Below are 58,136 nucleotides of genomic sequence, written 5' to 3'. Positions count from 1 at the left end.
GCTGCCAATTCGGAGGAGACCGCCGAAGGCTCAGCATCTGTTCCGCAGTCACCTGGTCACAAAGCAGCTGCAAGGCAAGACGCAGCGGCAAAACGAAGCGAGCCAGGCAGGAGTCGAACCTACAATCTTCTGATCCGTAGTCAGACGCGTTATCCATTGCGCCACTGGCCCCGCACAAGAGACCGTGTTGAGCCGCCACACCCTCAGCAAGCTGTTGGGTTAGCCCCAGTATTACGGCGGTACGCAGCGGCGCCAGGTCGTACTCTGCGCCCCGCGCAGTGCCGCGGAACGACAACAGAGGCGTGAGGACCGCGTGGCACCGTCAACCAGCCCCTCTGGCACGCGCACATCTGCCAGCAATGAGAGGCACCCCCGCCGTGCGCATGCGCCGGCCCGCTGCTTGCAGAATGCGCATGGTCAGCACGACGCGCAGGGAGGGGCGGGACCTTGGGCGGCCGCGGGCCAGTGTTACGTAGGTCCCTTCGATAGCTCAGCTGGTAGAGCGGAGGACTGTAGTGGCGCTCCCTGCGGAAATCCTTAGGTCGCTGGTTCGATTCCGGCTCGAAGGAGGCGATAATATTTTTTCTCCTACTTTTTGGGGAGAGTTTGAGAGTTTTGTGATTCCTGCATTCCCACAGCTGTTACCCGCCAGAAGCTGACTGCAGTTTAAAACGGCCTTGCTCCAGGCCAGCCGAGTGCTGCTTGCTCCCTGCCAGGGATCCATTATACACGTGGTAGTGTGCTTGCTTGGCATGTACTGAATAATAAAGCACTCATATTCTGCTTTTTTTTTTCTTCCTGTCTTATGTTCTATTATATTGCTGTCCTTTACCCTCTTTTCCTTCATGTCTTTTCATTACAGGTGCTACAAGTGTGCAGAAGAATACACTTGACAAGCCACTTCCTGGCTGAGAAAGAGGACGTCTGTCTCGAAGCAACCGAGTGTCTGCATTGTAGGGGAAGAAAGGCAGTTTTCTCCTTCAAAAGAACCTGGAATGAATGTTCTCCACGTGAGAGAGTGCTTTTCAGATACAAGTGCAAAGAAGGCCTGCTACCTGTGGAAATAAGAAAGGCAGGAAAATTGTCAGTCAGCAGACAAACAGATCGAGCTCAGCCAGAGTCAAACCTCCAGGCTTGTAGTATGAAGTTAAGCACTGTATGCGTTGAACCACTGGCCCGAGATGAGGACTCTGTTAATTAGTACATTTTTAGGTACTCATATTTTTAGGTGTACTTTTTTATGTACACACATCTCCTTTTCCTTACAGCATGATGCAAGTACACACCTCTTAAGAAGAACCTAGGAGGAAGGCAGAGCAACAGGGGCATCGGGAAAGCAGAGAATGAGGGGAGACATCCATTTCCTTCAGCGTCCATCATCTTACACAGCAGCACACACCAACAGTCAAATCTGAATTTACAATCCAAAACATTCCTTTGCTACTCTCCAGTGTGTGACAGGGCACCAATTCCACCTTGGCCCATAAGAGCAGGTTTTCATGATTAAGATTCACCTTTTTTTGTACATAAATATCTTTGCCCCTTATTTCCTTCAGAAGTTCATACAAACTCTTGCATTCCTTTTTACGCATTTGGCACTTCCTCTTGTTCCTGTTTCTAAGGTGTAGTGCACAAAATAAAAGCACACTCAGAATCTCATCTCTTCTACATCTTGCAAGCTGGCCAGTTTGAGACCAGACGCTTTTTCTCTCCTACCCAAGAAGTATAGATACAAATGATTTTCTGTGTAACTGTATGTTACCTGTAATGAAATGCAAGATGGGGGAAGATAAATAAATAAATGTTCATTGGAATGAAAGCCAGGACAGAAAAACAAAGAGGAAATGAGCACCCCCACACCTCAAAAAAAACCAAACAAAAACAGAAAAGAAGTGTGCATTGAATGTATTGACCTCAGGACTTGCAAAAGAAAGAGGTTGAGGAACTGGCACAGGCTGTCCAGGATGGTGGTGGAGTCACTGTCGCTGGAGGTGTTAAGAAACACGTAGATGTGGCGTTCACAAACATGGTTAGTGGGCATGGTGGGGATGGGTTGATGGTTGGACTCAATGCTTTAAGAGGTCTTTTCCAACCTTAAGGATTCTGTGATGATTTTAGCCTCTCGAGCTATGTCCCTATTAAATTAATGCATTAATATAATTGTTTGGCTCAGCTTTCCTGATGTCTAGGATGTGCTTGTGTTTAAATAACTGCATATCTAGTGTTGGGATAGTAGAGAAGTTTAGTAAGCACTTCATTTAGGTATCTGAGTGGGAAAGGACCAGTGGCAGAAGGCAGCTTGCAGGACCAGCCAGTACTGGGCTGGATGTTCCTCTTGGTCTGGCAGAAAAAAAAATAATAATAATAAATAAAATATATTAAAAAAAAAAATAAAATTCCAGCGAGCCAGGCAGGAGTCGAACCTACAATCTTCTGATCCGTAGTCAGACGCGTTATCCATTGCGCCACTGGCCCCGGGCGCCGACGGCGGCACGGGCGGTGTTGGGTCGCAGGGCGGGGCGAGGCGCTGCAATAACTGGCCTCGGGGTCCCCGTGTCCCCGTCACTGAGGGGAAAGTGATGTTCGCCAGTTCGGGGTGGAGAGAGCCCAGGGAGAGAGATAGGGATCCCCTCGGAGTTTAATAACATTTTGGACTTCTAGGAGCTAGAAGAACTGAAAGACTTCTAGAACTTGTAGGGGATACTTTCTGCCTGCAGTAGTAGCAGACTGGGTGTGGGTGAGCTGCTGGCAGCCCTCCTGTGACAGCTTCTGGGTGCTCTTTGGTTACTTTCTCTACAGTTGTCCAAGGCTGACATAAACAGGCCTGTTCTGGAGAGAGCCCAGCTGCTGAAAGCAGGCTCTGTGTGGTGTTTAGCTTTAGCTTAATTAGGCAAAGAGTTAGCAAGCGCTGGACATTTTGGAACGTGGTAAGACATGAATGGCTCTTCTTTCCATTCCGTAGGAGAAGGGTGAGATTCACACCATCTACTGCCAGGGAAAGTGCCAGTAGCTGCTGGAGACAGACATTAGTCAGCACAGCCCTCTGTGAACACACATGGCTGCTGTCCCTCCCTCAGCAGTGGTGGTTTTGTCAGGTTGCTGCCATGAGCAGAGAGCCCTGAGCATTGTGTTGCTGTGCTTTGCATGCCGCCACAGCAAAGTTAGAGCAAGTCCCTAGCCTAGTTGATAAGAACAAGCTGGTTTAGTTTCATCCTTCACTTTGGATAGTTCCTGAACAGGCTCCGGTGTAGGGATGTGGTTTTGGTTGCAAACATTGCTCTGGACTGTGAGTGAACATGGATGTAGGCCCTCTGCTCAGCCACAAGTCCTGTCCTTATGTTGGACACACAAACAGATGGTGAGAAGATCTAGTTTCTCTGAAGAAAAGGCTTGACTTGCTTATGAATGCTCCTTCAAGTTATGGACCATCTTGTGTGATACCAAACATACTATGTTCTGGATAGCAAAGAGGGCAGGCCACTCTAGCACTTTCTTGATTCCGAGTAGAAAATATTGCTTCACCTCCACTGCACAAAGCCTCACAACTCAGCTTGTCCCCGCTCTAGTTGTCTGTGGACACTTCCAGCATCTGAGTCAATTTGATAATTAAGCAAAGTGCATAATTTCCCACAGGCAAGAGAGGTGAATCAGCTCATTTGGTGCAAACAGGAGGACCACACCTTGCAGCCAGTGGTGGTGCAAAGAAGGAGAGAGAGGCAGGGGCTCCCCAATCCCGGTGACTAGAGCAGCTCAGCTGCTTGCAGTTGCTTGTGAAACAGGAGGTCAATGCTGAGATGACAAAGCAGAAGACAGATACTGGGAGTAGGGTAGCTGGGCAGCCCAGGGAATAAAGCACAAAAAGTGGAGAAGGTATCCAGTAGGTGAGCCACTGTGTGACTCCACAGACACCTTACTTTCAATCTGTTATCTCTGTCTTCTTTCTGTTTTCCTTCTTGCTCTCCTTATGTTTTGCAGGTGTTAGTAAGGTGGGCGGAGAAGATGAGGACAGATTTGCCTCAGGCCGTTGCAGGGAGGTGGGTGCTGAGTAGCCCCTTCATAAGCAGAGACTTGCAAATAGCTCTTTTTCTGCAGATGGGTTTAACTTTTATTCCCCTGGGTTAATCATGGAAAACCACAAAGTGAATGAAAGGGTGTGAACATGTCTAAATTGCTGCTAGGCATTTAATAACAGGAAAAATGTAATTGCAAACAGAAGTTTGTAAAGGTAGGAGTAGCGCCTTTTCCCAGCTGGGTAGCTTGGACTCGCAGTTACTCTCCCACTTGGCAGTCAGACACGTCCTCCACCACCCGCCTAGGCCAGGCAGAATGTCTGGATCCCACCTATTTGCTCAGAGCCCAGACAGGGCTACAGCCAAAAATAATGGCCTCAGGCAAAATCTTGGTCATGCCTGGAGAAAGCTGGAGTCTGAAAAAGGAACACAGGCTAGTGGCCAGGGGAAGGAATTAATGCAGGTAAGAAATGAAAAGGGGGTGCAGGCAGGGAAGGACATGTGCCTGACAGCATACTGCTAAACACTTTGGTGGCTGCTCCTAAACTTCCTATTGTAGCTTCTTTTCTCACTGAAGGGAGTTTTCAGCTTTCTTCTTGCTCAGCCCATAAAGCAAGAACCACGCTCTCTTACCACCCCATAAATCCTCCAGCAGCTCCCTAGAAGCTCCCGAGTTTTGCATCTGAACCCATTCTCATTGACAGCCTTTCTTTCTCCCATCTTTAGAAGAGACCTTCTGGCTATTGCTTGAGCACGGGGGTCTTGCAGCCAAGAGAGGGCACGTGCAATAATACTTTGGATGTTGTGGAGAACAAGCTGGCAACTGAGAGACTTGTAAGGTGCCCCAAACTCTATGTGGAGATTTACCACATCCTTTGGCAAGGAACGAGTCATTTGTATCCAATTACACTGAAATCATGCTTAATTCAAGACAGGTTAAGACAAAATGCAAATAAAAACATTTGCTTACAGCTGTCAAGACAGATAAACCTTTTAAAAAGGTAGGTGGAGAAATGAGAGAAAACCAGACTTCAGTTACTTGCTTTGAAGATTAAATCAGCAAGGCCATTCCCTCCTATCCTGGCATTTTGCTGCAGGCTGTCTTGACACGCTGAGCAGAGAGCAGGGAGCCTATTTTCTTCCTGTTTTCCTCCACACCTTATACTTCAGGCTATGTTGACCAAGAAGTGTTTCTTCATAGGGGAACAAAGTGCCTCTCATATCTAATTTCCTTGTAAAAAAAAAAATAAAATTCACTCCAGGGAGGTCCCCTGATTTAACATGGAGCTCATCCTATTTGGACAGGACACGCTGACCCTTTTTCTCAGCAAAAATATGAATGACTTCATTCCTTTAGCATTACCTGGCCAGCCAACAATACCTTGACTGAAAGGCTAAGGGAGAGTTCTATGATGGGAAAGACACTGGCTTGAAGCTGAAAAGCCACGATTTTCCTTTTTTCTTCCGTTCCCTTTCCATTGTTGTTCTGTAAAAAATGTAACAATCTCTCCTTTCCTCTGCCTGCTGTCACTACTCCTATGGGCCTGTGGCAAAATGTGTGTGCCTCACAAGCCTTGTTCTGAAGGGAATGTCTTGATTCAAGTTAGTTCTGGGGTCAGGATAGAGCAGAGCTGTTTCTGCCTCAGCAGCAGACTGCTCTTTTGTTCACAGGACGTGTATTTTCAATCCATTATGTTAGTGGAAGTGGATAAAGAACCTGTAAGTGTGGAAGCAAGTTGCTGTGACGCTGCAAAGTGGAAGAGGTAGGAGAGTTATGCAGGGCTTTGGGGTATCAGTAGTATAAGAGCTTATTCAGTGTATAAGAGCAGTGCTGACTCAGTGTATAAGACATCCTGGGGCTTATAGCTGTGCCTACATGCATTCTTGTTCCTCACCATGTTGCTTTTCATATCTTCATACCTATGTTTTCCTCTGCCAGCTTTCTCTCTCCAGTTTTACAGAGACATCACAGGGACCATGCAAAGATACCCATCCGTCAGCTTGTGGCAGTTTTCTTGCTAAGCTGAAAGTAAAGGCACCCCTGCAGCATGTGAGGCTTGGGGAGGAATGGAGATAACAGCAGCCCAAGCTGGAGAACAGAAACAGACATATTTCCCCCAGAAATGATTCCCAGCTATAAAGTAAGGAAAAGGATTAAAGCAGGATCACTAGAAGAAGGTGTTTCCTGCTCTGTATTTTGGCCCATTCAATTGCTTTATTTCTCCATTTCCAGTCTGGTGTAACCTGTGAGGGTCAATGTAAAGAAAATTTCATGAGTCACCAGAGGGAGTGTGGGAGAATTGTCACCTTCTTCAAGATTAGTTGATAATTGAGTGGGTGACACCTGACTTGATAAAGGGACATTTGTACTTCCCTGGAGTGATTGAAAGGTCAGCGATAGCCATGCCTCTTGCAGCCAACATGGCTGCAGCCAACATGGCTGCAAGAGCAAGGTGAGTACCTGGAGAATAAGAGTGGCTGAGGTATGATGACAGAAGTAACTGGGAATGCTCTTCGGCATGGAATAGGACTTCAGCCCCTGGGCTTGATTCCTGACATTCCTCAAAATGTTGGTCTGGAGGGTCTGATAAAAAACCCAGTGATGGGCAAGATATCCACCCAAAACTCTCTCTCTTGTGAGCTGGAATTGAGCCAATGACTGAGGATTATTCCGAAAGCACCATGGCTCTCCTTTGATAGCAAGGTCAAAGCCTTTGAAGAGGTACCAGAAGTTTAATTTGTTCTGTGGCCGAATGACTCACTGTTTCCCATTTCCTTTTCTGCTTTCTCTCAGCCAGAATTGAAAAGGCTGGCTCCTGGAAAGCGAAACAACTGCAGTATGGTGGGAGATGGGGACTCAACACTGCACATACAGATGCAGGCTGATGTGCTTGAGATGGTTCTTGAAGTAACAATCTAAAAGAATATTAACCTAATATACTGCTGCTTGGTACAGTGAACACAATGTCACAATGGATGGCATCTCTGATCATAGCTTAAATTGTTTTTGTTCAATTCCTGGCTGGTTTGAAGGCACTTCTGCCAGCTGCTGTCATTGTGTTCTTCCATGCTCACATGAAACACATGTGAGGGAGTGAGGGAAAGAATTTGGTTGGTAAATGTACAAAAGAGGAACTTGCTCTTCTAAGCTGATTTTCAAAGAAAAAAGGCATCAGCATTCAGAAATGAACAGTCATGCTGGTTTTGCTGTACATCTAAAGAGCATTTGCAGGGCAGAGGAAGACATGAAAGGAAAACAGAGATAAAATTGAAATACAGCAGAAAAAAAAGGCTAACAGACAGAGGTACTACCTCTCTCATAGTCCATGTGCTAAGCAGGTGCTCCACTATGTCTGGTGATGCCTTGCTGTCTGAAAACCTTCCTGCTTCCACACCACATATTTCTGTTTAACTGTAATAGCATAAACCTCGATCCTTTATCTCCCAGCTTTACTCTGTCCTGGAGGAATGACCCTCAGGACGAGGAGGGATGAAAACATGTAAACAAGTCAAAGGACCTGGGACAGAGTCTAAGCAGGTCTTTGACATGATGTGAAGTCATATGCTGAGAATAACCTTGAAATCAGCCTTTCCTTTGAATTGCAGACCTAAGGATTGTCCTGGAGAAAAAAACACTTGTATTCCTCTGCTCTGCCAGATGAACTTGGAGGCAGCAGACTGAAATAGCCTGTGAGAGGCTGATGTTGAGTGAACGAGGGCTGGGGAGAAATGTGACTCTGGCCAGGGTTGTATCTGTGTGAAGTGATGAGCTGACGCCAGCTGGGAAGCTGGAGCTGGATTTGTGCTGCAAAACACAAATCACTTCCCCATTGACCATTGCTGTCGTTTCCTAACAACAGAGCTATGGGCTGTTATGGACAAAGTAGAAATGAAATCTGTCCTCTGGTCAAAATTCCTAATGCTGAAACTCTGCAATTATTTTTCCTTACATTGTGGCAGGCTTGGGAGGTCCCCAACTACTGTTGTTTCTGGGCTACCCCAGATGGGTTACCTCACTATCACTGCACTAGCTCATCCTTCATTAACCCAGTGCTCAATTCCTATGTTATTCCATGAAATGCAAGAACAACCTGGGGAGGAGCCAGTCATGCCTTCCCCTCTGGTAATAGGGGAGATATTTAGTGATGATCTACAGACTCCTATGGGATGCAGTGCTGTTATAGCCAAGGAGAGGGGAAAGGGCTGTAAAAGTGCTAAAAGTCTAAAGCATTTGGTCACTGCGTCTCCAAGAGGAAGCAGGATTGCATTCTCCCATTTCCTAACTGGTTTCATTTTATTTATAGCCTTTTCATTCGTGTCTCTGGGCATGTTTCTGCAGCACATATTTCAGTGTGTGGAAAACCAAGTCTGTTATCTGTGAAACTTGTCCGTAGCCCTGGAGAGAGCCTATTTTTAGATGGATGGTCATGTAGGGCACTTTCTGCCCCGCACAGTAGTTTGAACATGATTTTATGCCTTGCATGTGAAGTTTAGACCTCTTTGTAGCAGTAGTGTGTCGAGGGTCTGAGGTACACAAAAGAGGATGAGGATTGGGGACCTTTGGGCTTGCAAAGTTATGTATGAGCGAGAGAGCAGCTGAACAGTAATGTTGTATTTGTTACTCTGCTGCATAGGCAGATGTCTTTTCAGACTCACTCATTTTGAGAGCTTTGAGAATACAGGAAATTACAGAGAAGATGATTTCCTGTGTGCAGAGGGTTGTTTTGGAAGATGTCATTACCTCCTGTAGTAGTCCCCTGGAGGTGTGCAACCATCACCCAGTTGTTTCTAGAAAATCATATTGCACATGGGCACATTGCCTATCGTCGTGAAAAATAAATGCGTAAGTTGTATGCTAAGATGTATGGTAAGATATCAGAAGGTAACTGCTTTTGAAATCTCTTGTCTCTGTTGCAGAGGCTTTCTTTTGAGGCATCAGGTCTGGTATATCAAAGTGTAGGTTTGGTATTTGTTCAATGATGTTCAATGATGTTCAATGATAGCAGTAAAATCATGAAAGACAAGATACCATTTGCAGTTGGTGCTTCTATGGGTAGGAGGTGGGGTGGATGGAGGGGAGATAGGATATTCCTCTACCCCCTTAGAATATCTGGCTAAAAATACAAATATTTGTAGTCAAAACAGGCAGAGTTAGTATAACTGGGGAGGAAGAGGCATTGCATTGTCATTTTAATCTAAATCTTATGTTCAGGTGGCAGAGATGGAGACAGCCACCTCATCATTTTTTGTTAGGACATTACATTGTGGGGGCAACCAGGAGTTCTCAAGTGGCTGTTTTGCGGGAGACACAGGAAGGTGGGTCTGGGGTTCTCCCCATGCAGCAGTTGGTGGGGCCAGAGATGCAGTCTTGTTCTTGCCTGGGCAAGGAGTCTGATGCTTGCAGAGCGAGCCTTGTCCTTGCTGAGCTTTATGGCAAGATAAGCCATGCAGGAGATGCCTTCTGGTGAAAATACACTTTTCCCTTTGTTTTCTGGGCACATAAGAGACAGAGGACAGATTTTCTATGACTGACAGATGAGAACTTGATGACGCTGGTACAGGATAAGAGGTCTCAAAGGGAAATTCTATGAATGTAAAACCCAGGGATGTCATTACGGCATTGAAACTTGAATCTGGACATCACTCAACCTCTCCTTCCTCCTTCAAATTCCTCTCCTAACCCCTCTACTTTGCAGTCAGCCTTCCAGGCTCTCCTGGCCTTCAGTCCACAGCCCACAAGCTGTGATACACTACAAAAATAGAGGAGTTGGAAGAAAAGCAAGCATAACTCTAGGAGCTAGTTTCTGGTTGTGTCAGCAAGGCCAGGAGACACTCCCAGGCAAGCTATGCTGCAAAAAGATATGACAAAAGAAATATCCTGGCAACCTTCTTGGTGATGGCTGGCAGACATCCAGGGTCTTTGTGCATGAGTGGAGCTAAGGCAAATCCTCTAGTCCCATTTTGTTCCACTGAGAAATAGATTGGCTTGGTGCAGAGAGCCATGAGGGCTGGTGGGTGCAGATGCCAGCAGACATACTGCACAGATGCATCAGACAACCAGTTAACAGAACCAGTTAACAGAAGATGTTAGTGAGTTATCACAGGTTAGCATAATTTTCTCAGAATTACATCCCAGGCACACAGTGCACCTTAAGAAGTGCCTTTGTTCACTGACCCAAGTGTCCATGGGTTTTCCTGCATCGCTGTACGCTGTATGCAACTATCTCTACACAGCGGCATATCTAGCCCTCAGCTTTTCTTTGCAGAGTTTTGCTGTTTCTGCCTGTGCCACAGGCTGGAAGCATCTGCCTCACCATGCAGAGAAAGCTTTCCTCACCCAACACAAAGCTCCTTATTTATGCGAGTTTTGATGTGCAAGGGGCAGCTGATGCAGGGACAGGAGGATCAGCATGAGGCCTTCAGATTCCTCCAGACACCAGTCACCTCTGACCTGACCACGGGAGAACTATCCTCTTGTTGCTGCCAAGAATGACCCTGCCCATCCTGCCAAAAGCCCCAGCTGTCTGCCGCTCAGCTGCTGGAACAGCTTTCCCCTTTCAGCTCCTGAGATCTTGCCTGCACTGGGGAGCTGGAGCAAAGGTGTGACTTCAGACCAGGGTAACTAAACTTACAAATTTCTCATCAAAGCAGGACTTCAGAAAAAGTTAGTTGTTTTTATGGGGCTGCTGACAAATTTATAGGTGTAGGTGAAATTCTGGCTTGGTGGGCTGCAAGTGGGCACAGAATTTAACTCAAATGCTTACAGCGTGCAAGGCACTGAAGATAAAAGCTGGTCAGTAATACACTGATTTTAATTGGATCTGTTGTCACTGCATGCAGAGAATATTACTCATTTTTCACGTGGAAATCAATGAAAACCTTCACTTTTATATCTCCCTGAACTGCACGGTGTGCAGACCGGTGTTGCATACAGATAGAGAGAAATGAGGTCTGCCCAGGACACACAGGAGATTCATTCAGCCACTGTATAAGGCATGTCATAGCCGAGCACTTCTAGGTTAAAAGTTTACATAAACACAAGAGCTTTCTGGAAGACCCTTAGTGGAGAAGGTATTGATTAAGATAGCAGACAATATACTGATTGCATGTGCAGTACAGTGGCAAAGTGATTTTATACAGTACATGCGGGGACTCTGGCTTAAAGTGAGGATGAGATATTTATTACTCGTACAGTTGTGCGATAAAATTATTGGCAAGTGGAAGCACAGATGGCTTTCCCTTAAGATCAGGCATCACATGCCACAGATTATCTGGGAAATTGTCATTTTAAAAATAACTCTAGAACAAATGCCAAGCTGAGAGGGATACTGGTGTCTAATAAACAGACACAAACAGCAGTGCCCAAAACCAAAATGCATTTGAATTACACTACGCAGAGAGAGAGAGAGTGTGTACAATTAGTACTTATTCTCTAGCAGTACAAATTAAAGCTTTTCATACTGTAATTCTTCTGTCTCTTTCTCATTAGAAAATTTAGATAGTGTTTTTGGGACATATTTAAGCTACTAGATTGAACAGTCACATTAAATTCTTGGTTCCTAAAAAAATCATACTGGAAGAAAGTTAAGTGCAGTTATTGGTAGGCAGTGCTTTCAGCTGGTTTGTAAGGCAGTGACATGCTTACACCTTGAAGGATCTGAGCCCGAGAGCAGCCATCTCTCTTGTTGTATTCTCCAGAAATTTCACATGCTCCATGCCTTGGAAGGGCCAACTCCTGGAGCCTCCTGAAACAAGAGCAGCACAGCAGATTGCTCACTGCAGCCTCAGCTCTGTGCTCAGAACGATGACTATATAACGCAGGAGTAGTGGCTATCAGTCTGGGCAGCAAGCATGCTTTGGTCCTGTGAAGATAAGGGCTGCTCAGATAGGCTTATCACTCGGCTGCTCCCAGGGGTGAAGGCCACCATGTGTGAGTGAGGAGAGCCAGGGCTCTGCCACTGCCCCCCCAACCCCTGGAGCTGTCACCTGTCCCAGCCTATCCTCCTCTCATAGCTTATATGGGCACGGCAGAATGGCATCCCGTGACGCTGTGCTGCTAAAAACAGCCCCGGCTCCCTCCGGCCCCTTCAAACAATGTCCTCCAGTGAGCGAAGCCCAGAGCGCTTCTGATCGCACCGGAGCCTTGGATTTATTTCAAGGAAAATTCACACGGAAACTGAGCAGGGACACCGTGATCCTGAGCATATGCCCCTGGAAAAGCTAGGGATGAGCACCTCTCTGGGCTACAAGTCCTTCTCCAAAGAGCAACAGACCATGGATAACCTGGAGAAGCAGCTGATCTGCCCCATCTGTTTGGAGATGTTCACCAAGCCGGTGGTCATCCTGCCCTGCCAGCATAACCTGTGCAGGAAATGTGCCAGTGATATTTTCCAGGTAGGTCCATTCCCATGGAAAGCTCTGAAGATTCGGGCAGCACTCAGTTGAATGAATGGAAAAGCTGAGTATCGCCCGGCTCAGTTGATTGGTTTTTGTAGATGTTGAGGCTGGGGGGGCTGCCCTGGTGCTTTTGAAGGAGCTGCATTATCTCTAGCACAGATCACTGCAGCACTGTGAGCCTCATCCAAATGGCTTCAGCAGTTTCTCCCAGTAGACCTTTAGATATTTGCTTTGAATGGTTTGACTCAGAGTTCCTAGGGCTGGTAGGGCAGAAGAGGGAAGAGAGATGTGCCCTGATTTCATCAGATTTTGGTCTGTCATGCGCCAAAAACGATGCCTTGTTGTCAAAATACATTTTGGTAAAGCTGCACGTGGCCTTACTCACCTCTTCTTGTGCTGCTTGGCAAGAACAGGCCTCGAACCCCTACCTGCCCACCAGGGGAGGCACGACTGTGGCTTCGGGAGGCCGGTTTCGCTGTCCTTCCTGCAGGCATGAAGTGGTCCTTGACCGCCACGGCGTGTACGGGCTGCAGAGGAACCTGCTGGTGGAGAACATCATTGATATATACAAGCAGGAGTCCACAAGGTAACAAGGGAACTTGTACTCTTCATGGGAGATCTGCCACAAAAGCAGACACCACTGGGGTTGCTGTGGTGTCCTTCTGGTCTTTTTGTTTGTCAGACAGGAGGTTTATTTGTTAATTTCTCTCTTAGAAATACAGAAAGGGGTTGTGTTGCTGTGCATGCCTGCTTGCTTGCTGTGCAGTGAAGTCAGCTCTGAAAGCAGTATCCAGATAGATGCTGGATTTCCCTGCTTCCACTTATGGAAGACAACTGTCATTTTCATTCCCTTGAGCAGTACTTACCCGTAGTCAACAAAGGTATTCTCATGAATGAGGGAAAAGTAGCTAGATTCATGTTGTTTATTTTATAAGCTATTCAAACAAACATATTTCTCTTTAACCCATGTGTTCACATGCTAAAGGAATTGGATTTCAGACCTTATTAGAAAATCCTAAGGAATACACAAGGAGATAGCTGAATTGCACCCAGAAAATACCCTGGATCATAACATTACATTAAAACACAATAAAAAATTTCAACTTCTGTCAGCTAGGAACAGGAACACATGAAATCGAGTCTTATTTAGGATTCCGTAGAAGTGAAAGAACAGCTAGAAATATTATGTATCAGAGCTATGGTTATGTATTAGAATCCCAGGGCAGAGGAACAGGTTAATCCTAAAAATTCTCCAAATGTTAAGTGCCTCTAATGGATACGTTAGGAATCCAGCAGTAGAACAACATCTCATGTGTCTTTCCCTATGCTGGATTGGGCACAGGCTACCACACTGGGGAACATAACAGGAAGAAGGTGAAGGCTGGTCCCAGGCCACTAAGCAAGCAGCTCTCACCCAGTGATGCAGGCTGTTGTCACCAGTATGCACTTGTAGGGCCAGGTTTGTAAGGCAGGGTATTTGGACATGTCCTGGCCTCCTCCCACAAGCAGCTGGGCTTTGCAGGGATAGCAGAGATTATATCACTGAAGCAGGTAGACTCAAGCACTGGACCCAGCTCCTTGGGTGGCTTGGGGCACTTCTATCTTCCTCCAGCACAGAGGTGGTTTTGGAGCACAGCAGTGGCTTTGGCTATTCCTGGCTGTTTGAGTCCTCGCAGAACAGTTGTAGCTGCACATGGATTTGAGCTCTAAAACACTGGAGAGCATGAAGTTGGCTCAGAATTGTTCTTTATGCTGCCCTTAGCACTCTGTGGCCAGGGAAGGTCATCTATGCTCATGTGTGTCATTGATATCCAAGTATTATTTGAGTCAGGAAAATATCTGAGGAAATGAATCAGCAGAGTGGTGGGTTTTGCACTCAACCAAATAAGCTGGACACTTATGGCCTCATGTCTTATATTTCTTTTTCCAACTCAAGGGTTGTATTAAACTTAAACAAAAAATATGAAAACTTCAGCTCAGTGTTCCTATGTATTTCATGGGCAAACAGAACCAATTTCAGTTAAATGGAAATGTAAGGGATTTAGTAGATTTAGTAGATCTTTGAAAATTCTTCTAAAACGAAATCAGAGAATGACCACTAAGATCACCTGGTCCAACCATCAAACCATAACCACCATGACCACTAAACCATGTCACTTAATGACACATCTACACATTTCTTGAACACCTCCTGGGACAGTGACTCCACCACCTCTCCAGGCAGCCTGTTCCAGTGCCTCATCACACTCTGAGAGGAATTTTGTCCTAATACCCAACCTGAACCTACCCTGGCATAACTGAAGGCCATTACCTCTTGTCCTGTTGCTGTTACATGGAAAAAGAAGCTAACCCCCACCTTGCCACAACCTCTTTTCAAGCAATTGAAGAGAACAAAAATACAACATCATGAATAAGAGGGGAGAATAGGAAAAAATATAATCACGAATGATGTATTTGCATAGATACCTGTCTGGTGCCCCTGTTTGCTTAATCTTTTCAGGTGTTTATTTAACCTTCATGAATGTCCTCAGAATTAAAATAATTATCAGAGTTACATAGCAGCAACAATGCATAACAGCATTATCTAAACTATTTAGCACTTTGTAGGCTTCAGCTGCTTATCTCCCTCTGCCTAAAATTCCTCAGGCTCCCATTGGTTGTGTGAGCAAGATCTGCCACTGCTTTACCCTGTGTTGTCCCAGTAAAACAAAAAAGTTAAGGGAAATTGGATCTTCTCTTCCTTTTGTATCAGTTCCTCTCAGTCTGATGGCTGGTTCTGGCAGAGGTACATAGGAAGGAAGAGGTGTCACCTTTGTTTCTGTCCAAGACAGCCCTTCAGACTGGCAGCTCCTGTAACTTCCAGAAAAGGACCTTCTTCCCCAAGATATTCCTGCTGGTATAATTCACCATAACAACTGTACATGCCAGAACAGTGCCAGTTCCCAGCTTTTGCATGAGCTGAGGAGAGGGGTTGAAATCCAGATAAGGAGCAAGCTTTGTCTCCTGCTTAGGCAAAAATAATTTATCTCAAAAATATATATATATTTTTTTGTCCTAATTTTAGTTTCTGTATGAATTAAGGCATTTTTCTTCCAAAAATAAAAGCTGAGGGAGGAGTTGTGCCATCAGATGGGGAGGCTCTACCAAAGCTCTCTCAGGAAGCCGCTCTTATTACAAAAAGTTACATCACTTTTTTGTCTTTTATCATACTGCACATCAGACTCCAGCCGATGACAGCATAACCTGTTGCCCGATTTAGTATCTATTAGCAAGACAAGGGGAAAAATATTCAAGCAGGATGTGACTCCTGCAAAGCTTTAAAGGAGAGCAAAGTGCTGAACCCAACAGAAATAAAGTTAACTAAAATATTACTCCAGTGTTTGAAAGTCTTTAGGCCACTGATCACCTGAACTTTCTGAGGAGCTGCAGGGGGCCTGCTGCTGCCAGGAAAGGATAGCTGCAGGAGGCTGCAGCTCCTCACAGTCTCTAATGAGCTCAGCCAGCTATTCCTAAACAAAGGGTGCTGGGGTCTCTATGTCCACTGGATCCAGCTCCAGGGTTTGTAGTGTGCTCCTCCCTTGCACCTACAAGGGACAGTACTAGGTGAAGGCTGGCCCTGCTGTGCACAGGTGGAGCAGCAGATGCAGCACAGCAGGGGCCAGGAGCCATGGAGAGAACAGTGTGTGGGCTCTGTAGCACTGGGGATCCACAGCAAGGCAGTGTGTCCAGCACCACCAGGAGCTGATACCTCAGAGGCCTCATCTCAAGCTCTCAACGGAGGCTGTGGCTGTCCAGTATGGGCTGTGGGAATACATGGGCTTTCAGGTAGGCTGGACCTGGGAGATGGACAGGTTTGTGCACGAGGGAGGGTCAGTTGCAATGCAAGGATGCTGCAGGAGAAGCCCCACAGATTTCACAGCAAAAGAGATTAGTATAGAGATCACCTGGATCTTCCCCAAGCCCCCATGGGAAGAGCTCCTCCTCAACTTCACCAGTGCTTTGCTTGGGTAGGAATTCACAGTAGTGGTGCATATGTATGTCACTCCAATCTTCAAGAAGCGTGGGGAGCAGAATTCAGGGAGCTACAGCCTGATCAGCTTTACACCAACATCTGGAAAGATGTTGGAGCAATCTCTCCTGGAATGCATTTTCAGAATCTAAAAGATAAGAAGGTGATCAGAAGTAGTCAGTGTGGATTTGCAAAGTGCAATTCATGCCTGACCAACCCAACAGCCGTTTGCAAAGAGATGACAAACTCAGTGAACAAGAGAACAGTGGGTGTGGTTTATTTAGATTTTCAACACTGTCTCTCATAATGTCCTTATTGACAAATTGATGAAATAATGTCTAGAGTGGACAGCGGACAGTGAGGTGGACTGAAAACTGGCTGAATTGCCAAACCAGCAGGTTATGAGGAGCAGCACAAAGTCAGGTGGAGACCAGGTGTAGCTAGAGGTTGATACTGAGGCCAGTGCAGTTTAATACTGTCATTAATGACCTGGACAATTGGGCAGGAGATTACCACTAGCAAATCTGCAGGTGATACAGAACTGGGAGGAGTGGCTGGCACACTAAGTGGCTGCTCTTCCTATCAGAAGGATAAATGGTTAGAGACATGGGACAGTAGGAGTTTCATTTAGTTCAACTAAGGGAAGTGCCCAGGATGCAAAGGGATGTATGCAATGGGAGTGGAATTGTTTTAAGTCTGTGCCATTTAGGCCTGACTTGGTGAATAGGTTAATACATAAATAGCATTTTTTATACAAGATAGGCAGCTTCACTGTCAAGCTCAGCTGAATTTATTTTTAAGTGAGAAAGGAATGCGAGTATGAGGTCATAAATGTCACTCTAGATGTAAATCTGCATAAATCCACTTCTACATATCAATTTATTAATGTCAGTTTTGCTGAGGTCTTACTATATCTTTAATTAGAATATACTCCTTTGTGAGCCTAGTAGCTTTGAAATTCTTCACCAAATTATAGAATCATAGAATGATTGAGATTGGAGGGCACCTCTGGCTCCATCTGGCCTAACCACTGCTAAAGCAGGGACACCCAGAGCAGGTTACCCAGGCCCACATCCACGGTGTCACTGCACAGAGCCTGTCTCCATCCTCTTTGCATTCTCCCTTCAGGTATCTGTAGATACTGATGAGATCCTTATCTCCAGCCTGAGCAATCCCAGATGTCTCAGCCTCTCCTTACAAGAGAGGTGCTCCAGTCCCTTCCTCATCTTCATGGCCCTTTGTTGGACTCTCTTGTAGTGTGTAGCCCAGAATTGGACGCTACTCCAAGTGTGGTCTCTCCAGTGCTGAGAACTCTCCTCTCCATAGAAAAAGCACAACACCTGCCCATTAAGGTTCAAATCCAGTTTTAATGGGAAAGAATAAGTCTGTGTTACTCAAACGCAGACTTAGCATCTCAAAGAGCAGAGCCAGAGAACAAGAACATAAAGCTATTAGGCTGTTACAGCTACCTGCTAATTGTGGTCACAACCACATCTATGATGAATCTATTCTTCAAGAAAAGCTATGTGTCATTTTCCTACTGTCTATTTTTTGATCTTCCATTTCATAAGCAGCCGCTGTTTTACACTTAGGAGCGGCATTTCAGCTGTTGCTACACTGACATATGCATAGCAGATCTCCTCTGAAAACATCCCTCCTTTTGCAAAGCCTCAGAAGCAGGCTATAAATGTGTTTACTTCTAGGCTTCTGTCACTGCCTTCAGGGCCTGGTGGGTTCAGAGAGTTCTGCCAGGTTTCTTCCAGCTCCTCGCAGTACCTTTGAAGGCTGGCTACTTCTGGCCAGACTTGCTTGACACCATTGCCCTGTGCTATGTGTCTGTCTTTCGTGCAACTGGTAGGACTCCAGTGTCAAATAACATTCTAGTCATTTCTAGCCTTGTAAACATTTTCAGGAAGAACAGCTATTTCAGGCTTAATTAATCGCACTGATATTGTCTTTTATTACTCTAACATGTGGGCCCTTGCACTGGTGCACAGCAACCTGGATATTTTATGGGGTTTTTGCAGTCATTTGCAAACAACCTAAAGCATACTTTACAGCAGAGACACACCTTTTTTGACTAGTGTTGAAATGGTGCTTGATTTGACACACTGAGGGCCTTATGTAAATGTGCTGAAAATCTGTCCCAAATAATGCAAACTTCCTTTGGAAAGTTCCTTCTCATTTTATTTTTGTAAATTGTATTATACTGAAGATCATAGGTTCTTCCTAGAAATCCCTTCAATCCCAGTGCCCTCTTGAAATTAAAAAAAAACAAAGGTATGAGACACTTCCTTTATTGCTTGATTTTTTTTTACACTCATTTAATTGATCACATTCCGTTCAATTTTTTCTTAAGATAAGAAGAGGAAACTTGTACTTTGTTATTAAAAAATAAGGTCCATGTCCTCTCTACCAAGTTGTATGAAAAACTCTAATACATCATAATCTAAATAATTTCAGTAGAATGAATGACAGGTTGCCTCCTTGCAAAAATGGTCTAAAAAACACAGGAAAAAGCTTCAATTTAGAATGCCATTAAATTCTGTAGTTTCTGGAAGTATTTCTGACCAAGGATGATGACATATTTCTATGCTGTCATTGCTCCACTTGCTACAGGTGAGTCATAGTTCTCCATCCAGGCATTAGGTTATAATGAATAATACTGGAAGGATTTCTGCCACAGTAGAAGCTGCAACCTTTGGAGGTTTGAACCCCCAGGCACACTCCCTCCATCACTCTGCTACTCCCATCCAGTACCACACTGCCACACACTTACGTGCACAGGCTTAGAAAAGCATCAGCCTGCCCATACAGACTGGGACAGAGCTTTCTCTTACACTGGGCATGTCAGTTAAGTATCTTATTAAAGGAAGTTACAACTAAGTTGGTTCCTGTAATGGCAGGGATTGACTAGTGTGTACATGGCTGCATCATTTTGGTGAAGAGAAGATCGGAACTGAGGCAGTGAGTCTAGTGATGGCTCTTGGCTTAGCATAGGTGGGGGTCACACACTCTTTGTGTAACCCATAACCATGGTGGCTGGTACAATCAAAATAGCTACTGCTAAAAAGCTCAACAGTATACAGGATATAGAGTCACAGAATCTTTTGAGCTGGAAAAGACCTTGGGGATCACCAAGTCCAAACAGCTAGACGCATGCTGCACAGCTAAAATTAGTTTGTGTGAGACCTTATTTTGATTGCTGGCATGGTGTAAAGGCTGCAGGGACTCCGTCCCATTTGATATTGGCAGACCTGATGTGGACTTCAGAAGGATTGTTAGCAGAAATCATAGATGGTACACAAAGGCCCATTGACACCTACTTCAGTTTAGCTCCCCACATAGCAGCTTCACTGTTTCAAGGCCAAGTACCCAATATTTTGCATGATGAATCCTAAAGGAATTATGTATGTTTACTATTTCAGGCAAATGATGGGCAACATACTGACTAAAGTACATAGGTAGTCTAAGACCAATCTTTGTGAGGTTATTTACTTCTTTAAATATGAGTGAGAACTCAGTCACACTCCCAGTTCAGATCGCAATATGAAGTCACATTACTATATTCTTCTCACATCCAATCATGTCAGGATCTTAAACGGTACCTCTGCCTATTTAGTCATCCTTTGTGACAGCTTTAAATATACCACAAGTATTCAGCTCAGCCTCAGACTGCTGTGTGATTGTACCCTACATCATGTTGATACCCTCAGTATTATCATCAGAAACTTATGAGACCAAGTTTGTTTTAAACTTACTCTCTTTTGCAGGCCTGAAAAAAAGTGTGACCTGCCAATGTGTGAAGAGCATGAAGATGAGAGAATCAATATCTATTGTTTGAACTGTGAAATACCCACCTGCTCCTTGTGCAAAGTCTTTGGTGCCCACAAAGACTGTCAGGTTGCTCCTCTCACAAACATTTACCAGCAACAGAAGGTAAATATCTTTTTGTTTCTTACTATCTCCAGCAACTGAAGGGATCAACAGGAAGGTATTCCCATGAGCTTCCTGTAAGTTTCCACAGTGGCCTGAGGGTGCCTTTTTCATTCGTGTTTGAGAGTAAAGGGCTCACACAAATCTGTTGAAACTATTTAAGAGTACGGAGAAATAAATCTATGAGAAATCACACGGACGACTCATTTTTTCTTAGTACAGTGACTACACATTTTACACCAAGATTTAACATGAAACTGAGGATCTCCCTTTGGGGGTTCCTAATCTCTTTTTGTCACTGCTCTTAGAACAGTAAGTATGATTGCCAGCACAGGATGGAAAGAGAACAGACCATTACAAATCAAACTGCTATCTATCATGCACTTTTGCCTTTAAGCATCTGTTATAAAAAAGAAAAAAATAAGTGAAAAACCTCTGTCTGCAACTGAATGCAGGAATATTCGATAGTTGGTAGCACAGGAAGTACCGAACATCCTCTGCCCCTGCTGTCACCAGTAAAAGACTTGTTTATTTTTAATACAGTATTAATTTAAAACCTGACTCACTGGGTTATCCTCATGAGATAAACAGCTCATTTTTCTGGAGGGCCCTGGTTTGCCAAGCAATCAGACAGGCCAAGTTTGCAGTCCCAGCCTCCAACTTTGTCGCATGATACTTGTGTGTGAAAACTACAAATGAGAAGTTGCTTTAGAAAAGTACTTACAAGAATTGTTTTTGATCAAAAAAGGAGAGAGAAGGGAAGAATTTTCTTGGATAGAATCCATGCCCTCTTTCCATAGAAATTTGCAAGCAGTGGTTTCTTTCCCACTGTGCCTGTGGAATGTGGCTCTCATGCTCAAGGCTGAATGTGTAATCCAGAGGCTGAGGGACATATGCTTCAAAGGGCCCTTTTCAAAGCCGCAGAGGCCACAGACATCGTTGTCTTTGCGGCTAGATTACTACATCAGTATGCCAAGGGCTCCTTGTCCTCCTCTGAACTCTCAGTAAGTTCTGTAGAGAGTAGCTTCCTCCTCTAAAGACATCTCAGAGTCATCCCCATCTCCACACTTAGGTAATTTCCTTCTGTCACTTGTGGCAGGTACTTTCCTTCTTCCTCCACACAGAAGTCTCTGCCTCACCATTTCCAGCTCCTTCCTCCCTCCACGTTTTTCCTTTCCATCACACCACAGGGCCCTCCACCTTCCCACTGGTCTGGGTCTCCGTGAGAGGGTTCTACTGTATGCCTTGTGCTAGTGACTCTGTCTCCCTTTTCTCCCCCTTTTCTCCCTTACTTTCTGAGCACAGCTGCCAGCTCCACTGCCCTCATGGCAGAACCTCCATGGTACCCGTGGTCCCTACAGGTCCATGGACTGCCTTTTCTCCAGGCCTGAGACCTACAGTCCTTAGGGAAATACCACAGTGGTGTGGCTGGATCCAGAAAATCAAATAAAACAAAAAAGAAAGAAATTATTCTCTGTCAACAAGCCCAAATGGAATGTTTGAGAGTTCTTGAAGCATAGTGCTTTAGATAAAAGCATCTAGAAGAACCTCCTAGAAGAAAGTGCTTCCTCCTCTCCAAATCACAGCTTCTCCACTTTCAAAATGTCAGTGTTTTGATTGTTGTAGGAGAGGAAACAAACATCAAAATGCTTTTCCACGGTTCTGGTGAAAAGTGCAGCTAACACCTTAGTATGGCTCATTCATCCCCTGCTCCCTATCTTACATGGGCCACTCCAAAATGGGATGGTGGATGGCTGGCTTCCAGAGCCCCCAGACTGTCTAACACCCTCTTTCCTGCTCTCTTCTCACTACCAAGTCCGAGCTGAGTGACGGCATTGCAGTCTTGGTGGGCAGCAATGACAGAGTGCAAGGGATAGTCACGCAGCTGGAGGAGACATGCAAGACAGTTGAGGTAAGTATCATTCCTTCTCATGCAGTTATGTTAGCATGGATTTGCAGCTTTTAAACTGGTGGTAATGATCACTCTACTTTTACTCACTTTACCCAGATGGGTTCCCATATCATTTTGAAAAACCTATGGCTTTATGTAGTACCAGTTGTAGTGCCTCATCTAAAGGATGTGTCTTGCTCAGCAACCTGCCCCTGGCACTGACCCTGTGACTGAAGACAAAGAGTAAAAGTAATCCACATCAGCATGTCTTGCTCAGCATTCTTAGTTGCATGGATTACAGTCCAAGTAAAAAACGCATCCAAAAAACACTGTGAGCTCTCAGTTCAGATGCTAAAGCTGTAGAAGAACAATATTAGTCTAAGACTTCACTGATTCTGAGAAGAACCTCATTCTCAAACACATGGGTAGCCACAGCATAGCTCCCAGCTATGGTGTAGTGAACTCTCTATTTGGCTATTTTGTTTCTAGTGTAGTAGTTTTTTAATGTATGTGTGCAGTCAATTAAGGAATCTTGTGTTGCTCATGGATGGAATGAGCTTGGGGTCTTACTGTGAATTTGTATTTTCTGGTAAAGGTCTTCCTCTGACAGAGCTGGACTTAGTTTTGTGTCACTCAGTAACAAAAGTGGCCTTAATTTCTTCCAAGATGTCTGTACCAACGAAGCAAATGTAAATTTCAGTTCTGACCAATTTGAGCATCACAGAGTAATAGGCTGAAAGCAGCTCATATGAATTGATTTAATGATCAGAGTTTGTGAAACGTCTGGTGAAAGAGTTGTATCCCTCTCAGTCCAATTAGAATTCTATTGACACATCAGAGCTGGAGCAGAAATGGAAACTACAGTGAAATAGAAGTTAATCCAAGATGTATAGATTCTAAATGATAAGAAAAATTGATTCTATAATCTATGTACACAATTGCCGTAGGCTCCTGTTTCCTCAGAGCACGAAAAGAAGAGGAAGTGTCCAAGCTTAGTTCAAAGAACGTAAAACCATTAGCCCAAATAAATGAGAGAGTGTTAGCAGCGGAGTCAGAACTTTGTAGTCAGGAAGCTTTCACACTGTAAGGATGAAATTGGCTGCTATCAGGACTTTGCAGACAGAAACAAGCCTTTCAAGTGGGTTAACTGCAGAAATTTGAATGATTCAAAAGCAAGAGCTTATACTCGTTTCAGTTGAACTAGCTGATACAGAAACAAAACTTCAATCATCATCTGAAGTACGGAGAAAACACTGTGCTAAAAATATTTTTAAAAATACAACAGTTTTGAAACTAGATTCTTCAGAATTATCCACTCAGCTTAAAGCCTAACCTTTAAACTCGAAGCCCAAAGAAAGTGCAGCCATTTTACCTTCAGATTTTCTAAAAGGCTTTTCACCTTTAAAGTCAGAGATGGAAGAAAATAGATCTTAGAGCTTACCTTGGCACTTCCATGTTATATTTCAAGCAAATCACATTTCCTACCACGCAACAGCTTTGTCTGAATTGACATCAGTTTGTCCTTGAAGTTGAAAAGCTACAGCTGGAGCTGAGAAATGCGCACACATTGAAGTAGCACTCATAATCCAGGATTGTCTCTTCCTTTACTTAAAGCTTTGCAGAGAACAATGTCTGCTCCAGCAGAAAATACATGATCATTTTTCTTTCAGCTGGAAAAAGCAATAGCCTACTGTTCTATGTTTAGCTATTACTCCTATCCAAACCTAAAAAAAAAAAAAGCAAAACAATTTTTTAAAAAGTATCTGGTTAATAATTGTGTAGCTTTTAATTGATGGAAAAGTAGACCAAGTTCACATATTATACTGAAGAAAAAAAAAAGCAGAAGAAAAATAGTGGAAAATGACAACAAAGAATTAAATAGTGCTTAACTCTGTAAAAAATAAGAGTCAGATAAAAAAGGAAAAATTACATTGTTTCTTTTCAATGTTAATAGCAATGACAAGTCAATACAGATAGTTCAGAACAAGCAGTGTTGTGCTGGTGCTCCCAGAACTCTGCACTGTTTGTGCTCAGTGACAAGGACTACTTCCTTTCTCCTGTAGCTGTGCTTTAAAAAGCAAAAAGGCTAGGATTTTTTTAGAATGGGAAGTCATGTCTTTATTAACCTTTTTGGTTACTCAGAATCTGATTAGGATAATTCCGTCAAACAGAAACTTAATATGGAAACATTTTATACAGAAAGAGAAAAACAGAAATATTTCAGCTTTTGCTGTTAGCTTTGCATTCTAACATACAAGGTTCACAACTCTGTAATGTTTGCTGGCAGAAAATAATACGTATTAAAGCTTAGAAATAGGGAAGGACTTCTCAGGGCACTCTCTCTTCTTCCCCAGGCACTTGTCCTGTATCAAATGTCAAAGACAGTACACACCTGTCCTTAAATTAAGGTTGTTTTACAAGTGATCTGAGTGACATTTCAGAGGAGGTCATTGTAGACTGAAACAGAGTCTGGAGCAAGAGGAAATGCAGGAAATAGTAGGAGAAAGAGAGAAAAGTAGTGAAAGAGGAGAGGAGGCCTGAACAATAGAACAACACCCGGCTTCCTTATCCCCACCCTACAATTCATCAGTCAGAGAAATTTCTTGGACGTGCCAAGGACTTCCACAAGGGCAGGACTTGGGCAGGACAACCGCATGAGTTTTAACTGTTTAGCCAAGTCTTCCTCATTGGAATCAGAAGTGGATATTAGGGGCAATGCAACAACATCTGTATTTGTTCCTTACCCTGCAGCGCAGACTGTGGTGTTTGGCCTCCCGTCCATCTTCAAAAGGCCTTCTCCTTTGAACAATACAGAGCAGATTGTTGCCAGCTCTTAGGAAAGAGTTCTGGTTGAAAGTTAAGAAAAAAGTGGGGCTCTCTGTGGCCAAGTGCTGCAAATAATCAGTCTTACCAGCTCCAAGAGTACTGTGGGGATGTTAATAACCCTGTGCTGCCAGGATCTCAGCTTTATGCCTCCAGGGATGAAGATGAGGAATTGATTCAGCCTCAGTTCCTAGGAAAGAGATTAAAGTAACCACCCCCATCCACAACCAGGTATAACCACAATAAGGACATGCCCGTCTGTGTGCCCTGGGGCTCAGAGATGAATCAAGTACTTGGTAGACCTCAGTTACAGATAACCTGTCCCTGCTTTCCTCCGCATAAATCCTCCCGTGCAAGTGCAGTGTGTTCTTGTTAGAGAGCACCCAGTGAAGCAGTCATCAAACCCTTTCTAACTGAAATGTAGTGTGTTGTCTGAGTAGAAGGACAGGAAAAGTGTCTCAGAAAATGATGTGAAAATCAATGCCAGAAGGTAGGGTTGGAACCTGATTCCTCCTCCTTGTCTTTGTGCTTTTGTCACACAGCATTTTTTCGCACTACCTCTCCCTCATTCAGCGCACAGTAAATGGGATATAATGGACACCTGCTGTCAAAACAGAGTCTGAAAGGGCTGATGTAAAAATCAGGCCTAAGCAAGAAAGTTCCAGGTAGAAAAAGAAAATTTTCCAGAACTGCTTTGAGATGGATGATATTTCCTTTAAAAAAAAAAAAAAGCATTCTGTTCGTGCAAATGAACACAGCTGCTACTATGGTGATTTTTTTTACTTTTCCTGCAGGCTTTGAAGTATCACTACAGACATCATAAATACCTTTCACAGTTCTTTAGCGGGCTGACAAGTTATACAATAACCTGTTTGGGGGCTTTCAGTGGTTTGAAATCCAGAGTTTGAGAACAGTTTTAAAACTTTTGTTCCAATAGCTTGAACTTTGAAAATTATGAAAGTCTCTGGGGTCATTCAGAATCCTTTGCACTGCTCAAAAAGAGGAATTTCTTTGATGGAAATGCTTCCAAGTAACTGTAAAAATAGAAACCCTTTTAAGAACATAACATGTTTAACATAAACCAAATGATTCACAGGAATGCAGCAGACGACAGAAGGAGCAGCTGTGTGAAAAATTTGATTATCTCTATTCTGTACTGGAAGAAAGAAAAAATGAGATGACACAAATAATCACTAGAACCCAAGAGGAGAAACTGGAACATGTCCGCTCCCTGATGAAGAAGTATGCTGATCATTTGGAAGCTGTGTCTAAGCTGGTTGAGTCAGGAATCCAGTTCATGGAAGAACCAGAAATGGCCGTGTTTTTGCAGGTACAGAGTCTATAAGCAGAGGCGGAAGAAGAATGATGCTTACTGAAATACTATGTAAGCATTTCTGAATTTTAGGCACATCCAGAATTTGGTCAACTTTGAATGAAATCTCATACAAACTCACTTTAAAACTTACCTCAGTGCAGACTAGGCCTCTCACGAATAGTATACAAATCAAGGGCGAGTATTTGCCATTTGCACCAAAGTATACTATCCTATATAGTGTAAAGGCTTTGTGTTCCCAGGGGAATTTTGTATTTTTCTATATGTTTTTATTTTCTCACCCCTCAAATACCAAGAGAGATTTCTGTGATTTAGAGATTTCAGTTGCACAGTAACAGTGATGAGCTTTCCAGGATTACATGTAGATACCCTAAGTCCAGTTTTTATGCCTTTACTTCAAAACTTCTAGATGTTTATAATACGACTTCAGAACAGACGATTAGGAAACCATTGGTAGCCTGTTCCCTGGATTCATTGGTGTAGAATTTCTGTTGTGCAGTGTTCCTCTGTATTAAAGGCTGAAAAATTCTTTTCCAAAAGGAAAGCAAGAACAAAAAACTTACTTTAACAAATAACTGCTATTGAAGAGCAGAGTATTCTTTCAAGACAAATAAAGTTCTCAATGCACACACCAAAAAAAAAAAAAGAGCAAAAATTTTCCTATTTCATTTTTGTAAATATTTTGTGTATTTGTTGTCAGATTTTAATTAAAGTCTTCAATGAAGTGAGGAGATTACTCAAGCTTCAAGTCTCATCTCATTCACAGACTTCATGACTAATTTTTGAGATCCATATTAATGCGTTCAGAAGCAGCTAGTGTAAAAATGAGATCTCAATGTATATCTCAAAAAATTGAACTGTTTAATAAGTCAGTTGTTTCCTTTTTGTTTCCACAGAATGCAAAAACACTGCTCCAGAAGTAAGTATTCAAACTTGAGACACTTGATTTTTTATAATAAATTACAGATTGCAAATTTATCTGCAAATCCAAATGCAAATAACCAATCCCTCTGTTTTAGAATTACTGAAGCATCTAAAGGATTTCAGATGGAAAAAATAGAAGATGGGTATGAAAATATGAACCAATTCACAGTGAACCTCAGTAGAGAAGAAAAGATAATAAGAGAAATTGATTTTGACAGAGGTATGTCATTTATTTCACCTAAATAGTCTTCTTAAATTGCAGTTGTATGTAATCTATGTGATGATACAGATTAAGAAAACTTGAATCAGATATTTCTTTCCATCCCAATGTGAAACTGGACCATTTTGTATCCATTATAATAAAAAAATAAAGCCTCACGGTTAAAAATCACATAATCTGTTTGCACCATGAATTTTACTTTTTATGTAGCCTCAAGACTTCTCTAAGAGCATGATCTTTACTGAATCCTCATGTGAAGGAATAAAAAAATTAAGCACTTTTCTCAGTCTATAAAGTACTTTTTCCCACCCAAAGGATGCCATTATTTTATGGCTTATCTTCTATCAAAAGTCATTAAAGAAATAGAATGTTTACTACTAAAAGAAGTTAGAAAAGATGTACCTTTGTAATTTGTAATAATAGAGAAATGTGATTGAAATTCAGGATTGCAGTTATAGAAGGAAGCAAAGATTGTCATAATATTTCATAGATTTAACATGTTGCATGATTTGTTGTGACATCATGACTAAACATACATCATATGTCTATGAGCCAATGCAAAGTTGCAATTCTGCATTTATCAGGGTAGCCTGAAATCTATGCTCACCTATGCTTTAACTTACAGAGTAAGCCACAAGAAATTAATGGACACAAATGCTTCAAAAAAGCAGACCTCTCCTATTAAAAGGCCTCATCTCTTCTACTAATTATCATCTGGTTATCTCTAATTTTGTGGTTAGTGCTGGGTTCTGTTAATACATTTACATTTACCTCTGCTAGCCCAGTTAAATCCTGTACAGATTCCTGAGACTCACTGAAGTGGCACCCATCGCTTGCTCCCACGCCACAACTTACACTAACTTCAGTGTGTGTGGCTGGTCCCAATAAGAGCACCTGTATGGGATGGGGTGAGATCCATGAACTAACTTTACTTGGCATAGGAGACATAGCATAGCGGGACAGCAGCCATGGCACCAGTGAGCAGCACAGCAGGTGTCATCTCACAGAGCCATGAACCTCCAGGGATTTATGCTGTGAGGGACAACCCCTGAGTACAACCTCATGCCCTGCTTGTCCCTGTGATCAGCCACAGCTGCTATGTCCCTGCCATCCATGTGTGTCTGCCAAGATCATGACCTCGTGCTCTCCGCCATGTGATAGAGAATGTGACACCCACCTCTTGGGGACAAGGCATTAGTAAGGGCCTTGGGAATCAGGACTTCAGTCCTGCTGCAGTCAATCAGGTCATCTGCATGCAAAGGATGTGGAAGTAGAGATTCAGAAGTGTTTATTTGCAGTTGTATTTCTGCAGTATAAGAGTGTTATTTGATGCAGATCTACATTCCTTCTACAGGTTCAGGCAGAACTACAAGCTGTGCAAAATGCATAGCCAATTTGTGGGCTAATGCATCTATCTCAGATTATTTATACTCTGAAGTACCGGGATGTTTCTGAGCAGCACCCCATGCTTGTGAGGATGAATAACATGATTATGCAAAACCAAACACATTGTTAGAGAACTGCCTCTGGAAAGGAGCCCAACCACAAACGCTGACAGTAGGCTGTGTCGTAGAATGTAAAATCATGATTTGACAAAGTTTAACAGCCTGGTTTTAAGGAAGTTGGTACCCTAAACCTCCACAGTTTACAAAGCAATGGGTTGCTCCGGGTTTAAGACTTCAAAACGTGTGTGGAGTGTGCTTCCCGCTGCAAGGCTCTGCAGCAGTGCCCCATGCGGGCTCCTCACTTCTGCCAGGGAGGTGGATGAGCAGCAGCTTTGCTGTGCAGCTGTAGATAGCTTTATCATTACACAGGATAGCCATCGTCAAGACACTGAAGGCCAAATTGGATGGGGCCCTGGGCATTCTGAACTAGTTGGTTGGCAGCCCTGTCCATGGCAAGGGAATTGGAACTGAATGGTTTTTAAGGCCCTTTCTAAGCCAAGTCATTCTATGGTTCCTCGATTGCATATCTTCATGTGTTGCTCAGCCCTCTCCTTCTACATTTGTCTCATTAGAGGAAGAGGCAGAAGAGGAAGAGGAGGAGACAGTAGAAGGGGAAGATCTGGATGAAGTCCACACAGAGTCATCAGGAGAGGAGGGGGAGGAGGAAGAGCAGCTGGAAGAGGAAGGAGCTGAGAGAGCAGCACAGCCACCTCAGCAGGACCCTGAACCGCAGAGTGCAGCGGGTGAGCCCCCAGCAGAACCTGTCCCAGTGCCGCTGCCCGCTACCCCGGCTGGCCAGGTAACTGCCCCCATGGCCCTGCTGCCCTGCCAGCTCTGCTGAGCAGCCTGGCAGAGCCAGAGCCCCGCTCCTGCAGCAGCACCAGGGAGTCCTCCCTGCACTGAAGAGCAAGGCTGCTTATTGCCCTTTCACACATACACGCAGCTGTACCCTGTCCTCTCAGCCTGCATGTATATCATGTGATGGGCAAAAAATTACCTTGCTATATAAATCAGAATATATGTGGGTTACATAATATATAAATAAAAGAGATTCAATTTGGGAGTTAAACGCATTATAATGGATGTTCCGCTTGCTGCCTCCTGTGTTTTAACTCAGACTAACTGTTATAAATGAAACAGTTGATAAAATATTTATGCTAAGAGAATTTGGCATTCCCTGTGGATTCAGTGAGCTTTCCACCATTGGCTTTCAAATCATGCTTCTAATCTCTTTACTGGGAATGACGTTTACCTTCTTTTCTGCTCTGGTTGTCCTCAGGCTATCATCTAGGAGGATGCAGGAGTATCATAGACCAAACCAAAGAGGAAGCTGCCTTTAACCTAGCAGAGATACAGCCTGGCAACAAACAGATTCAGGGTGTAAATAATTCAGGCCAACGCTTTTCCTTAAGGAATGCTATTAGAATGAGACCATAATTGCTGCGTATTCTAAAAGGCTACTTAAAAATATTTATATTTTGTATGCCACGTTATCTGCCCATAGATACAATTAGTTTAGCAAGTTCTGCTCGTATGCAGTTTTTCCGGTGAAGCTGCTGAGTGGTTAAAGGCTGCTTTGATTATATTTGAAGAGGTCAATGTGAAAACAAGAGAGCAAGTGATGAATTGTTGACTATAGCAAGCTTCCCACAAAAAAACAAAGGGGGAAAAAAATTGCTGTAGATTCATTCTTACTTTGATTTAAAAGCACACGTGAATTTGCACCAGTTATGTGAAGGTGCTCTTAAATCAGGTTTTATTGATTTGACTGCAGTTTGTCTTCTGAGGATTTGCGCTGATATCACTAAACTTGTGTGGCATATGCAAACAAGAAGTAGGTGTAAGCAAGTCTGCCCACTAATATCAAATCCCTCACTTCTAAGGCTAAAATGAAAAAGGTATGGCATGCTGCTGTAGCAATTGTAAATTCCATTATGACTTGGTCAGACATGGAGTCTGACATGGCATGTGGCACTGCAGTGCGCGGGATATGTGTATCTCAGCTTTTGCCTTCTGGTGTGAGAAAGGCACAGCAGAAAAGCAGTAGTTACTGCACTCTCAGTGAGCCCTGAGAGCTTGGTGCAAGCAGAACAGTGCAGCTCCTATAGCTGCTCCTCTTCCCAGCACAGTACAAGTGAGGTTGGCTATTGTATTGACATGATAGCAGTGGGAAAATATTTCTCTCCAGTGTCTTTATATCCTCTTTATCTGACTGTTTGCTGCCAAATGCTTTGCTCCATCCAAAACCCAGCACCTACACCTGCTATTTGTGGCTGGTGCCAGCCAATGGGGCTCTTATACAGGATATCTTATGTTTTCAGAATCGGATTGGGTTTTTATCTGTGTATGGGATGAAATGTAGTAATTAATTAAGAACCTGTAATTTGCCAGGCAGCTGTATCCCTGTACTGGACAGTCACTGGACAGTGTATTTGAGATATGGTGCCTTCTCCTCTTGTGCCCATTGTTGTCGCCACATGCCTCAGTTCACTTCCAGAAATTTATTCCTGGCATAGAAATGGATTTAAAATGAGGCTCAAGCATAGATTAAGGAACCACTTTGCCCTTCCCAGCTAATTTAGCCCTTCTATTTTAGCTTTTGGTAACTTCTTTGCCATATCTGTGTTATTCAAACTCTGGTTGCTTTTGCTTCATTTGATTGCAATTCTTCGAGACCCTATATTAGGGCAAATGTTTTCCTTGCAGAAAGGTATAACAAACAGGGCATGCAGAGAAACCTTGGCTACGGCAGGAAGGTAACATGGTGCACTCTGCTTCTTCTTTTTATCTGTCCTGCTTAAGGATGAGGTTGTGACACCAAGTGGTTCTCAACAGACTGCAGAGTCTGACAGTCAAGTGCCACCTGCGGCAGAAACCATCGATCCCTTGTTTTACCCTAGCTGGTATAAGGCTCAGCCACGGCCAGCAAGCAGCCCAAGCTCAGCCCCAGAGAGTGGGCTGGGGAAAGTTTCTCCGGAAACGAGTGCAAAGAAGGCAGAAGCCTCTGAAGTGCCAGCAGTGGAGGAGAGCACACCAGGGAGTGGTAAGGAAAGTAATGCCACTGCGGAGACATCCAAGGTCAGTGCCACCGAGGTCAGCCCAGAGGGTTGTGATGCGCCGCAAGGCGGGAGCGGCAGCTGCTAAGGAAAACCTGACCTCATTTTCTTCTGCATGTTAAGAATAATCAGAGAAATATGGAAATGGCCCAAATGGTCATTTTGGCCAATCCCCTGGATTTGCAGATGATTGGAAGATATGACAGGCTGTTTGTCAGCTGCAGAGCAGCATGCCAGCAGTTGTTTGTGCTTAGCTGCCAATGGACCTAATCGGAGTGGCTTATGCACGTGCTGCCAGAAGGGCCATGATGCCTCTGCCCATAGGTGCTTGCATGTGTTAGTAGCTGACAAATCTCATGCACAGGATTATTGTTGTCACCTGTTGGAAGCCTATGTACATCTTGTGTACACCAGTGGCTAAGCAGCTGTGGCTTGGCTTTGCCTTTTGCAGCTTGGTGGCTGCAGGTGGGGTGTACAGCTTTTCCCTGCAAACATGAAGCCATGCAAACACTCAGTGCCTTTTTGTGTGCTTGATTGGCTCTCAGTAGGCTGTATGATTTACTGTGTTCAGGTCTGTTGCAGGGGGTTTCCCCTGTGAGTTCTTGTGACTTGATTAAAGGAAAGCATGATGGTAATATATTCCAGTTCTGTGTTGGACTGCCAGCAGCATGATGAGATAACAGAGATTAATGTGTTGAGCTATGAGAGGTTGTTTCCCTTAAAAGAACAATATTAGAGTGGGGATAACCTGAATTTGAATATTATTTCTTCTGCATTTGTGTGTAAACTTCAAATGAGTCAAAGACTCAAGAACCAGAGCTGAGGGGGCTGCATGGGAAGCATTTGCATATCACACCTGCTCCTGCTCTAGTGAGATGACCAGCCCATCAGCAGCACGCTAAATCAGACCGTCCCAGTTTGCAGAAGTCAGACTCAAGCTGTATGGTTTAACAGAGACATTACCTGCACGTATGTGATGATAGGAGAGTATGTGTGTGCATGCAGAAAAGCACAAGCGGGCAGTACATACTTCAGTGCTGTTTCATTAGATGTTAGAGTTGGCCACTCAGCATACATGAACAGCCCTAAGATAACAAACCATCATGAGGTGAGCAAAAAGTTAGGAGAACTCTGTTGGCTGAAAGCTTTCTGTGGTGACACTTGAATTTGGTGGAAGCATTGTCAGTGACTTTGGTTGTAGCAAGAGCAAAAACTGACCTACAAATTCCAGCTATTTTTCAAAGTCAGGTTTTGATATATAAAAAATATACATTTAAAAATCATCAAATCACAATGACCTTATCTTCTTAAGTATATTCCAAATGATCTGGCAAAATTTGCTGGCGCTGTTTCTTATTATCAGTTCCACAAATGAAAAGGATCACAAGCTTCAGCAGAGGCAGGTGAAGTCTTTACTGGATAATTACCCAGAGGGTTGGCTGACTCTGGTATGCTTCTTTGGGTCCAGATTTACCAGCTGGAAGTAAAAGAACAAAACCAGTGCTTGGTGTGGCCAGCCTTCTGGAAAAGGGCTGCTGTGGCTTTCGTTCACGTGCAGCAGCAGTGCAGTACCCAGCTTCACTCATGGCCAAGTACAGGGTGTGAAAACAGGCAGGTGGAAAGTTGCCAGTGCCTGTGGCTGTGCAGATTTGTGGGTGCTGTCCCTTGATATTTTCTCGGATCGTGAGTGACACTGACATTTGGGGAGGAGAAGAATGCTGAGAAGAATAGTGCGTGGTTCTGGGAACAGTGGAAGAACTGAAGAGGGGATTGTCCCTGGGCTGGAGGCAGGGGAAGGAATGGGAAAGCAGAGGGAGCAGGAGGGTGCAGAGTGTTCTGAGGAATAGAAAGACTGAAGTGAGCAAGCTAAGCTGGTAGCAGGGTGATACCATGGCCAGAGTCATGAATCTGAGCTGGATTGTGCATCACAAGCAAAATGGCCACTGTCCCATGTCAGTCGTCATTTTCTAGTGAACGTTCACTTTGTTTCCTTTCTGCATGTGACTTGCACAACCAACTCTCAAACTGTATTACTGAATAAGTATTATTTACTTATTTACTGCCCTGGTTGATGTTTCCTATGCCACTGTTTTTACCCCCTTACTCCAATTAAAGAGTGTTAAAGAAAAATGCTTAATGGTAAAGACAAGTTCGTGTTATGACAACACTGGTGAAGCATTCTTCTTATTTTCTCACAGGAGTTAGCATTCTGCATATCACTTTTGGCATTTCTTATCATACTACACCATCTTTGGAATCTGATTCAGTACATTTGTTCTTTAATGGGTAGGAAATATTTCATTTTACCGTTAACTAACAGTTCAAATAGTGTCTCTGGTGATGTTCCTCTATGGACTTAAAGGAAGTTTTCCCTTTTTTTTCCCCATCTGAAAACATCATGCTACTTCATAATTCAAACTGCCTAAAACATTTCTTCCTCGCACCTTCCAAATGCCACCCTTCAGCTTACTCCTGCATGGTTGAACATTGCATCTCCCTGGTTCACAACAGAAAGAGAAATGTACGTCCTCAGGTTTGTGAGCTTGTATTTCAATTGCTGTTCAGCTGACCAGCAGGATGGACACCCTGAAGTTTGACAGGAGATGTGCAGAGCCAAGCTCATTAAATCTAACAAATGGGGAAGTAAAACATCAGGAAAGAGAAAAAGCTGAATAATTCTGCTGCTGGTACTCGCACTGTGAGCAATCTGTCCCCTCCAGGCAGCAGAGCCCAGGCTGTCCCCTTGGAGCACTGCTGTGGGGACCTCATGCTACAGCCCACACAGTATACCTTGCAGGGGGGGACTCCTTGTCAGTTCTTTTTTTTCTACCAAAAAGCATCCAAAGCCACCTCTCCCATGTTCCTAGGCACACAGGAGGCCTCACTCGAAGGAAGGGAAGACTTGGGCCTGCACTGCTGCATGGCAGCAGGCAACAGCACCACTCAGTCTCACCAGACACACTAGATGGGACTGCTGCCCTGCTGCACAGACACCTATGGCTGTGTGTGTGCTTTTAAATATCTGTGCTTTAATAACTGATACCTTGGATAGGAGCTTAAGGGATAAAATTTGTACTCCCAGGTTTTCAGCCAACATGTCAAGGCTGGATGTTGCTCTGGGCAGCCTGGTTTAGCGGTTGGTGATCTTGCCTACGGCAGGGAGGTTAAAACTTGATGATCTTTGAGGTCCTTTTCAACCCAGACCATCCTATGATTCTATCATTCTGTCATTCTATCGTTCTGTGATTTATGTCATAAATAGAGGAGCTGATTCCAAAACACGGGCAGACTATGAATACTCTGACTCCTCTTCCTTTTTTTTTTCCCAAGAAGATCTAAACTAAGGAGTCCGTTATATATTGAGGCACAGCATGATTAGTACTTTTTTTTTTTTTTTTTCTTTCTGTAGGAAAAGCCTTTTTCCCTTAGATTGCAGTAATTAGAGATGAAATACCTACAAGACCAAGGACTAGGAACTTCACCTGGCAGTGAAGTTGTCCTGAATACAATGAATATAAACTGAACCTTAACTATTCCATAACTTCTTCTGGAGTAACTCCTCTCTCAGAGACAGTGTCCATGGTTTAGTTTTTCCAGCTCCAAATTCCACCCTCCTTAGGTAAGCTGTGTATTTATATTCTATTTCTGAAGTGATACGACTGATCTGCAGAGAATTCTGAGTTGCCACTCATGCATTCAATCTTATTTACTGAAGATGAAAGACATCTAACACAAAGCAATAGTAGTTAGCTTTGAGTGTTCATTCTAATGGCAGAAAAATGCAGTTTTGGTCTATTATTTAATACAAAAATGATGGTTTTCCATGCTCATTTTCTGTAATTCACTTTAAGCACTGTACACTATAACAATATGGTACGGTGCCTCTACGAGAAATGTTAGATTTCTGTTCAGATTCTACATGCAAAGATTCTGGCACTGTGACTGAAGTCCATCTCTTCTAAAAATAAAGGAAAAAAAGAGGAGGGGAAAAATAATGTATCATCTATGCTTTATCTGCATAAGTTATGTAAAAAGATACTCTGTCTGGTGGTAATTTGAATTTGAAAAGCATCGGACACTGTGAATCTCAATTAAATTTACGGAGCATCGTTTAATTTTCATTTATTTGTGTTTAGTTTTGAAAATTTGTTATATTATTACAAGAGGACACAGAGCTTGTTTGTACTCCCGGGGAATCAGGCATGCAAACAGCATTATGCTCTTTTTTTTCCTTTCTCTTTCTTTTTTAATTCAAAATACCTTTTGAAATTAAAATAGACCAGTGTAGAAAGCTCTCATTTCTACCATTTGAGACCTCTTTCTGTGAGTCTCTGGTGACAGCTTTATGATTTATTTAATCATGAAATAGAAAGGAGGTGAGGGAGAAAGACATTTTGGTCTCAGACTCTATTTGCATCAAAATGATCTGCTTCCCCAAGTGCAGTGAGGTGGCTGTTCAGACGGGTTATGTGCCTTTATCTGTCGTGCAGAGTATCGGGTCCCTGCCCTTTTCATTTTTGTGTGATAAGCCCCTGAAAGCCAAATAACAAAACTACTGGAAATAAAAATGCTAATGACATTTTATGATGATGATAATAATAATAGTAATATAAATCTGCAGGACTATCCTAATAGCAACATATACTTTATTTCCAGGCTATTTCAACAGAATGCCCTAATAGGGTTTTCCATGTTTTTCAACAGCAAGAAGCCAGATCCTCACAAATTTCTTTATTTAAGTGCACTTTGCTGTGAGAGATGACATTGCTGACTGTTCCCCCATAGCACAGGAGGGCTTGGGACAGAGGAGCAGAGGGTGCAGCCCGCAGGTGGTTGGCTTATTGGGTCTGAGGAGGGGCAGCATGAGGTGATTCAGGGTGAAAGATATAGAAACCTCAGCCTTACAGAGACACTTCCCACTCCAGGGAGTGAAAAGTTAGGGGCATAGTCACCGTGGGCTGCTCCTGCAGCTAATGGAGAAAGAGAGGTATTGCCAGTGAGAGGCATCTCGCTAAGAACAGCCGCTGTGCACTTGGCACCCTCTTCACATCCATCAGCTGAGATGGAGGTGACTGTGCTTCTAACCCAGGTGTCTCTGCTCAGCGTTTGATGTTAGGGGGATGTTTTGAAGCAAATCCGAGCCACTGCAGTGACAGACAGGAGTGAAAGATTGGAAGACGGGGTGGGAACAGATCCACGCGCTGCCTTGCCTCTGTGGGGAGTCATGTGTTAGGGAGGATGACACAGGCATTAACAAGCAGACCATTCGGTGCACAGGAGACTGAGATCTTAGAGTCCAAAACAAAAACAAGGAAGTTTAGAATGGTGTGTGTGACAGGTAACAGAGGGAGGTGAAGCTAGCCTTTACTGAATCTTAAATCGTCTTCTTGTCTTCAGTCTGAGAAAACAGGCAGAGTGGAATAGAGAGAAAAGTGCACATGTTGTGCGTTAGACTTAAGAAACTCCAACAGCTTGACGTTTCAGGACTCAGATGTGTGCTTTGTGTTCATTATACCTGGAGGATGCTACCAGTGGCATGCAGGTGTGGAGAACTGTGTGTCTTTTATAAACACCTGTGGCACCTAGCTGCTGGACTGGTACACGTGGAGGGGATAGGGGCCTTCAGTCTCTCAAAAATCTGACTTCCAGATACGTATTGAGTCATCCTTAGCAGTTCCTTTGGTTTCTAGGAGCCCTCAGTATCAGACTCTTCTACAAATGCAAATGCTCAATACAGTGATGTAAGCCCGTCTTGCTGCCTAGTTTTAGGCAACCAAACTTGAAAAGCTGGCCCTAAGTTCTGCCCTTCAGTTAATTTGTGCAGACCTCTGATAGCTGGAGAAAGCCTTGCACAGAAGAGCTCTTTCCAGGAATGTATAATCCTGAAATTGGCTTCACATTCAGAACCACTCTGTTCCTCAGTCTATAACAGAGGAATCCCAACATCAGCAATGGTGGGGTATTGTATAACAAAACCTTCTTGTGTTATCACTGAAAGAAGGCAGCTCAAATTATTTTGGTCTGGTTAAAATACAGAGGGTAATTGATAGAAAAATAACGAAGAGTTTGTTCTTTTTCCCTAATCATTTTCTTTTGTAGGCCACATCTCTCATGTAGTGACATCATGTAAATTTGTGAGAGTTTATAAAAGCCCTGTGTTCACCTGGGTCTGTGATTATCTAGTCTATTTCACCTCAGAGGAAGTACTGGACCCCATATTCTGTTGCTCAAAACCCCCATCAAGAGAAATGCCTATCTGTTGCACCGGAGGACTCAGGCACACACATCCAGTTTGAAAGGAAATGCAAGTTAATCATCCACAAACAATATTATAATCTAATTTCCCTTTGCTGCCAGTACAGTACAGTGCTTTAATTCCACGAGGATATAAAATACAATCAGGACTGAGCTGTTTGGGAGGAGAAATACTAATAGAGTGGCCTATGTTAATCTTGTTTTATTAGTTTTAAAATTTTCTATTACTTGCTTGCAACCTTCTGCCATCTGCCAAAATTACCACAGGGACAGTTCTCTCTGTATTCATGTATTGTAGCTCTCTTTGCCCTGCTGCTGAATGCTTCAATTTCAGCAGGTGATCCTTCATATATTTTTCCAGAGACAGCTTCAAATCACATGTCAGAGGGTCAGTATTTAGCTAAGTTTTAGCCAATTGGTTGTCATGTCACTATGAAGACAATACGGACAAAATAAGATCATTTAAAATCAAAATGCACACTGTGTTCATTGCTCGTGTGCCTCTATTTCTCCATCACTCTGTAAAAGGTACAGGTACCGATTTTAGTGGGGCGCTGCTCTGGGATGACTGCACAGATGCTGGTGATACACAAATAATTGTTTCATTTCTACAAATTCGATCTTGCTTATCTGCTCAGGTAAGCGAGCTGAGACACCTCTAAAGCCAACAGCTCCCACAGAGGGGATGGCTTTCTTTAGAGGCCAGATTTTGGAGGAACGATACTTCTCCAACACAGCCATCCCACAGTGTATCACAGAGCAGGATGAGGAGCGGGTGTCAGCAGCAGAGACTGCTCCAAGGATAATATGCTCCCTTGAACAATTGTACTGAGCGCTATTGAAAGGTCTGGAGATACAGAGAGCAAAATTTGATTTGATATTTACCACCTAGCTCTGGGTATGCCTGAAGCATATCTTTCCGCAAGAAAAAACCTGGATGGTTTTCTGCCATGCCTGTAGACTTAAAATATCTGCCCGATTTGACTGAAAGAAAAATGGGTCATCTATCCTCAGTGAAGCTGAGCCTTTTGCAGAAGACCCATGAACCAGTTAGCCTACAAGCCCCAGCTGAATTCTGTTTGAAGCTTCATCCTAAGTGCCTCTTAAATTTCACTTCGAGAAAAAAGTTTTCAGCCTGTGCTGAAATACAGGGCAGACACTATATGCAAAAACCACTGTTAACATTCCAAAAAAAAAATCCACCTCTGCTTCTCTGTAACTTGAAGTACTGAGATGGGACTCAGGTACAACGCTCAGGTCTGAGTCTGCTATTTAGTTGGTGGCACATTCTGCCTGTACATTTCCATTTTGCATCTTGATTTTGTGCTTAAGGTGAGGTGGTTTTTTTTTTTTCCCTTTTGTTTAGTGGACACACACAGAGAAAATCAGGAAAGTCTTGATTGCTCTTCTTTTAACACCTCTTTCCCTCACTTCTGAGAATTATCTGAGTGATTCAGAGGCAGCGGTGATGAGTCGTGAGGGCGATGCATTAAGGCCAGCTTTCAGACAACAGTTTCTCATAATTAATATGAGTGGCAAATATTTCACCTGAAGTTTTACCTTGAAGAGTCCGGCCTGCAATTTGTCTGGTGAGTCATAGGTACCATCTGATTTATGTATATTTCATTTTTCACTCCATTACTAGCAATAGGATTCAACAATGACAGCACGGACAGAGTTATTTCTCCTGTTGAAATTAATACAAAGCCAGGCTCACCTAGATGTTGTCTTTCAGCAACTACCTCATTTAAATACTGAATTCTGCCTCCATTAAGCCTCTTCCCCAAAGCATTGCTCACTCTGTTCATGAAGACATTTTGAAAAGAAAATAGAATGTGAACAAAAGGTATTTCTTAATCATCCTACATCGTATTATGGGAGATATATGTCTCAACAACACAAGCCATCTGTTTGTACAGTGTTTGGTTAGTTGTCATCCCGTTACCCTGAGACACTTCAGACTTTCATTGCAGCTGTGATCTGAGCCACTTAAAGTAGTGGCTGTTGTTTCTGAACCCTTGGAGATGGACCAATATTTAAATAGCAATCTATCCAACTAGCCGTACTGAAAGTCCCACTAGCAGTAATTAGTAGTTAATTAGGGCTGGGCCCTTGTGTTTGAATATCCTGCCCTGCTACTTCCAGGCTTTTCTGGATGCAGGACAGGGAGGGACTGGAGCATTTGATGTGGAGATGCAGGTTGGATGGCTGTGTGTGCATCCAGAAGGAGGCAGAAAAAAGGAAAGGGTCAGATCACACACAGCAGTGATTCAGTCTTAGATCCCTTTTCTGGTGGTTTATACTCCTGACACCTTTACAGTAATCTTCAGGTCGTTAGGTAAGAGGCCAGTGACTAATTCAGACAACCTGCTATCCCAGATTTCCATCCAATGGAGATAGATCGGTGCCGTGATATCCAAATCATGCTCCAGATGTCCCACATAGATGTAACACCCACTTCTCCTTTCACTGAACCGAGGATGAGGATCTCACAGCCCTGGAGAATAAGTGATCTGAGTTTCTTATTGTTCTGTTTCATTTAGAGAGCACCCTATAAAATCTGCCTGAACCTATCTCAGCTACCAAAGGTGGTGACTGATACATAGCCCATCTCTTCAAGCACTCCTGACTCAGCACTTCTGTACACAGAAGTGACTATTTTTCATGATGACACACTTGCTCTATTACAAAATGCCTTACTGAGGAAAGGTGGCTTTTGTTTCCTCCATCACTAATGGGAACATTTTCAATGTCTGGCACCAGATTTACTTTTTCAAATGCCCTCATTTTTACATTTGCATGCAATTTTATAACTTCATCTCATAAAATAAATAGACTTTTTTTTTTTTTTAATGAAATTGGTGCTCAGATGCAGGTCATTTTGAAGCTTGGCGCTGGTGACTGTTGTCTGTGGTCTGTACACCAATAATAACTGGGTCAATAACTGAGATAGAATCTGCTGTGCCGTAGGCTTTCTGTGTGTGTTGCACAGTGGCATCAGATGGTGGCAACCTCTTGCTTCAGCCGATGTTCTAGCTTTTCTTCCCGCATATCCATCAGTGTAATTCTCTCAGAGAATGTGTGCTGTGTCCACAGCTCACATATGCCACCACAACATGCTTACAACAACCCAACAGAGTCCATTGCTCATGATGCGAGCATAAGCAGTACTTAAATCTCCAGAGCCTGGTATGTGTCCACACCTCGCTGCCATTCTGGCTCTGTTATCTGATCCAGTGAATGGAGCTCTGGAGTGAGTCACTGTCTGAACTGGCACTGTGTCTCATCCATTGGCTTTACAAAAAATGCTATTTGCAGAGGAGGAAAAAGTTTTAATTTATAACACTCCATGTTACAAAGGAAAGATGGTATAGCAGAGACAAACGGGACGTTAAACCACTGCTAGATTTGCTCCTTCTCACTGAAAGTTAAGAGTGAAGTTTCTCTAACATGGAATAATGGGTTACTATCATAGAGAAGCTGTTTAAAGGCCTTTAGTTCACATTTAATTTGTTGATCTGAAATCACATCTACTTACGGAATGAAGAAGAATTAGAAGGAAGAGGTGAGAGGTGGTAGCCATGAGCAGCTTTCTGGCAATGATGTCCACTTATTCCTGCAGCCTCTCAGGATGGTTCTTCCTTTGCTAGACTTGTCCAGCAGGACCGGAAGTGCAGAAGAAATTAGAAATGATAGTTGGTTCACTGATCAGGAGATCCTCAAGGACTTCAATGTCAGAGGAGCAAAGAATGATGGGTGGATAAATCCAGAAAATACACATCTGATCATGTTCATATTCACGTTTGTAAGACTCCTCCCACCTTGAATTTCCTTCATTTTCCTTGATACTGCTGCAGCAATGGGTGAAACATAAGAAGTGTGTCTTATTTGTTGTTTTCTTTTTCTTTTTGAGTCATGAAAAAGATCTCTTAGAGAGCAAATTTGCCTGTCCCAAGTGCCAGCTAGAAGTCAAGCAGCCTCTTACTCATTCTCTAAAACTGCTTCCAGCACTGGTTCTGGAACTTGGTATTGCATGAGAGATGTGCATATCCTACACCAACATAAGCTAAGTAGTCTGTTTCCCTCTGAACCACATCTAGTCCCTTTAAGGTCATTATGCAGGAGACCTTGTGGCAGGCAGTAGCCACACAATGTTAATTGCAATATAATGAAAATCTATTAAAGTAAGGCATTTGCCTTACTTCACTTTCACCCAATAAACTTTTAAAATTCATTGCCAACCACTATTATGAAAGTGACATAGCTAGTACTGTGATTGATGGAGTTTGTCTATGCTTATTATTTGGTCTGCCACCATGTGTGTTTTTGTGACAGATAATCGTAGCAATTATTTCACAGAATATTCCATTGGTTCCCACTAAGAAAAAGAAAAGATCCATACAGAGGAAGCCACTCCTTAGCTTGAAAGAGAATTGCTGTGATATGTGTGACAGCTGCCAGGTGTTTTGCTGAAAGAGCTAGACTGCATAAAAATTTGAAAACAAAATGCTTGAACTAAAGTTTAAACTATTTAAAAATAACCTGTTGTGCTCCCTTTGTTTCCGCTGCCTGGAAGTGTTGAGTGCCAAAAGAGTAACACTTGACATTTGAGGCAGACAAACATAGCCTACAGATTCTGTGATGGCTTTGCGACCAGCTAGAATGTTTTAATCATGCCTGTTCTTGTCAACACTGGAAGCTGCTTCTAAACAAGCAAGCGAAAATAAGGGAATTCACTTTTAATTTCTCGCTCCTTTTCTGAGGTTAGAGGCTCCATAGAAGCAAAAAAAATCTTGTAGTTTCACTGTTTTTCTCTCCAAGACCCACATTTTCTTACAAATTCACATTCTTGCTATCATGCTGGGTCAAAATTAGGCAGCAAAGGCATTGCATAGCTCACATGCCTCTAAGGGTGAAGGTCTGTTTTTTTTCTGGCAGCAAAGGTGGTTCAGGAGTTTCTTGCCAAGTGGCCCTGCTTCTTATTCCTGCCTAGATGCCACCACTTGCATGGCAGCTGTGCTGATGCAGCTGGTTTTTTTGGGCTGTGTTGGAATTTAATCAAATGGTCCAGGTTAAATATATCACTCTTCACCTCAAAAACAACAAAAAAATTGATGTCATTCCAGTGACATTCCCATTCTTAGCACAGCCTTGCAAACAGCTGCAGTGGTGCAAATGGACAGTGAGCCAGGGAGGGAAAGCCGGAAGAGGTGGATGGGGAGCCAAGGGGCACGACCTTCTTTAGTTATTGCTGTTGCTCCAGCAAATACTCATATAGCTGTCCAAGAGGACTATTTGTAACCAACTAGTGTATCCACCTACATAGCTGTAAGAAGAAATCAGAAATATACTCGCAAAGCCTTCAATCAGTACAAAATGAAGGACCATATTTGCTCAAAAATGCGAGAAGGTAATTTTGGCTTTGCAGAATTGTCTTTGCTGTTCTCCTATGACCAGCACAAAGCCAGCAATTATTTTTTTGTTTTCTTGCTAATTACACAGAATTCTGATCATTTAGCCACGTTCAAGCTAGATGAAATGTAACTGTGGGGGATCTACAGCCCTGGAGGAGGAAACAGCTATTTCAGCCTTCATTTCTTTCACATCTCCTTGCAAGATGGTGTGACGCAACCTCCAAGAGGTTCATTATAAAATATACTTTATCAGAAGTCATCAAAAAATAAGTTAAAAAGATTGTTAAAACAAAAATAAAATTGAAAGAGACTATGAATACCTTTCACGTTTCCTCCCCACTTCCTATGTATAGGAAGTTGATCTTGTAGAAAGTAATGGTGCCATCAAATTTTGCAGCTCTTCTCTTAAGAGTTTTCTGATAAACTGAGGTAATTATTACACCTTCCCTGTGTAATTATTTAAAAGCCAAATCTCATCTAATCTGGTCACGAAGAACATCTCTAGAGCCAGGAGAGAAAAAGAGGCACCTTCAGAGGGCAATCCACCCTCTGAAGACACCTCTTTTAGGACAGCGCAAATCACCCTCCAGTGGTTCCTTTGCCACTGAGGGAAGGAATACAGTTTGCCTGACTGAGTATCCCACCGTTGGATGGCTAGAGTTCGCTAACATGGGTCCCACCTACACCTAAAGGCTACAGAGATTAGTAGTGGCAGAGCAGAAAACAGCATGTGGGCTTCATTCCATTTTGAATTTCGGGAAGGCCTGGACTGCCTGTTTTTCCCCAGCAAAAACAGGATAACTGCTACAAGATAAACATGATGAATGAAAAGGTTGTGCAAAGCCAGCCCACTTGCCCTTCTTCCTTCCATGCCCTTCGCTAGAACCCTACGAAGATTTAGCTCGTGCTTCTGCTTAAGGAAGCAAATGCTGAAAGGTGCTGAATACCTGCAAGTTCGATACGACTCATCTGTTAAAACCCTGAGATCTTGTGCTGTTTGTTCAGGCACATCCCGGCCTGCCAGCTACTGAGGGGTGCTAAACGGATTTTCAGTGGGAGTTGCGGTTGCTCAGCACCTCCATAGAGCTGGCATGTAAGTCCTGCCTGGACTTCTCTGATGGGAAAAGCAGGTCCAGCCATCAGTCATATAGGGTGTGCTTCCCTCTGCTCTGTGAGCTGGCCTGGTGAAAATTCCTGGTGCTCATTAAAAGCATCATCTGATGTCACTCAACACCATGGGGGAAAATATACATCAAGGAGTAAGTATTCAGCGCTCTCTCAGCATTGGCCTAATGCGGTTCATGTCATCTGAGGGAAAGACTTCAGTTATTCCTTTTTACTGTTAGAGGCCCAAATCAAGGGCTGGGACTTGTAATTCTAGGTAGTGTGGAAAACAAGTCCTACCCATGAGATCGTCCCAACTCAGATCAAGTTCCAGTTCCTCACAGCCCTGAGCACACACTACCAAGCATTAAGTCCAAAATCCCAGGAAGACAAGTGGGCAGGGCTGGGACCTGTGTGACTCAGTGCACAAACAACACCAAAGTGTCACAGGTGTGAAAACACAAACCTAAAAGCCAGGGAATGGCCCCGCTGCCAGCTCTGTGCTGGCCTCACACCTGACCAGGCCTGCTGTTGGGTTGTTGCTCTTGGAAGGGCAGATGGAGGTGTTGCAGGCTGGCAGCCTGTTGAGCCCACTGAGGTGCGGGGAGAAGGCGTTCTTCATCCAGCCAGATCCGATGGGAACGTGCTGGGCTCTGGCAGTGTTGTGCTGACACAGGGAGATGTCATCTCCGTAGCATATGAAGGAGTCAACGCATGATGAAACATGGCCTTGTCAGTGGTGTAGACAAAGATTGTTTTGTTTGAAATGCAGCACCAGCAATGCTGGTTAGCGAGGTAATGCGGTCACCTTTCCCATCCAAGTCGTTATCTCTTCTGATGTGCTAGGTGCCATGCCTACCTAACATGAAGCTCATAGATCGTTCTTTGCTTCAACGTCGAGCTTGGTTTGGTGGGTATTTCTGGGTAATGGCTTAGCAGAATAGCAAGTGAAGGTGATAAGGAAAGCCCGTCCTGCACAAGAGGACAAATGCCAAGATACTGGGATGGTTTTAAGTTTAAGAAGTTTAGAAGAAATATATAAAATTGCAGAAGATGACTTGTTAGATTCCTGCCAGCCTTTGTAAGGTGAAAGCAATGAGGGGTCTGCCCCGTGCTTGCTCACATACACTGCTGAGGCTCAGTGTGCACAACTGCACAAGCAGTTTCAAAGCCACTTTTAGCCAGTCCAGGCACTCCAGTTGTCCTTCCAAAAATAAAAGGCAAAATTTTCAACACCACGGAGGACTAATAAACCACCCACGCTCCTGCATCTGCTGAGATGTAGGGAGTACAGAATCCCTTACATCTCTGAAAGTCTTGCCACGTATTCACTTCTGATATCTGGCTCTGTAATCTGGGCTGGAACGCTTCAGTTGAAAGGTTTGCACTCAGCACTTCCCGGTCTGAGAGTCACATCGGCACTCAGTCAGCTCTGGCCTTTCCAGCTGAGCATTGGCCCCACAGGCCCTACTCTGCACAATGCTTTGGCACAAGCCTGGGAAAACCCTTCTCACGACACTGCTGAACTCATTTCTGAGCCCTGTGTGTTGCTGTGAGTAGGAGAGTTGCCTTGCTTTGCAGATACAAATGTAAGCCAAAGATGAGTGAGTATTTAAAATATTAAAGCAAATTCTCAGATAGTTTTTCACTGGAACAAATAGGGCAATGCCAGCCTAGAGCACCTGAGGATCCAGGTCTAAAAAGGGAACTCAGAAATCTAATGAGACACAAATGAAGAAATAGGGAGCTGCATGTTCATCCCTCCATTCTGCTTTGTCTATTGGTGTCATGGCACTCAAGCAGGGAGTAACTGAATGAAGCTCAGCAGCCCACTGGCACATAACCACCGTCCCCTCACTGATTCCTGTGGCACACTTTAACATGAAGTACTTAAAAAATGCTACGCCAAACCATCATTCCATGCTTCAGTTCCTCTTAAGCACCTCTGCTTCCCTGTTTGTTCCTGGATATGTATCTTAGCATCGCTGCTTTGGTAACTTTTCCATTTTAGGATAGTATTATAGAAGATAACATCCTGTTAAAGGACACAACACTGCCATTTTCCCTCTCCTGAGTGATAACAAGCAGTTCTCAGAGATCAGCCTGAACTTCCCAGAGCAAGGAGAAACCCTGCACAGAGATTTGGGCAGTATTGACCCAAAGACCATAGAACTATTTGAATTTTAAGGATGTGCAATAATGTGCATCTACAGAAACAGAGCTAAGAAATCCTGTGTATTTTGTGCTAAATTATGTTTTTTGATGAAGACAGAAGGCATCCCTTAGCTGCCCAATCATCCATTTTTGTGTGTTTTACCTTTAATAGGATTTCTGGTTCTTCTCACAAAGCCAGTGTTCATTCTCTGCCAAAGAAATGTTTCTATATATTATAGTGACCTGTTAAAGATCCACCTACCTACCTTTAAAACATAATGACAATTCCTATGGTCAGCAGGCACAGCATATCATGTCCAGATTCCTTTTTTTTTTTTTTCTTTTCTTTCTTTTTTTTTTTTTTCCAGAAATGGGCTCCTTGGGCAAATAATGAGCAAAGTTTGTTCTGAGATCGTAGAATGGATTGTAGAACCAGAAGCTTACATTTTCTTTTCTTGGTCTGAGTGAAATTAAAGTGAATTAAATATTAAAAGACTTTAAAGAGAAACAAAAATCGAAGCAAACTGAAGGCAGATTTCTGAACAGTGATAGTGCCAAGTGGCAGTGCCCTGTGGTGATTTCTGGCTTAGCTCCAGGGATCACTGGGTCACAGGCAGTTGTCACCTTCATGCAGTGATATCCCAGAGGCCCAAATCTGGACGCAGCCCCTTGCATGGGCTCTGCTCATACAGTGTGGTCCTTCTTGGCATGATCTCCTCTGGCTTGTCAGCCTGCCCTCCTGAGGTTTCCACACTCCCCGCCTTTCTCCCCTTTCCCATTCCACTCTATCTTCCTGTGTGGTGTGAAATCGAGAGGGTTTTAACCCAATTTCTCTTGCCCACCTGCCAACCTCTCCTTCTTTTGCAGACTGCTTCTGAGCCATCCCCTGCGGGGCGAGCGGAAGCTGCTGTCGGGAGCAGCGAGCAGAGCACCGAGCCAACCCGACACATCTTCTCCTTCTCCTGGCTGAATTCCCTGACCGAATGAGGATCTGGAGGGGCCACCCGGGGTCAGCGCAGGAGCAGGCCCAGGAGGGGACACCTGAGCAGCGCATGCTCCCAGGAGCCCAAAACCTCCATCCACATCATACCCAGCCATGGAGACAGCAGTGTCCTAGAAGGGACGGGAACGTGGGGACAAATGGCTGTACTTCTCTATGTAGTCAGAGTGTTTTCCAATAATTTCTTGTTTCTGAGGGAAAAATGGCATCGCTACAGATGCAGGACAAGTACTCTTCACATTTTGTCATTCGTCTGCTTTTTGATGTGTCCCTGTGTGAGTGTAGCTGCTCCCCAGTTCCTCTGGCAGATGCTGCTGCAGTGCTCACCAGCAGCTCCCTGTGCCCAGTAACACTGGAGATACCTCTGCGGCACCCCCAAGAGAGAGATGATGTTTGTCACCTGCGGTCCCCAGGGCTTCCCATACTGGGGGAGGGAGAGGGAAACTGCCCCTGCTTCTTTCTCCCTTTGCATCTACTTTCCCGAAGGGCCTTGCTCACCGGGGCGGGGGGTGGGAGGGGGGGCACGGCAGGTGGGGTGGGGACAGGCAAACCCCATCAGCATGGGGCAGATGTTGGGGTTACAGCAGAAGTTGTAGGTGATTCTTCTGACAAAATTCCTGTCTTAAAAGGAGTGCTCCTAGCGCGCTGAAGGTAACAGAGTGCTTGAGGGAGACGGGAGGAACGCTCGGTACCAGAGCCGAGCCCTGAGCTGGGACTGTGGGCACGGGGCTGTGCGGGAGCGACCTCAGTGCGGGGCTCAGCCCCGATCGGTGCTTATTGCCTCCAGAAAACGCTCCTGCAGGGGAACTTCCGGGGGGATGAGGGCTGCGCAGAGCTTTGGGGCTGACAGAGAGCGGAGCGCTGCTGCCACTCGTATCGCCGTGTCCGTCCAGGAGGAGGATCGGCTCCGGGGTGGTGGTCCCGGTCGTGTCTCCGCGACCCTGGCAACCCGCAGCGAGCGGCGGAGCGGAGCGCAGTGCTGTGCCACCCCCGAGGGGGGCGGGCGGCCCACGGTGCCGGGCAAGAAAGCGTGTCCAGCCATCGTTCCTTTGCAGCTTTTATTAAAAATATAAATATTAAACATTCTCTTACACAACAAAATCGACCGAGCGCTGAAAAGATGTTTTATTGTGAAAATGTTGTACAGGGTATAAGTGGACTCGAAGTAGCGGACAGAGGTTCCCCTCCCGCCTCCCTCCCCGGCACGGCGCTCCCCGTGCTCCCCGCCGCCCCCGACCGTCCCTGCGGAGCCCTCTCGCTATGGGAAATGGAGAAATAAATAAGGGTCGGGGGGGGGGGCCCGGTGGCACCGCGCGTCCGCGCATGCTGAGGGGGGGCGGCGGCTCGGAGCGCGCCCTTCGGGGTTCGAAGCTCTATAAAAATAAAGAGATGACATCAGAGCAGCACTATGGTACGTCGGGCGGTGTGATGGCTCTGGTGCTGACCGCGGGGTCCCTTTGGCAAGGCGCGGGGGGGCCGCCTCACTTCCCGATGATTTCCATCAGTTTCCTGTTGCTGTGGGCTTGCTGCGCCAGCTGCTCGGCGCGGGCCATCTCCAGCACTTCCCGCAGCAGGTGGAAAGTCAGGTCCAGGGAGATGGGCGGCTCCTCGGAGCGCTTCTCTCTCTCCACTGCCTCCCCCGCTCCTTCGTCCCCCTCGGGGCTCCCCGACCGCTGCAGTTGCGCCGCGGCCGCCCGCAACAACTCGGCAGATGCTTCGGGCCGGAGGTGGCCGCCGGAGGAGGCGGAGAAAGGGCCGGCGGGGCGCTTGGTGAGGTGGCCCAGGCGCAGGAAGTACTCCTCTCCCATGCGGAGCAGGACGGGTAGAGTTTGCTGCTGCTGCTGCTGCTGCTGCGGGAAGAAATCGGGCTGCTGCAGAGCCCCGCGGGCGGCTCCCGGGCTCTTGCTGAGCGCTCGGCACTCGTGGCAGGGCAGCAGGGCGAGCAGCAGGATCCCCGCGCACACCAGCGGCTGGAGCTTCATGGTCGGGGCCGGACCTGCAGCGGGGCGAACGGGTGGGGGACACGCGCGGGTCACACGGCCGGGCTCGGGCGGGGGGCGCGCAGCGCGGCCGCTGTCCCGGTGCTGAAACGCGGCCCCGGCGCGCCCCGAGCCCCTCCGCGCCGCTCCGCGCCCCTCCGCGCCCGCCCGCCGCCACCCGGCCCGCCCGGCCCCCGCCGTCGGGGAGAGCGCGGCCCCGCTCCTACCTGGGGCGGCGGCGGCGGCAGGCGGCGGGGCTCGGCGGGTGCCCGGCGGTGCCCGGCGGTGCCCGGCTGTGCCCGGCGTCCTTCCTCTGGCTCTGCCTCGGAGCCTCCTCCCGGAGAACTTGAGATCAGATTTGGTCCTAATCAGAGCCGGGGCGCGGGATTTTTATAGCTTAGACCCTCTCCTGGAATCACGCAGAACTTGCCTAATAAGCTGACGCTCTCCTGACAGCCCGATTGCGTGCCCCGATCCACTGCTGAATAAATCATGGGGGCCCGTCGGAGCGGCGATGGGCCGAGTTTCGCTATCGCAACCCCAAATCTCACGTCCAATTATATCAACAGATATTTATCGCCTCTGCGGTGACGTCAGCGGGGCCGGGGGCCGGGGAGCCGCGGCCCCCCCCCTGTCCCCCCCCCCTTTCCCATTGACAAAAACACTTGAATGAGATCTCCTAGCGGGCGCGTACGCGGAGAGGTCACTCCGGGAAACTTTCCGCTCTCGGGACGGCTCCCTCCGCCCGACCCTCCACTCCCTCCTCCGCCTTCTCCGGACCCCACCGACGGGGCGCAATGGCACGGGGCTTGGGAGGCTCCGCGGGGCGATGGGGGGCCGATGGGCGTGGACAACCCCCGCCGTTCCCTGGACGGCTTCCTACTCCCAGCTCCGGGCGTTGCTCCTCTCCCTCGGCTGTCCCCGGCCGCCACTGTCCGCAATCCTCCCCTGCTCCTCACCCTCGAGGCAATGCGCTTCCCCACTTGCCCCTCTCACAGAACTCCCTACCTCCGGGGGGCGTCTCCCGTCAGGAGGTCCCTCTGAGGTCCCTTTGGGGTGCTCTCCCACCAGCACGGTGCCCGCACATTCCACCCCCCGCCTCCAGCCGGGCTGCTCGGCATCTCCCCAGGAGGGTGCACCGTTCAGCGCAGTGACTTCTGCCCAACTCCCATCCTGCATACAATCTGCCTCCTTCAGGTTGCACATCCCGACAGCTTTGCGTCTCAGTCCTACTTCCCCACCGCCTTACTTGTGACGTTCATCATATCCCTCCCTTTAAGCTGAGAAATTGCACTGAAATCCTCCCGGCTTTGTACTGCCCCAAAAGCGGGTGCTTGGGGTCACACACCTGTGTGCGTCCCAAGGCAGCCAGGAGATGAACACAGCACGGAAGGTGGCTGCACATTATGGATGCTGAATCGATGACAAACCTAAAATCCATTTTCTTAATGAAATAACAAAGTTCAAAGCACTGAGTGTATGAGGTTGGCTGCAGCCCAGCTCTGAGCATCCCCTGAGGGACGCTGCACACTCGGGATGCTGTCACACCTACCTCCGGCCTCAGATGTTGCTGAAGTGCCAAAGAATCAGATCTTATGCATCATAAGCAAACAAATGGAAAAACAGGTTGTAATGCTGGGGATTTGTCTCGGCATTACCTCCGTTAGCTCAGGCATTTGTGAACCAAAATGCGTATTACAACAAAACAGAGCAGGATATGTCGAAGAGCTCGTCACAGCAGAAGCTATTTGTATGCTTTTAAAGCATGTTAGTGCCGCTTCCTGCGAGAACAACAAGAGGTTCAAAGAAGCAGGAGCTGCGTTCAGTCAGGTGATGGAAAATGTAAGAGGCACTCATTAAAACAGAGCCCTCTGGATGTTATCACAGTGTCTCAATTTTTAAGTTTAATATGCCCTTAAAGAACACAAAACCTCTTCAAATACTGAGGCCATAAACACAGAGAAAGAAAAATTCTGATCCAAATACATACTTCCTAGTTCTGTGGGTACGATCTGAATAAGATAGAGAGCTGCGTCTCTCCTAAAGACTGATGCCAGTTAGAATTGGCTCTGATTATTTTATGTTTCTCATTACTTACAGTAGTATTCAGGTCCTTTTTGGCAGTTTTGTCCCTTGAAGTGGTAGCAAATAGAGCAAAGGAGTGGGCTCAGAGATCTGTGATGTCAGATCACCATGCGACACGCTGGGTCTTTCCCACCTGAGCCCTAAGCAGGGTCTGTATTCTCTCACAATCTCATCATTCTGTCTGTTCCCAGTCACACTTGTCCATGTTCTCCACATAGACCCAGAGCAATGTGCCAGGAGGCTCACAGCAGTGTGGGAAAGGCTGTGAGGAATTGGGATGCATTGATCACCAGGTTCATAGAACCTCACAGGTACATGAAATAAAAAGCACTCCCCTCAGTACTTCAGAGACAGAATTGGCTCCCTGTGACCACAGAACTCCTTTTTCCAATGAGGAATCAGTTCCTGGGTGAATGTTCCTAGGGCATCAGGCTCTGGAGCAGGCTCCTCAGGTCAGTGGCCATAGCATGGAGCTGCTGGAGTTCAAGAGGTGTCTGAACAGTGCCCTCAGACATATGGCGTGGTTGATGCTGTGTGGGGCCAAGAGCTGGACTCGATGGTCCTTATGGGTCCCATCCAGCGGAGGGTATTCTATGATTCTATAAAATGGCAGCTGTTAATCCTTGCAACAGAAGAAATATATCATGGATTCTCACTGGAGGCATGAAGAAGGGAAATAGGCAGATATCGAGTAGATCTGGATTACAGCTAGTGGCACGGTTTGAGATTAACGTACTCCTCACAGGAAAAGTATTTGTATTTGACTCATTCTGCAAACACCACAGGTAGACACAATTTTTGCAGTGAATCACGCAATAACATTGTCTAGAAATACAAAGTGCTATAGCAAAGTCCATCTTCTCTGTGCTGATTTGGGTTGGGCAGCACCAGCCCTTGAGCCTCAGCAAACTCAGGCATCTACTGAAAGGCAATTTATAGACTCCCACTGTAGCTAGGGTAAAGAGAAGGCATACCCAGTGCATGATACAATCCTCTGCAATATAACATCTTAGGGCTTCTGGACAAGCTCACCTCACTCCCTTGTCTATAAAGGGAGTGCCCCTGCATTAAGGGGCATACCTTAGCCCAGTCACTGAATGCTTAAACAGCCAGTATTAGGTGAGAGGAATCCCCTCCATGCTGATTGACCATGGCAGTGAGCTCACACAATTCTAAAAATAACGGCATAGAAGTGACGGTGTTAAACCCAGGGTATGGCTCTTACCCCAGGTATGTCTGAAGATGCCCGTCTACAAACATGGAAGACGACACACCAGATGTAGATCAGCTTTCCACCACAGTGTAGTATTTCGTTCCCTTCTTGTTTCTGTCACAAGGCAGAGCGGCCTTCTGGCATTGTCACATTCAGCAGAACTTCCATAACCACTCACATAACCACTCGGTGTGATCACCAGTGTTACTTGGTGCCTGCGATCAGCTCTCCAAAGCACCATCTTAGATTGCGTGGCAATTTCAGATGAACCTGGCACGTCTTGCCCACTCTGAAGTGCCAGCAATCACGCAGCAGCCTGCGTGTAAGTGACATTTTCATTTGACCCATTGCTGCTCTCAATACTGAGAAATCTAAATCCAGTGGTCGTAAATGTTATGTGTTCTGGGACAATCTAGAAAAAAATATATCAACAAAATACCAAAAAAAAGTATGTTCTCTTCCAGGATTAGGAAAAATAATAAGAACCTCAGCTATTGGTCAGTACTTCTCAGCCCAGATGTCTCCAAAACTCTCTCAATTCCATTTTAATTTCTCCTTCAGACAACTTTTTTTATGATTTCACTCTGGGAAGGAGAACACACTCTCATATCACAGGGAGTTTCTTGGCACAGCCCACTGACATATCAGCACTCCACTCATAACTTCTTAAAGTTACAGTGGTTTTTTCCTACAGTCTTGAGAGATGGAGAGAAAAATTCCTCAGTTTTCCACATTTTGCATTAGGAAGCAATGTGAGAGCAAGTCATGCCATGAGCATTCCTCACAGGTCAGCATATGAGACAGGACTGCATCCTCCATTTTCCAAGACCAAATTCCTGATCTCGACCAGAGGACTCTTCATTCATGGGTTAATGTCACACTTTTGATTGAATGTATGGGCTGGAAGTCTCAACGGAAGGAAAGTGTCTTCAGAAGCATCCTCTGGGTCACTCCCGTGTCCAAAGGGAATGCAACCATGCTGTGCTTTCCTGGATCTCTGGGGGTCATTTTCCTCTTGAGGCCAGCAAACACCGCTGCCTGAGCAAGAGCCCACCCTGTCTTAGTGCTTCATGCACCCAGGAGGGCTTCTCATGCACCCAGGAGGGCTTATCAACCAGCACTAACAGGAGCTGTGCATGTACCTCCCTGGACATCTCCCAGAAGTCTGTGCCCGCAATCGCTGCCAGTGGAAGGACTTGTGTTGCAGGAGCAGGATGGGAGGATTGTGCATGCTAAGGCTGTGCCCTTCTACTCCCAGGCAGCCCTCCTCGGGGGAGGCAACAGCTGACCTTCATACTTACCTCACAAGACTTGTCAGCTGTTATTTCTGTACTTAGATAACAGATGAAAAAGACTGTGCAGGTACATATGCAAGCTCTCAATACTGTTGATGATAATTCTGCAGAAACTGATCTTACAATTATTGGTAGCATCAAGGAAATCCATCAAACGAGCACCCTGTTAAAGCACCCAGCAATTTGTATTCCAAATTGTCTCAGTGTCTGCATGCATCTCACTATGAAAGAAAGTTTTTTGTGTGCCTGTTAGCTGGCTGTCCCCTCCCCTATCTGCCTGTGTCTGGCAGGGGGAAAGGATGGGTCTGGAACCTCAGGCATGTCTCAGCCATCTGCTGAAATTACTCACAGGTATGTGGATGAGGGCACCCATGGGCTGGGGAGGACATGATGGGCAGATGACACAACAGAGAAGGGCAAAATAAAACCAAATACAATGGAAGAAGTTTTATTGGCTTGCATCCTACAGGAATAGTTACAGAAAGGGCATAGGATTAATCTGTTAAAGAAAATACGGAATAGCTACACTCTCACTAAAAGTAACAGCCATAGATTGAATGGTTCATGATGGTTTCAGTCATCTGTTGCCATCTCACCTGGCACTGAGGACCATGCCTTGGTACCATCCCATGGCACCTGGCCTCCATCAGCCACGAGCACCAGCAGCAGTGTTGGGTTGGTTCAGATCCAAAGCTCCAAGTGTGGAAACCGTCCTGCTGGGGTGATGGCACAGCATCTTCCAGCATCCAGGCAGGAGAAATTTGACCAAACTGATGAGACTGTGATGTTCAGTGGCCAACCTGTCGCTCTCCCTCCAGAACAGAAGAGAACAGGAGAAATGGTCCAGTTTGTGTAGAAAGTGAAACCCTCAGTCACTGGCATAACTTCCACTGTGTTTGCTTACTGGGAACCTGGATTTCCTTCATAGCATAAGACACACAAGGTGTTTATATGTAAGAGCATCTACTGTGTGAGAAGATGAAGAAATGAAAACAGTATAGAGGAAAAAACTCAGTGCGATTTAAAGGAGATTTGAGATAATAAGAGCAACTCTTGCTCCTGGAATCTTGTTACAACCTCAAGAATTGCTAAAAGAAGAAAACGTTAACCTTCATGCTTAAAAACATGATTCAACTACACTATTAAGGCTGAAAATCCCCAAATAAATGCAGGAAGAGATCAGAATGTCACCTCCTTAAAAAATCTCACGAATCTGAAAACAATCTTGATATTTGGGGGAGGAAGAGATGGGAGCAGCACAGTTTTGGAATACTTGAGAATGGAGATGTAGCAAATGCCTTCTCACTTCTTTCAAGTGAGGAGGTATGGGAAGAAATACAAATACACTATCTATCTTGAACGGCTGGGCATTGGACTATATATAGAATCCGCTCTGTCCTACTTAAGTTATGACTAATGCTAAACAATTAGAAATTCAGATGTTCTGCATATTTGAAGGAGCAAACATCTCTAATCTCATTTGTTGTTCATTAAAAAATGGAAGAATCAAAGTCTGTCTTAGCTCCAACTAGGCTGCGCTTATCAACAGGTGCGTGTGGCTGGAAGTGGAACCCCATGAGACTAATTGCAAGGATAATGAACAAGATGAGGCGTTTCTTGGAAAAAAAGATTTGTTGTCTTTGTAATGACCATACTCATGCCGAAGACTGCAAATTCTTTAGGGAAAGGACTTTCTTTTTTGTTCCATGAGTGCCTAGTGTCTAGCACAGCGGCGCCCCAGTCTGTGACTAGGAATTCTAAGTGCTACTGCAACTCAAGCAGTACATCATAGTAAACAGTAGTATTAAATTAGCTGGGAACATGAAGGTAGCTTTCATCAGCATCTCTGATGTACAGGATCAACAAACATTTCTCTAAGCCAGTGGCTAACAAAGTTTTATTTGACAAGACATTATTTTTATGAGAAGACAATGCTAATACCAAAATAAAGTCTACTGTTGGGAATTTGGCAGGACTTTTTGTCTGGTTCCTTTAATTTAGGGCTGCAGTGTCTGGAAGCACTGGACTGGGTTCTGATACGGCCAAGATGAAAGACTGGTGAAGGAATCAAAGCGCAGAATGGAACCACAAATCATGCCATCTGATAAATGAAGGAAATCATGAGTCTCCACTGGACAAAGTCTACAGATTCTTTGATTATTCCATTATCACTATGGCTTACTTTTATTGCAAAGTATTTATTTAATGAATTTACTCACTGAATGGCTTCCTTCATCTCTCTTTTGCTTTGTCATCACTGCAGATGTAAACTCAGGAGCCACAGTGGGCACAGCCACACACATTGTCATAGACTATTATAGAAAACAGAAATATTTTAGTCTGGAAGAAAATACTGGCTTTACTGCTCATTTCTGATGCTGAGAGACAAAAGTGAGCAGCAATGGAGGTACTATAGCTGCTTCCTTACAACTGTGAGGTTCCAGGAAATTAAGAAGTAGATACATCTTTGGCCTGGGGTCTCTGAATGGTAGGATGGCATTATAAATTCCTCCATTTGAGGTTAGTGGATGTTAAAATCAAGTAAGATGGACAATGCATTCTTAGATGCTACATACCTGTATTTGTTGGAGCGCATCCAGAGAAGAGCTACAAAAATAATTCACAGAATGGAACACCTCTCCTATAAGAACAGGTTGAGAAAGCTGGGGTTGTAAGCCTGGAGAAGAGAAGGCTCAGAGATGACCTGGTGGCCTTTCGGTGTCTAAAGGGGAGCTACAGGAAAGAAGGAGACAGTTTCTTTAGCAGGGTCTATGGTGACAGAACAATGGGAAAAGGTTTCAAGCTCAGGGAGGGTAGATTAAAAGGGTGGTGAAGCACTAGAAGAAGTTAACCAGTGTCGTGGTTAATGTCCCATCCTTGGAAACTTTCAAGGTGAAGCTGGATCAGGCCCTGGGCAACCTGATCTGGCTGCTATGTCCCTGTTCATTGCAGGGAGTTGGACTAGATGGCCCTCAGAAGGCCTTCCAACTCTACAGATTCTATGATTCTATGATTCTAAATGTTTTTTATTTCTCCATCACCAGGAAGACAGTGGCATCAGTGGTGTCACCAGAGCAAGTCCCTCAACTTCTGCCAAGTTCTCCTCCACTCCCCAGCGAACTGAGACAGCCCTGCACCACCCAGAACCAAGCCCCACAGCAAATGTACATGGATATGGCTACAGGACTGGGTCTTACAGACAGGCCACCTCCTGCACTGGATGTGAAGGTGCTTGGACTACCCCAGCCTGCATCATGCTGCTCTGGCAATGCAGTGCTGTGTTTCCTCTAAGAGTCTTGCTGAGAGCTTGTTGCTCCTTGTTTTTCTGTGCAAGAGCAGGCACGTGGGTTTGGAGCAGTTCCGTGTGCTCTCATTTTGCTCTGCTGTACATGTCCCTCGACCAACAATTAAACTGAACCTTGGCTATAGACATTTAGCTAAATGCCAAGAGCTCATCAGCACCCATCTATGACATAACCTGGCTCGTCCCAGTGAAGTGACAGAGGAAAGCTGAGGTTTTAGGAGAGAAGAAATAAAAGCCAAAGGGTGGCATCACAGACATTAGGAGCTACACGTTCACAGTTTCTCCAAGG

General features: G+C 44.9%; 2 protein-coding genes across 3 annotated transcripts; one reads left to right on the top strand and one right to left on the bottom strand.

Annotated features, from left to right (window-relative positions):
* Positions 1–12,212: 12,212 nt before the first annotated feature.
* On the top strand, positions 12,213–48,168 carry TRIM55 (tripartite motif containing 55; the record flags this gene model as incomplete). Of its 2 annotated transcripts, XM_079533245.1 has the most annotated exons (10): positions 12,213–12,404; positions 12,821–12,993; positions 20,190–20,355; positions 22,169–22,264; positions 26,163–26,396; positions 27,296–27,318; positions 27,419–27,543; positions 29,561–29,787; positions 31,791–32,066; positions 47,839–48,168. In XM_079533245.1, the coding sequence occupies 10 exons, from the start codon at positions 12,216–12,218 to the stop codon at positions 47,956–47,958; spliced, it is 1,629 nt and encodes a 542-aa protein (XP_079389371.1). In that variant the 3' UTR covers positions 47,959–48,168. The 2 variants fall into 2 exon arrangements, with proteins under 2 accessions (XP_079389371.1, XP_079389370.1); XM_079533244.1 differs by lacking the exon at positions 31,791–32,066 and having other exon boundaries at positions 12,237–12,404.
* Positions 48,169–49,452: 1,284 nt separating this feature from the next.
* Positions 49,453–49,953, bottom strand: CRH (corticotropin releasing hormone; the record flags this gene model as incomplete). The annotated part of the gene is made up of 1 exon (XM_079533707.1): positions 49,453–49,953. One exon carries the CDS (start codon positions 49,951–49,953, stop codon positions 49,453–49,455), a length of 501 nt encoding a protein of 166 aa, XP_079389833.1.
* Positions 49,954–58,136: the final 8,183 nt, after the last annotated feature.

Source organism: Tetrao urogallus (assembly GCF_951394365.1).
Source record: "Tetrao urogallus genome assembly, chromosome: 3".
Classification (NCBI taxonomy): domain Eukaryota; kingdom Metazoa; phylum Chordata; class Aves; order Galliformes; family Phasianidae; genus Tetrao; species Tetrao urogallus.
Note: the sequence above shows the minus strand (reverse complement) of the source record. Positions and strands in the feature narration are given on the sequence as shown.